Source organism: Acanthisitta chloris, unplaced genomic scaffold (genome assembly GCF_000695815.1).
Source record: "Acanthisitta chloris isolate BGI_N310 unplaced genomic scaffold, ASM69581v1 scaffold939, whole genome shotgun sequence".
NCBI lineage: Eukaryota > Metazoa > Chordata > Aves > Passeriformes > Acanthisittidae > Acanthisitta > Acanthisitta chloris.
This window is the reverse complement of record NW_008692846.1, coordinates 297-72,385: the sequence shown is the minus strand read 5'-3', so window position 1 is coordinate 72,385 and position 72,089 is coordinate 297. Positions and strand designations below refer to the sequence as shown.

The window sequence follows — 72,089 nt, the reverse complement described above, 5'->3', positions numbered from 1 at the left end:
AGGCTGGCCCCAGGGGCTTTGCAGTGAGATTCCCTATTACCCCACAAACACAGACACACATAATGGACACACTCGCCTTCCTTCTCCAGCCTGGGAGATTCCTCCCTCTCTAGATTGAAGCAGCAGCCTTGTGCCAGGCTGGCATGTAGCAGCCGCCTGCTAACAGCTTCAAGTGGCACAAAGGAGGGAGAAAACCCACAAGTCCCTTAGCAGCAAGCACAGCTCAGCCAGACAGGTGAATCTGATAACAGAGGGGTGCTGGAATGGTGCCCCAGCTGGCACAGCACCCCTGGGTGCTGGGTCACAGCCCCTGTCCTCCACCCTGCTCTCCCTCCAGGGAACATGCTTGTTCTCTGATGGGGAGGGAGGAACCCTGCACAAGCCAGTGTAGTTTATGTTTCCCATATGGAAACAATATGCATCCAGGAACAGCTTTGTTTATAGCGAGCCATTTATAAACTTCCCCAAACACTCAGTACATCAAAAGCCCTGCTCATGTCACTCCCTGGTAAGGCAATACAGAGAGCATCCAGGCTGGAGCAATCTTCAGGAAAGGCAGCTGGAAACAATTGATCTCCCTTTTTCTTCAAGGGACAATAAACTTATAGGCAGAACACTCTCCACTGCTCAGCCTCTCAGCATCCCACTGCTCCTAACATCAGCCCCACCAAATATTACTTTGCCCCCCTCTATTTTCTCTATTGGTCATTATTTGGGTTATGTTGCCTATGTAACTCTTCCAGCTCCCACAGTGCCTAAGTGGTCTCAAGTTTTTGGAGACCCTTTGCAAGACAAACATCTCCATCAAATAAAAACTTGCTGAACTTGCAGATCTGGATCATGACTGCACCACCAACCCTCGGAGCTGCCTTGGGAGTCCCCTGGACCCGGAGCCACTCACAGGGACAGTAGCAGAAAGGAGACTTACCCGAGTGTCCTGCAGCCACGAGCGCCGAGTGAGCACAGCTCAGTGCTGGCAAGAGAGCTGAATGTGGTTCATGCTTCCCCTCCCAGTATATAACCCGTCCAAATCAATGAATCAGCACAGGGGCAGTGTCGGGGTTAGTGAAAGCGCTGGAGCAGAGCTGCTTCCAGCTCCTGTTTCCTCAACAGAGCAAGGATCTCAAGGATGGAGTTTTGGTTTTCCCTCTCCCGAACCCCAGTGCTTTTTGAAGAGAAGCAAACAGCCCCATGAACATGTTGCTCATGTCAGCCAGCACCCAAGGAGCAGCCTGGTGCCAGGAGCCCCCCAGTCCCCAGAGGGGCACAGCTAGGTGCCCCAACCCATGGGGGCAGGTGAGGCAAAGCCAGATCCCTGAGCACAGCCCTGCTCTTCACCTGCCTGTGTTCAAGCTGAGCTCCTCCACGGCACTGCCTCAGTATGTGCACAGCACTTGTCTCACTGGCTGTGGCTTCTGCAAGCAATCAGGACCTCTGCCGTGCCCCAGCCCAGGCAGCTCCCTGGCACACCAACCCTGCCCAGGTCACAGCTCCCATTCTCCCCCAGCCACATATACAAATGGGCTAGGAACCCACACCAAGCTCTGTCCTGTGGGCACTTTGCCCAGCCCTGCCACAGAGCAGGCACTACGCCAGGATCTGCAGCTGGATGAGGGCCAGCTGGGTACCAAGCTGCTTCAGAGAGCCCTTGACAAGCCAGAGCACTTCCCACTAGCCATCAGAAACACCCAGGCACTGAGAAACCCTCATTGCAGGCATCCTTACAACCCCAGAGCAGCATGCACTGACATCTCCCAGCATTTGTCACTGCTCTGCACCCTCAGCAGCCCTGACACACTGGTGATGGAGCCTGGCACCCACGGGTGTTTGGGAAGCATCCAAGCCATCCCATCCATTTGTTCAGAGATGGTTCACCTACTGCCACCCCTCCCCTGCTCACTCCAGCTCACATGGGTGCACTGGGGTGCCCTTGGTCCCTGCCAACCAGCCCAGGTCTCCCCTCCTTGCCCACCTCTTCGGAGCACCCCCAGTCCAACAGCCACCGGGAACGGATATTCAGGAGGAAGTAGCTAAGGAGAGTTAGTATACGTGGCCCCTTTGGGCTTCCTGGACCCAGAGCAGTCCTGTGCTAACCACGGGGCAGCTGGAGCTTCCCTGAACACATCTAATCCTGTCTCAGCCCACCCATGTTTCCGCCAGTTGCAGCAGCCCCTGCTCAGGTCCCAGCTGGAGCTGCTCAAGATGGAAACAGCATGGGGCTGCCACCAGAGAGGGGGGAGGAAGGCAACCTCCATCCCCTGCCACAGCATGTCGTGCTATGAGGGGTGGGAGGGTGCAGGGCTGTGCAAGGAACAGCAGAGAGGGGACCAGACCAGGATAAACAGCAAACTGCAGGGATGGAGAGCAGAATTCCCAGTCAGTCTCAGAGGAATGAGACAGAGATCGTGGGAAGATGGAAGGGAGTGGGACCTTAGCCAGAGGCAACTGCTGCCACTATGTCAGATTGTAAGGGGTGCTTGGCTCTCATAGGACATGCTGGATGGCCACAGACCCCTCCCCAGCTGGGGAGTGAGTGTGGACACTTGAGGCTCCCCCCAGGCATGCTCCCTGCCTGCTCTGGGTAAAAACCCAGGCATTTGGGCACAGAGAAGGGGCATTTTGCAAACATCACTCACCAAGTGCTCTAGCTCATGCTCTATTGACACAGCAGATTTTCCCAGAACCATGGTTCTCAAAATAACCTTACTTCCTTTGACAGCGTTGCAGCTGGAGGTCAGGCAGTGGGCTTGGGAGCTGCCCACTCCCTGCAGCCCTGGCACAACAGCAGGGCTCTCACAGCCTGATCGCCAGCACTGTCTGCCTGCTGCCAGCACTAGTGGGCTCCTGCCCACTCTGACTCATTCCAGAAGCTTTTCAGTGAGGCAACGCAGAAACTAAGCCCCAGCACTTCTCAAAACTGCCACCCCAAGCCCAGTTTGGCAGAAGAATGTCAGATTTGCCTCCTTCCAAGCAGTGTTTCCCCTTGAGGCAAACACCCTGCCCCAAGAGGGGGAGTGATCAGATTTTGGTCCCAACCACCAAGCAGTGCCCAAAGTTTCAGAGGAGGCCAGATAACATCCCTGCCATAAACCCACTTGCCTCTACCCAAGCCTTGGGAACCTGGCTGTGGATCCTGGCTGGGAAGTCTATTTTCAAGGCATCCCTAAAAATAAGGCAGGGCTGAGTAACAAGCCTGTGCACCACTCCTGCAGCCACTCCCGGAGGTGAGAACATGGGAGCTTGCCTCAGGCTACTCACAAGTGAGAGAAGCAGAGGGTGTGAGAGCTTGGGACAGCAGTACAGACACACCCTGCACATCTGGAGGGGAGAGGCAGCTCCCGAGACAGCATACAGATATGATTGAGGGTGAGAGAAGCATTTTGCAGGGATAGGCTGCTCTGTGTAGCCAGGAGCTGACACAGGCACTGGATGTAGTGGAGCAAGTCTGGCTTGCTGCAGGAAAGCCCCAGGTCCAGCATTGCTTTGTGGACCTTTCCCAGCTCCAGCCTCACCAGCCCAAGGCGGAACCGCTTGCCCAAGCTCAGAACAGCATGGAGCCACTGCCGTATTCCTGCACCTCCAAGGGCATGATGGAGCCCCAGAATAGCAGCATCACTTAGTTTTGGGGAAGTCTGCCTTGATACAGGACAGCAGGACAGGCCCATGTCTGTCCATGCTGGCACACCTCCAGCACATCCCCGGGGCCAGAGTGGCGGATGCAGCAAAGCTAAGTAGCTCTGAATGACCAATGGACTCAAGACTGCTTGGAAAAATTCATGTAATCGCTAAAATTAGCAGCTTGTGGGCTTGGCTGGGAGAGTGCATTGTTCATCTGCCAAGCAGCTGAGCATGCTCACCCACACTGTGCAGCTACACAACCCCTGCTCCCCACACACCTCCAGCTCCTGCCTGAGATGGCACTCTGGGTGGGATGGGATGTTCTCAAGCCCTGCTGCTCCCCACACAGTGCAGTGCTGGGACCTCCCCCCACCCAGTTACTTTGCACTGCTGCAAAATGCCCATCCTGCTGTGAGAAACCCCCGGGGTGGCCCCGGTGCTTATAGAGACTGGCTGGCCCCAGGCATCAGGCCAAACTCTCCTCTGCTGAAGCAGAGGAGGAGTGTGGAGGGCTGGGCTAGGGGCCGTGGAGGGGAATCCTCCCCATGTTCCAGCACAGGGGAACACCACTGGGCCTGAGCCCTGCAGCAGGAGCCACAAGATCAAGTCACAACTGAGAGGTGAAGGAAGGGGCATTAATCCCTCAGGGACTGGTCCTGAGCCCCTGCCCCACCACATGCTCACCCTAATCCTTTGAGGAGTCCAGAGCAGTGAATTCTTCCGTAGGTCCAGCAATCCCATCCCAGTGATATTTTTAGCTCCCTACTTGAGGAATGCAGGGCCAGGGCTGCCTCTCTGTTCATGGCTAGATGCTGCTCCCTCTGCATCTGCCCCAAGGGATGTAGGCATGTCCTTCCTTCCCTGAGAAAGTGCTTATGCAGTGGGGGAGCTACTGGAGGAAGCAGCAGCCCTGGTCCCTCCAGGGTGGTATCAGGGATGGCCATCAGGCTAACCTCCATCCAAGCACCAGCACCAGGCCCACCACAACCCTCCTGGAGCTCAAGGAAAATGATGTTTAGGATCTCAAGTCCCTGTGGGGCTCACCCCACCAGCAGAACCAGCTCCTCCAGAGGCTCAGCCCTGGCCTGAGCGATAGCAGAAGCATGCAGGGCTTTGGCGTGGGCTCAGGGCAGCGCTAGGCTGGAAGGAATGCGGGGCTTGCAGCCAAGTCCGCCTGGAGAGATAATCCAAAGCGGAAAGAGCTTGTCCGATGGGCGCTGTGAGAGGGGGAAAGGACTGGCTGCAGCAGGAGGTGATGGTGTGGGGCTCATGCACTGCCAGGTGGTTGCTCAACTGGCTTCACCCTGTTGTCCATCTTTGAAAAGCCATCCCTGGCACCAGGGAGTGCCCCAGGGACCTCTTCCCAAAACCCGAAGGGGGAAAGGGGCCCCAACTCTCCCCAGGGAAAACTAGCAGAGGAGTGTACATCAGGCTGCAGAGCTGCTGCCAGCTATCCCTGGCTCCCTGCCTCGAGCTATTTCCATCCAGATACACACAAAGGCACAGCTGGAAGCCTGGCATGTCAGTCCCACAGCAGCGATTGCACAAGAGGGGCTAAGCCTAGTGGTGGATGGCACTGGAACAGCAGCCCCCCACCCTGCAGTGAAAGGTGAACTCAGCCCCCACGGCCCAAGCAAGAGGCTTTAGGGTCTATCCTCTCCTGTAAACACTCAGAAGAGAAGGGAATGTGAACCCAGACTTGGGCTACGAAAATGTAGGAGGATGGAGGCATAACACCTCCCTAGCAGGGACAAAGCTTTGGGCTTCCGGATGACTGTGAGAGTCTGTAAACACTCCAGCCCCAGCCCTGCCTGGCGGACACGACGTGCCTTTGGCTGCGTGTCCTCCCAGCTCTGCTGTCATCCCTAGGAAATGATCTGATATCACTGCTGCCGAATCAGCAGCTCCAGGAAAGACATGCTGGTCAGAGTCCCGGAGGAGACACGGCCAATGTTTCCTAATGTCAGGCAGAGGCTCCCAGGGCTCCTGCCTCACAGCCAGCAGTTGCACACACTTCTGAACCATGGAGCACTGCTGGATGTTTTCTCCAAGCACATGTGCCATCACCCAGCTTGTCTTTGCCAAGGCAAGAGGGAAGATCCAAGGTGCAGGCTGCAGTCTTGCTGCTGTGTGCTGGAGGGCTGAGCTGCATTTCACAGGCAGTAGTTACCTGAGCACACTGCCCTCTGCAAGCAGTGGCAAGGGACCTCCAGCAGTTCCTGGACTCACAGGGCAGAGGTGGGACGAAAAGGACGGGGACCATCAGGGACACAAGCAAAGGACATGGGTGCTGGTGGCTTGGAGAGATCCTGCAGTGGCTGGGAAATAGGCAGAGCTGCCAGCACTTACAGCAGCAGTTAATTCATTCCTTCCTTGCCATCCTGGGCTCTGGGGACTCTCTGGATTCAAATACCAACAAGAAAAGGAGAATGGCGTTTGTAGTGACATCAGGCTGGAAACCCACTGCATACTCCCATGGCTTGGCACAGGGATGGGCAGAATTCCCACTGCTCCAGGATTTCCTAAAGCAGAGAGAACAAGAGCAACTGTCACAGCCACAGGCATTTGAAGGGACTGAGTTATGGGAGACCCTTGGCTGTGCTGTCCTCGTGACCAAACGCTCCCAATCAGGATGTGGTCACAGAGGCAGCTGCTGGACTTGGAGGTCTGGTTAACCTGCAGGGCTCTTAACCATGACTCTGCACCCTTACAGGAGCCAAGAGTGCAGAGCTGACCCCTTCAGCCACTGTGTGCAGATGTGCTTTGCATTCACCTTTTCTCCAGTAGCCAGGACCTGCTGGATCAGGGACTAGGTACCTCCAAATCTCTGCCAGTCCACTGTCTCCCCAGCCCAGCCTGGTGGCAAAAGCTTGGCAGTAGATCATGGAGGCATGAGCTGCAGGGACTGAGAAAAACTTTGCCAATACTCAGGCGATGGCAAAGATCAGTGCCTTGAGGCAGCGATGAGACAAGACAGCCCAGAGAGGGTCTGGATACAGCTGCAGTTTTCCCAACGCCCCCCCCTGCAGCCTCCCCCTGCCTGCTGCATCATGCTGACCTGGAAGACAATCCCTTCTCCAGGCAAAACAGAGACGGGATATAAATAAGGATATCCTTTGATTTCTCAGGCCAGGGAGTTCTGCAGGAAGGGCTGAGCGCTGTTGGACAAGAAACAATGAATCAGAGGCAGCTCAAAACAGGACACCTCAGAGGAAGATTCAGTAAAACACCCCAGGCACTCATTGCTCCAGCCTTTTGTTGTCTGATGACTTCACTTCCCCGTCTGGCTCAAGCATGGGGAAAGCCCGATGACACCATGTGAAGAAGAATCATCCCCTCTTAGCACTTGACTGTATGCAGCTGCATACCAGAGCCAGAGCTCAGTGACTTCGGACCGGGAGCCAAGGAGCAGTGCTGGCCCCACTGCAGGGCTGGGGCAGAGGGATGGCAACTGCTGCTGACCTGCTGCTGTCCCCAGGATCAGACATCAGGGTGTTGTACACCCATACAGCAAGCAAACCAGTGCTTTTGATAAGGGGAAGAAAGCACTAAAGGGCCGGGGGAATTCCTGACTAGTGGAACAAAGGAAAGAAAGCTCTGAAAGGCCAGGGAGTGGTTGCTGAGTGAATAAAGAGATAATCAAGATAGGGGAAGCATGCCCTAAAGGACCATTAAGTGCCGGATGAGGAAGGTGACAACGATTTCAGAACTAATTGTAATAACAAGCACCCATCCCTGGAAACAAGGAATATGTATGGACACTGAATGTATATAAACTGTGAAGTTTTTGTCCCGGGGAGCACAAGTTTGGTGGAGCTATCCCCCTTGTGCCCAGCGCTGAATAAACAAATACCTGCTACTCAGAGATACAAGTCTGTGAGTAGTTCTTTTCCAGCCCTTTTCTCGGCATCAGTTTTCCTTAGAAATCAGACACTGTGGGTCCAAATGCTTGGAGCACACTTCCTTCACCAAGGCAAACGATCACCAGTGTGGTCTGTAGAGCCATTTCCTCGCTAGTCCTGGTTGTATATCCTGCCTGCTGTGAGCAGATGCCTGCGTGGCACCATCTGACAGCGCTGGAGCTGGCACAGCACTAAGTGGTCATTATAGCTGCCCAACCAAGAACCTAATTTTATAACAACTGCCTCTTTTTAAACACTAGCAGCCACCCAGAAGCACCACTAAGAAAGCTTCCTGTTGGTTTCGTGCTTCTCTCAAATATACTGCCATACATATTCTAGAGTGTCTATTTATTAATGCAGTCACAGTTTGCTTTGCACCAGCTGTAGTGAATCGCATTTCTGCTTCTTTAGAGATGGCTCTGACTCCCATTTAGGCAGGCTTGCTAAATTTTGTTAAACCTCACCAGCAAGACAATGGTCATTTAACACCACAGAAGCACATTGTCTCTTTTAACAGCCTAGAAGAAGAATTCAAGCCCAGCAGCAGAACACCCTGAAACAAAGCAGTTGTAATTTATTCTCACTGCCTAGAGTAACACACAGCAGGGAACCAGCCACAAGCCTAGAGCAACTGAAAGCTTTCTTCAATTCAGGTCTGTAAGGTGCCATTTTAAGGCCATCCAGGAAAGTGCTCAATAGTTAGAAAGTCAGTAGAGCTACCAAAGAGCTCCTGGAGTATCGGCTGCCTGGCCCAAGGAGCCAGGGAACTGCATCCAGAGGTTTTCAAGCACAACATCAGAGCTTTTAAGAACAAGATAAGTCACATAATTAAGATAAAAGCTAATAGTTAAATCCAAGAGCTACAAAAGCACAGGCACTCTGACAGCTACCAGTCTACTTACAAACTAAAATACTCATATCATTCAAAATATTAATAAATGGAAAGACCAAAATCCACACCATGGTCTTGTAGTTGCCTTTGCATATCAACACTGAAAGGGCTGGAAGTCAGGGAGTAGCACTATGTAATAAGGTAAAAAAATAGCAAAACTAAAAATGCTACTGCATACTCCAAGTTCATGGAGTTGTGTATGTTTCCTAGCCAACTTCAAAATGGTGATAACTCTTCAGGGCCCTCAGTTCAAGCAAACTCCCTGTCACTTGGCTGCTTCACTAGCCAAGCCCAGGAGAGACCAGACTTTCTCTCCCAGCTCAGCCAAGACCAGCTCTCAAACCAATACACTCCTGTGGAGCCCAACCTCAGTCCTGGGCATCTCCCTGGTACTCCAGCTTCAAGATTCCCTGTATCATGCAGCCAGTAATATCTTGCTTTTTCAGACCACTGGCCAAAGTTTAAGGATGAAAGTGTTTACTTAAAATTCAGAGTTGTTGTAACTTTACAAAGTTTCCAAAAAAAAGAACCCAAACAAACAAAATACATCAAGATTATACTTCCTAGATCAGCATCTCCTCTGCTGTTAGCTTTAATGGTACTCCTTCCTCCTGCCACATCCTGGAATGGGGCTGAGGACTGAAAGCAAAGGCGAAGACATTTGCACCATCCCATTCTGCCCCCACTCCCCATTATTGAAAGGTCTTTCCCAGCATCTCCCAAAAATACCATTTTTTTCTCAATAAGGAGATGAAACATTGCAGGCAGTATAAAGCATAATAGCATTTTGAGTACTTTGGGCAACCTCCAAAGCACAGTTAAAGTCATGTTGCTATGTAGAGTTCCCTATGTTGGTGCCACTCTGTCTGAGCAGCGTGAGCAACACAGCAGGCAGCAGTGTCCTCCAGGGACAGGCCTGAGGTCCAAAGCAGAAAACCACAGCGCACACGTAGAGGTGATCAGATACTTCCAGCAGTCCCTCTGGGTTCGTGCACCAAGTGCTGTAGCAATATACAGTAATCACAGCCACTTTTGGCAAATGTTGTGAGGTGCATGAAAGTGCATTTTCATTATGCTGTAAAGACAAGGTCTTTGTGGTCCTTGCTATGAAGATTTGTAATCCAGATCCGAATCGAGTGTCAACTGCTCAAGTGTTTGAAATGCATCCAAAGCAACGTTCCTAATCCTCTCTTGGGCTCATATTCTTTTATCTTCTTAGTAATTTTATAAGAGCTACAGGCTGAACAGGAGTATTTCTGGAGTGCAAGAGTTGCCTGGTTTTACCCATCACATACAAACTGAGCACAATGGTTACAGTTTGGAGTGCTAAAATCAAACTGTGAAGGCACAAGAACAGCTGGCAATAAGCAATTCTGGTATTAAAATAGGGTTTAGCACTCCTATGGGCTGGGAACTCATCCCACCAGGCAAGAGTAGTTAAATCTGTTCCTCTGACACTGTTGGTTTGTGCTATGACGCTGGGAGAAGTCTGGATTGGAACATCTGAGAAATGAACCCCAGATTGTCCAATGTCTTCAACATGGGAGTAGGTAAAACCTGGAGTTGCAGGAGGAATTGATGTGGGTGTGCTGGGATCCATGCTGGACAGCACTGTTACAGCAGTCTCCCAAGATGATATTAGGAGCTCTGTCACAGGAGAAGTCAACATCTGGGAATAAGTTGAGCTGAACATCTGATATGCAATGGCTGTGGTTGGCACAGGGCACTTTGTGGCATCAATAGTTAGAGCCACAAGAGAAATATTCTGCAGTGCCAGTGGGCTGTGGCACATTAGAGACAGCACATTTTTAACTATCTCTGTGCTCTTTCGGAGCCAGTCTCGGAAGCCAAGAATTTGGCAATCACATTTCCAAGGGTTGTCATTGAGAACAACTTCTTGCAGATCAGGTAAGGCAATAAAGAAGTCTGCAGGAAGAAACTCCAGCTGAGTACTGTTCAGGTAAACTTTCTGGAGGTGCTTGAGATTATGAAAGAGGTTTCTAGGAAGAACCTCAAGCCTTGTGTCAAAGAGAGAAATGTTTTGCAGTTTCTGAAGGCTCAGAAAGATGCCCTCTGGCAAACTGGAAATATTATTTGTATGCAGAGAAAGGCCCCGAAGTTCATTCAGGCCACTGAATACATTCCTAGGAAGAACACTAAGCTCTGGATTAAAACTCAGCACAAGAAGCTCTAAATTTGTCAAGTTACTGAACACAAAATCTGGTATTGTTGAGAGCTTTGTGTGATACAGCCACAGGCTACCAAGATGCCTCATTTCTCCAAACAATACTTCTGGAAGAGACTTCAGTGGGTTCCTGTACAAGGTCAGTTTAGACAGGTCATGCAAGTGCAAAAAAAGCCCAGAAGGCAAAACCTCAAGCTTGTTTCTGGAGAGCGTCAGAGTTCTCAGTTTATGAAGACAACAAAATGCATCAGGGGCAATGGACTGGATGTTATTGCAATGCAGGAAGAGTTCCTGCAGCTCCTTCAGACTATCAAACATACCAGACTCTATTGAAGACAGCCTGTTAAAATACAGCATCAGCTTCTCAAGCCTGGCTAATGCACTAAATATATTTCTAGGCAGTGCTGCCAAATAATTTCTTGACAAGTTCAGTACTTTGAGTCTGGCAAGTTTCTTCAGCATGTCACCAGGAAGGGCTGTTAGTTGGTTTTTGTTCAAGAAAAGTTCCTCCAAACGAGCTAGTTTGTCAAACAGATTTTCCTCGATGGATGTCAACCTGTTACTTTCAATGATCAATTGCTGAAGCTGCACCATGTCATCAAATGCTTCTGGGGGAAGTTCAACCAGCTTATTATCTAGCAGTTTGAGGACTTTTAGACTTCTCAAGCCTTTAAAAGCCATTGGTGAAACCAGAGAGATGTTGTTTGAAGACAAGATGAGATGTTGCAGTTCCACCATCCTAGAAAAAACATCCTGCAAGTACACTATATTAGCCTTTGTTATGTGAATTTCTGTCATGTTGCAAGGCAGATTTAACGATTTCAAGTCTTCTATGTGAGGACCAGAGCAATGAATTGCATTTTTTGAAGAGCAGTCACACTTCTCAGGACAAATAGATGCACCCAGCTGGAAGAAAAGCTTGATCATCACTGACAAATGAAACACCAACATCCTTGTTGAAGTGCCAGAAACATTAGCTGTTACAAAAGATAAGAGAGAGTCAGGATTCGATCACAGGCAGTTAACAACTTAGCAACTCATGAAAGATGTGTGATTATACCATAAAACCTTCAAATGTGTGCAAAATTTCTCTTGGCTTGAAAGCAAACTTCAAAATCTCCATTACTGCTAACTGCAAATATTTCTGAGGTGCTCACCTTACACTGAGTACAGATAAAGCTCTTTTGTAAATCAAGTATTCCTTGTTTGGATTTGTACTAGCCAAGTATAATAAAAGCATACAAAAATCATGATGAAACTCTAAGTAGCCATAAGGTATGTATTTATTTGAACAGAAAGCATTACAAAATCACAGAATGGTTTGGGTTGGAAGGAACTTTAAGGATCATCTAGTTCCAACCATGGGCAGGGACAGATTCCACTAGACAAGCTTTAGTATATTATACTAAATTACATGCAGAAAATCTTTCAAGAAAATTATCAAAAGGTCCTGCACCCACAATATTTTTCCATTGTAGGTTATCTGAAGTTTAAAAATAAAGTTTGCCCTGCAAAAATAGACAATAGAAGTAAAAAGGACATCCTATATTTTAAGTGGTGAAAAGCAAAACAGCACAGTTCAGTTAAATCATGTCTCAGCATTTTCAAGTGATCACTTCTTAGAACAGCCCAACAACGCACAAGAAGCAACAGGCTATTTTTGACATTGCCTGAAATAACACACAAGAGCTCATGTGGCATGGGACAGTAATGAGCCTCTGATAACCAACAAGTCTCATTTCAACAGCTTAACGCAATACCAAGTTATCAGTGGTATTAAAAAAGAGTGAAATGAGAGGAAAGAAGTGCCATGAAGTTAGATAGAGCCTTGTAGCAATAACGGTAAATCTGCATGAAACAGACCACAAAGTTGGAACATCGTATAGGTTTCCAAACAAAAAAAGGAACAGGAAAGCAATCGTTGTAGCTATAAATGGTAATGTTTGAAACAGCAAGTCAAACACAAATTCAGTCTAGAAATACTTCCTTAGTGAAATCAACAAGTCCAAGTGTATCAGAAACCTTGACTCCAGCACCTGGCTGAGCAGCAGATAAGCAGCAGCTGGGACAGCTGGAATTGCTGGACAACTTTCACAGACATAACGGGAATAGCTGACACCGTGTTGATCTACTACACCTGGGCCACTGGGGGAGAGGAGAGCTCTGTCCCAACATACCCTTTTCCTGGGGCAAGGACAAAGCTCTCCCATTCTAACCCCAGACAGACATGGGTGCAACCCCATCACTTAAAGAGGAGTCAGGAGGGATAGCAGAGCTGTTTATTCACCTGAACTGCTGACAAGAACATACCACTGTGGATCCAAAACAGCTGCTGCATTAAACACAGAGTGAAAGGGATGCACCTACTGGTATCAGCTACCAGGAACATGGTGCCACAAAGCAAGATCTCACTGGCTTTCCACAACTCACTCAATGAGAATGTACATCACCAAAAAAAAGAGCACAATATTTCGCCCTTCCAAAGGTCTTTTCCATGTCAAACAAGACTCTTTCAGAGAATCTCACCCTCCTAGTTATCCTATTACAGGATTCAGTAAGACAAGAGAAGTAAGGATCTAGAGAACCAAATGGGTGGGAAAAAACCCAAGCCAAACTGTTGTGCAGTCCCTCAGAGGGCATGACTGCAGGCCAGAGCCTGCAAAATAACAAACAGTGGATTGGTGATGTCTGTTCTCCTGGTCTTGTAACAAAAGGTAAGAGAGACTACAGCAAGACAAAATTAAGACACTCAGAAGTGCTAGAAAGTGATAGCTTTTACAAACAAACAATGAAATTAAATTAAATGAGTTGAAATTCTTTGGAAGAGATGAAGGCCACAAACATGTATGACTGGCACAGGAACTAGGTAATCTGTGGGTCTCAAAAATCTAGAGCTGCTTATGGTATTTTTAAAGAAACATTTAAATTTCCATAACTGAAGATTTTAACAGTACAGAACACAGTAATATCCACAACATGGGTCATAATGACACATTCCTGTGTATTCACATTTTCTCAAACCCTCACATGTGACACACAGCATTCCAGAAAGGTCACCAGCCTAGCTGGTCATTTACCACCTTCTGGTCTACAGCCTCTCCCTGTCTGCCACTCCCTGAGCATTTCTCAAGACTAGGAAAGGATGCCAGAACACATGAATACTGTTACTATATTAAAATCTCAAATCAGTTTTGAACTTAGCTTCATAGAACATTGAGCACATATATCTGCTTACCTTTTTTACTTTCTTGCAGGTTCCAAACTCACACAAGCATGAAAAGGGACTGTACCTTCAAAACTTCTCTGCTTTTTAGAGGAACTAACTTGGAGCATAGCAGGCAATCAGGCTTCACTGTGACTCTGCACTTTCAGTGGGAAGTAAACCAGCAAAACGCATCCTCTAGATAACACTTCCACCCATATTTGCCCAACTACTGCGAAAGGCCAGAAGATATTTTAAGCCTCAGAGCAGATTTTTGCCTACAATTAGTTACGCAAGCAACCAGCTACCATAGGTATGCAACTCCAAAAGTAGAGTTTGAGGCCACTCACAGACTGGGAGAGAGTTTTAAGTCACACAACAGCACAAAACCCACTTGTAGCTTCTTTGACAGTGATATTGGAGTGTGTGCTTCAGCCAAGCCCAGGCAAATCTGGGTGAAGTACATGTACATTTCAGTGGGAACTGTGATCAGAAATGGCAAATTTGTTAGTTTCACCACAGTCTGCTACACAGGTTTTGAAGGACTGGACACATCTACTTTAAACAACCAAGTGATTGTACCTTCACAAAGGTGCTCTGTCTTTTACTTTCTTGCAGGATTGGAGTCAAGGCAATTTGAGTGAGGAATGGAAGGGGTTTTTTTTATTTAATGCTTTGGCTAAGCACTCCAAGGTTGACCCATTTGGTTTCTGTTTCTCCTCCAAGTCTTATGGAGTGACAGGCCAACAAAACCCAAAGCCTGAAAGATTCTGAAGAGAGAAAAGCTACATTTTGAGAATAGTAGCTTGAAATGGAAAGATTAAGCTTCTGTTATTAAATAACGAGATATTCCAAGTATCTTGTCAAGTTTAAAATAATGTGCTCTGCCAATGAGTGTTTAAATGTAAGGTGAGCAGCAGCATGGAAAAGATGCCTTCATTTCCATGCAGTTTTGCTGAAGATGCCCATGACAACAGTGACAGCTCACAACCAGGAACATTCACCCAAGTCTTTTCAAGATCGTGTCTCCCACGTCAGAGGACAGAAGGAACACCTGAGTAACCAAAGGTGGAAACAAGTTGCTATTACATGTACAAAGTCTGGCTCTAAAATGTCTCTCCAGGCAGTAAACCACCAGGTAGAATTGCTGCCAGTATGACCTCACTGCAAGCAAAACTTCTCCCCCCACCTTCAGAAACACAGAGGTGCTGAAAAAGACACCCATGACATCAGTGGGTGAAGTCTGTGTTCTTCAGTGAGCTTTGGCTTGAATTCTATAAAGAATAATTCAAAACAATTTCATGAAACTAATGAAAAGAGTTAAAATATCTGTTCATTTTAATTTTATTTTCAAAGAGCTTCAGTCACAAAAATGATTTACAAGTCTATTTACAGTTCTATTGTACAGTTATTTATGTATGCCTCTTGACAACAGGGTACCATTCTAGAGCAGCAATACATATTTCAAATACAAAGATGTAGTATCATTTCAGATCTAAAAATAAGAAGGAAGCTGAGCTTCTAGAGAGCACTGTAATGATGAACATTGCAATCTGTGTTAGGCTTGAGGAATTCATGACAAACTGAGTAGTTTCTGGTTCACGTAATTATTAAACAAGCTGCAGTTTGTTGAAAATAGTTTTAAAAACCTGAAGCTTTACTGTATAAAATCAACATATTCAAGACTCTAAAAATTGTCAAAACCCCACAGCTTTCCCTTAGACATACAAAAACCTAAGTTTACATTTCAGAATTTCATGGGAGAAATCCTACGGGACTTGAGCTCTCTCATTTCATGATGACCAACATAAGCATCAAAAATTTGCAGCATAAAAAGAACTCCACATCTGCTTAGTATTATACTGCATATACATATACAGTACAAGATTATTTACCCAATTTGGGATGACTGTTCAGCACAACCTTCATGAAGAAAGAAAAAAAAATAAATAGAATTAAAAATCCCACAACTTTTAAAAAGTGCAACAGTAAATGTTTCCAATTTCAGGTTCCGATGGATTTGGACAGTTCTGTGGGTGTTTTAGCCACTTCTACTCAGGCATCATTCGCAGCATTTTTTTTTTACAGTAGATTTAGTTATAGACTAATATAGACTATGACTACTAGTTTCATAGTTACTGCTAATTGAACCAAAGGGAAGAGGAAAAAAAACCAAACTTTTAAAAATAACCCTGAGGGATATACAATTTCATGATCTTGCAATTTATTTCTAAAAAGTAACATTTATTATTTAGCAATTGCTTTACTGGATAGACCAGTCCTTTAAGTATGTGCATAAATAATATTTAAAAATCAGTAATATTTACAAATACTAATACATCAAAGTAAAATACGTACAGATTAAAGTCTGCATACACAAATAATTTAATCATAAATCAAAACTCCTCAACATAAGGCCAAAATATACAGCAGGAAGAAAATGTCTACCAAGTATCTAGTGGAGCTCTCTAAATTGGTGTATTCACCTGAATTTAGACTTCCAAGATGAACACTAGAAGGTATTTTTTTCATTACAAACTGAATTTCATCTTGCTTCAAAAGAGAAACTGAATACACTAGTGCAGATCTAGTTTGCTGCATTTCTGAAAACCAGAAAAACTAAACTACTCAAAATGAGAAAAATTATAGGTGGCCAAACTCAGCTCTTGGGCAGGAAGGCATAAATCCCAATAATTGCAGAAAATGCAAAAGCTTATTTTGTGGCTGAACTTGCAACAACAAGAAGGATTCTCAGAAAAGCTGATTTCTCAGAAAAGCTGATTTATTATTCTTGACTAGGCATCAGAGCTCAAGCATGCAACCTCAGAACACTTACCAACCCTGAACACATACCTTGAGGAAACTAGCTCCCATCTGCAAACCACTCCAATCTACTACACTCATGACCCATTAGTCACTCAATTAAGTAGACACACTTGGCAATTTCAGGTTTCGTAAGAGCTCCCTAAAATGTTCTCTGAAGACAAGCTCACCTTAATAAGCTGTTTCCTCCTCACCTTCTAGGTAAGTCTAATAAACTAGGATAGAGAATAAGAGTGAAAAACTAACTTCAGTAACCCAACAAAGCGAGAGAAATTACCAGTTCAGAGAAAGCATCAAAGTAGAAGCAAATAAAAGGGAAAGACAAGTATTTTCTTTCACTTCTCACAGAACAGCAAATCTAAAATGGTCAATGAAATGGAAAGCAGAAGCTTATGCGTTTCAGGGTAAGTCACAGCTCCCAGGTCCAAGATGCATAGCTTCACAACATTTTTCAACTCAAATATTATTTTTCTTTAAATTTGAGTACTACTTATGCAGCTAAGAATTATTTCTTCATCAGTTATTCCATGCTACAAAGATTCTGTAAAATCTACATTGGCAGAAATTAGCCAACTGATTGATGATTAATAAATTTTTCCAGGCCCACAGTTGCAGACCCCTTAAAAGCTACCAATGTTGTTCGATGGTTATGACCCTATGAAGCCACGATAATAAGAACATTGCTCTGTTGAATGAATGCTAAGAAAACCACTTCCCCTTTCCTCCTGCTCCACTCCTCAAAAACAACCAACCAAACAAAAAACACACCAAAAAAAAAACAAAATCAGGAAAAGAGTTGACAGCTGGACTGGAGGATAGTACACCATATGCATACTATTTATGAGGAGCAAGTTCTAATAACTTCACCCTCCAAGTTCTAGGAAAAGGTCTTCCAAACCATTTAGCACCACTTTTAAATTCCCTGTTGGCACAGTATGTTCAGCACTGCAGAAACCATAACATGACTGACAACTGACAGTTACATGGGTAATGGCTGGACTCGATGATCTTACAGTTCTTTTCCAACCCTAATGATTCTCTGAGCAGCAGGGGACACTGTCCATCCTGCCTTAGAGAACAGCACAAGGGAATTAAGCCTGATCTGAAACATTTGGCTTATTAAAACAAGGCTGGAATGGAATTGTCTCCACAGGAATTTAAAACAAAACAAACCAAGACAACCTCCAAAAAAAAAGGAAAGAAAAAAATCCCCAACATCAAAACCTCAATTTCCATCATGAGAATACACACAGTTCAAAACAATCCAGCCAGGGAGTTTGGGGCCCTCCTTCCACAACTACTCTAAAGGACCCAACTTCTCTCTCTAAAGGATCTCTACAGAATTGAGACTTCTTCACATCCCCTCCCAAAGCTTGGAGGTGTCTGCACCAGTCAGTTGCATCTGACCAAGAGACAATATTTACCATCTTCCCAAAGACACCAAAGAAGACTTTTCTAAACATTTACAAAGTTGACAATGGTTTGGAGATAAGTAATTTGTGGTTTACAAAAATAAAAAAAAAAGAAGTTTGAAGCCTTGCAAGCACAAACAATGCCTCTATGTCTTTTGCAGACCTATTTTTCTGTGTTCTGACACTGCCTCATGGCAAAATGATGTATGGCTACCCCAAGTGTTTAAGCAGCATTATTGGTGATGCAAGCTTTGTTTTTTTCCTTTTTTTTTTTTTAAAATAAAATCCACATAAGCCTTAAATGTTATAGTTCTGCAGCAAGACAGATTTTAGCTCATCTATTTTCTCTTGATTTTGTTTCATACAGCTACATATAGTGCTTAAGACACTGGCAGACTCTTTGAAATGCCTATGTTCCTAACGTGCACAGAGCCCTAGCGTGGGCATGGGAAAACAGTCCTCCCTCCCATTCCCATTTCCCTTGCAGCAGTAACTCTGGCCTTACTACTTCAAGGTATATGGGAAAATGATCTAAAGATTTACAAATAAAAACATGGTCCACAAAAGGATAATCCAGCCTTTCTGCTGGAAAAAAAGCAAAGTCTATGGAGAAATGCATAGCTAAATGTAATAAAACATGACACAGAAGAAAGTGTTTAGATTCTCCAGCCTTCCTTCTCCAAAAACTTGTGTGTAGCCAAATGCCTCCTCCTCCAGAGGCCACCCGAGCCCTTCCTTGGGGTTAGCTAGAAAAGAAGCCAAGAACCCACTTGAAAGCAATGTGCTTTCTTCTTAAGGACAGAGCATATTGCTTCTATAGCATTCTGAATTCATGCTGTGGCAGACTAAAGAATTCAACTTAAAACCCAAACATTACACCTGGAAACACTCCTTACTAGTAGGGACAAACTTAGAGGTACACACACCTAAAACTTTAGAGCCATTCTGAGGCACAAAGCTTTTCATCAGTATCAAAAAAACCCCAACCCAACCCAACAAACCTCAAACAAACAAAAACACCAAAAAACCAAAAGCATGACAAGGTTATTATGCACCTCTAGTACTACCATGAAACCATTACATCATAGGGTTTACATGAACACGTGCCCAGGTAAGCAGGTTAGAACAACGACTGAGATACTCCAGGCAAACAATGTGAACCTGTTTTAACTGCCCTGCAGTTTAAACCTTCAAATACATCTCATTTAGGAACAATGAAATTTGAAAGAAGGTGGAAGAAACACAATCATTTTTGTTCTGCCTAAGGTAACCTACATTTTTAAAATGTATCGCCGTATGATGTCTGGCTCTGAACTTGGTATTCAGAGAGACAAACCAGTTGGAAATATCTGCATTAGAATTTGACATTTAGCACACTGCAATTTCAAATAAAGCCTTAAAATTACATTCTTCTGAACACTACTATAGACACATGCCACCAAGATCCATTGCTATGTTACAGTGATGATTTGATATGAACCATTTTCTTGGGATGGTACTTTTGCTTCTGTTGTTGTCCTGGGTTTTGGTGGCCATTCTGGATCAACCAGCAGTTCCTGAGCTAGGTGCATATACTTGGCTTTTGGTGTCTTCTCTCTACTACCAAACAGGGAGGAAAGGAAACAGACTCCACAGCGATCCACAGCCTCCTGTAGAAGTGAACAGATTTGAAAATTGGATTACTATTTAAAAAAAAAAGATTATAACTAACAATACAGTAAATCCTTAGAAGAAAAACTATTATTTCAGTTTCTAATTTACTATTTCACTGTCACATTGGACCTGTCATACAGAAACTCTGCTATTGTGTCATCTCTTCTATACTATGGTAGTAATGACATTTAAAAAACATTAAGAAAAAACAAGTATTCTGCAACATCCAAGACCACCACCAGCTTTTTATGCATATTTTTTAGTAGATTCAATAATCACAGATAGAACAGGCAACATCAAATAATTTTACTATTGGAGAATAAAAGCCTGGTCCAGAAAAAGCAAATTCCCAGAGTCTCAAAACACTTATTAAGCAATGAATTATTAAACTGAAGCAAACAAAAGGAGCAGAATTTAACTTGCTGATACTGTGAAACCTAAATACTGCAGGTATTAATAGTTATTAGCTGATAAATTATTGAACTTAAAGTCTTCCTTCCTATTTTTCCTCTCCCAGTCTTAAATGCACTTTACCCAGCTGGGGAAGAAAAATACCACTCCTTATTCTCAAGACTGAATCCCTTTCATGCCTGTGAGAGCACCCAGAGGCTGCAGGGCTGACATAGAGTCTACAGTTTTCATCATGCTCTAAATTTCTGCCAGTTGGTGAACTGAACCAAATGTGAGCCTTAAGCACAGCTTCAGTGAACAGAAAGCAACCTGTTCTTCAACAGCCTCAAAAAGAACAAATGTCAATCTGAAGTGACTGCATTTCATAAAATTTACTACTGAGAAATAAACCGTTTAGTTCTAGCAAGAACAAATGTACAATCAGCCACAAGGAATAAACCAACAGGCTTAAAGTTAGTTTTTTATGAGAGTCACATACATTTCCTTCATGTATTCACAGCAGAGGGATGGACCATTCATGGTCACCTGAAAAATCTTTCAGTCTCCCAAACTGTCTGAAGGAGTACTAATGTACTTTCATTTGCCATCTGGTTTTGTTTCATTTGTACATGCTAAAAACTCCTGCTCTCAGACAGTGACTTAAAACTCTAAACCAAATGGATTTAAATTTAATTTAATTGCTTCCAAGCAAACCAAGATGTTCTCAGTCCTAGCATGCTAACTTGTGACAGTACAAATAAAATCTGCTCATGTGAAAACTGAAGATAAAGTGAAAAAAAGTCTTAGAGCAATCCTCTAGGTTTGCTTTGTGGTTCTTGTACACAGTCTAAACTCTCGGTGTCAATAAGGAGAACAATTACAAACACAAAAGCCTTTCCCTTTTAATATTCTAGTTACAGAAATCTAATTTAAGCAGACTTAAGATAAGGCAACAGACACTTATAGATCATTAAGAGACAAAACCAAATTAACCCACATGCACTCAAAGGAAGACAGCAAAATACTAGTCTCCAACCTGAGGCGGCTGGGGTATGGTGAGGCGATATTCTCCTTGTTTGTCTCGATTGAACACAACCTTCCAAAGGATCATATCAAGGAGGACATTCTGTGAGACATTACAGTGAGTGGGAAGAGTTAAAGAAACTAATGATCATTTGTTGTTAGTGTGCACATTACAAACAAAACCTGAAATAGTGTGTTAGGCATAACTAATTCAGTGCCAAGCAAAATGGAGTTTACGTTACTGGTCGGTACTTACGTGATAAACATTTTCATACTTAAACTGCTCACATGAGATTAAATCAAGAGCAACAATGACAAAAACTGCATCCATCAGGATGGGTAAAAAGCATAAATACACATTCTTAATGTGTTTCAATACTCTAAAACACCTGGGCAGCACCACACAAGTGCTTAAAGCAGTTCTCCCATGAAACACCTTTAAAGTGACACTGTACTTCATGCTGGAGCTGTGCTTTGTTCACAGTCTGTTTGAAACTGGTGACATTCCCAGAAAAGCTGCAGTGGGGTGGCAAAGCTTAGCCACCATAGGAATGAAGGAAGTCAGTAGGAGTCATTCCAGATTTTAAAAGAGGACAGAACTTGAACAGTATGTTCAATACATCTGGTTATTCTCACATGGCTGCATGGACAGACTCAAGAGCTTTGAGCAAATCTGACAACACAGGTGTGAACCTGTATCTTCCACAGCCCTGAGCCTACAACTCTGATCCTTGGACAGAGTCCATTTCTAATGCCTGACTAACCTCTGCCTTTGAAAATGAGGAGCTGATTAGTCAGACTTTCATAATAGATTTTATAATGCTTATGATTTTATAATATGCCAGAATTTGATGGTGCTATTATAAAGCATTTGCCAACAAATCTTCAGCTTGTTAAATGTGCATTTTTGAAGCCAGTCTGGTTCAGTACATCTATACCAGGCATCAGGGGTAAGGAGTATCAGCTGCTAGGATCTGCCTTTGTTGTGCAATATTTTCTATCATCTGGTAGAAAGAATCTGCATGCTTTGTGAACCTAGTCTGGCACCCACATGGAAGGAGCAAAATCTTTACAGAGCATTTCCAAAAGCCTGTTTGGGACAAGCACAGTCTGAAACCATTGCTCTTGCAGAAGCAATGATGCAACTATATATGATCATAGCGTGACACAAATGTCAAACGGACAAGTGTGGCCAAAGAAGACAGATCCAATTCCTCACACATCTCGAGACACTAAAAGAGGCACTTACTGAGGGATTAGTCTCAGCAGAACAAACTCTAGGTGATATAAATACAGGGTACCTCGTTAAAAGAAGGAAGGAGTTGCCACCAGCAGCTTCTCCTAGACACCCAGAGTATGACCTGTGGCACCCAGTAAGTCTGTAGTGACAAGTGTGGGGAGCAGAAAATCCAGCCAGGCACACAAGAACAGAAAGCTATACTAGAAGTGAAGGAATGAAATAGCCTGTGATTTCCACACAACACATTGGACCAAATGAGTTGGCACCACATGAAAAGAGCTTTGGGGAGCCTAGAGTAATAGTGCTGGAGTTGGGCAAATGCAGTTCAAGAGATGGGTTGAAGATATGGAAAGTGAAGTGTGTATCATAAAACAAGGTCTGGGATTTAAGGATTACTGGACCACACTACTGTTGGATACCTGCTGTACAACTCATCTGTTTAAACAAAGCATTCAGCTAACAGTGAAAGTGGAAGAAATCTGGTTTAAGATAAAGCAGAACAGCCCTAACAAGTCATGTCAAGAAAACTCTAGGTACTTCAATTTTACTACTAAAGTATGAGCAACAAGATAAGTAGGGAAGTCTGTTTAAAAGGAATGTGACAACTCATCTTAGCAGTTTTGGTAATGACAGTGAAGTGACTAAGCGTTGAAAGATGCTAACTCAAACCTGCACAGGAAAAAGAGTGGGATGGAGTTTGAAATAGTGAATGAAAGCACTCTACAGTAATTACATTGCTTAGGTGATGCTTTGTAGAAAACCACAAGTTTAGAGAATGAGGTGGTAACCAACAAGGCCCAGGATTGGAACCTCATGAACATTTATTTAAACCAGAGGAGAAGCATTTGTCCTGGAGAGGCACGTGCTGATACATGGATTAACACACTGTACAGACTTTCTACTGGAGCCCTGACACTTCCAGAACAGAAGCACCACCAGATTCTATAAAAGTTAGATAGGTCACCTGCAGAACAAAGGAACTTTTCAGCAGAAGGTAAGTTTACTTCTCTCAGCAATGTTTACCACTGGACTGAAAATTGAACAGGAAAAAATATTTCTATCCAGGAGGTTTGTTTTAAATTTACCAGAAGACAAAAAAGCCATGATTCTGTAGCTCCAGAATAACTGCTTTGTTTCAGTGGCAATGACAGTAATATACATGAAAAGTTAAAATATAACTTTTCACAAATATAAAGGAGGTAAGAAAAGGAATAATACTAAGAGTTTACTAATTAAAAACATGAAATAATTTAAAGGAATAAAGGAGAACATCACAAGCAAGGTTAGAGTAGATAGAGAACAATGTCAGAAAGGCCCAGACACTTAAGGAAAGGATAAACTTGTTAATAACAAGACAAGGGCCAAGAAAATTAGTATCTACTGCCATGTTTTGGAGAAGGCAAGTTGTGACCTGGCACATGAAAATACTGAAAAACATGTTCCAATAGGCTGGAACATATAGCATATGTTGCAAAGTCTACTTGAAATATAACATTTTAAACACAAAGCCTTGATAAATTTGATTCAAGTACCCAAAAAACCCTTTGTTTGATTGAATTTTTACTACGTCACAAATAATAGGGGGGGGAAAAAAAATGTGTCAACTGGGGAAGACTATTAATGCTGTAGTACTTTTCAATGCCCAAAATAGTATGATCCAAGCAGACATTGTGCCAGTTATCTTGATAGCAATCCCTCCCATAATAATGGAAATACTGACTAGAAGCTGCAGAAAATGTTATACAGTAAAAACCAAGTAATTGTAGTGTGTAAGTGCTAAATAATGTTGGAAAGCTTTTTCATCTTGCAGGGAAAACAAGTGACTAATGGCTGCAACCAAAACCCAAATGCATTCAGATCGGAAATAAGGCATCAGTTTAATATGGGGAAGAACTAACCACAGGAATAAATGACTGACTGTGAATCCAGACTCCTCCTGGAAGATTTATCTGTCAAACTTTTATTCTTGGAAACAACAATGGAGTACTCGGATGAAAGGTAGAGCATGTTTTTGCACATATTAACTCTAGGACTACAGCAGACAAGGTCAACATCCAGACTGACTGACTTTGGACAAGCTCAGAGATGGAAAAAACACATCTGCAGAACATCTCTACTTCTGGCCTTTGATCATATCAGACAAACAGGTTACACAGACCTGCATTCTGAGCAGCAAGCTATGTGCCTGATCCAACTGAATGCAGGTGGGCTCCCCTAAGGATTTGATATAGTCCTGTAGTCTGTTATGTTACTCTGAACTGAATCAAAAAAGCAAATAATTACGGAGAGTATTGTCCTATAGAACAGTTGAAATATAACGTCTTTCAACTCCCCCCTCCCTTTTTTATTAATAAAAAAGGCTTTAAAATTATGCTTTTAACACAACACCTTAAATCCAGCCTAGGAGGCAACTTTTAAAAATACAAATGTTACAAGAAAACAGCAGCCACTCGCAGTGTCAAGCTGTGAAGAGACCTTCTAAACAAAAGCCAAACATGTACCCTGAAAAAAGAAGCACTTAACAGAGAAGCATTTTTTCCATTTGAACTTCTTACCTCGGTCAGCACAGACACAATTGCATTGAGAATAACAATGACGACAATGGTTAGGCGCCACTCGTATGGCACACACACGAGCTGTGGAGAGAAGTTGCCAGAGGTTAGCAACACACATGTGAAGTAAACACACCTCCAAAACAGGCTCAGAGTTGTAAATTCTCCCTTCCCCACCCACCAATGTGAGGACCAGCCAATCAGTTTTCCTAGGAAGCAGAAACGTCTGCGTATCCGACTCTTACCTCAAGAAATGCGTCAATATATTCAACAGGATGCAACATGATGAAAAATATGAAGACATAAAGAACTATCACAGATACAACAAACAGAACTGTAAAAGAAGAAAAAAATAGTTTCATTGGACCATCTCACAATTATAGAGTTTTAGACAGTTTTTCCATGCATCATGGGTTCGTTACTTCTTGGAAATAACCACTTTTCTCCCTCTAAACATCTTCCAGGCAGATTTTGGCCAATACTAGCTGTGCTGATAGTCAAAGAAAAGAGACAGAAGGCCTGACTTTTTCTCACTGGCTCACTTCTGAAGCTGAAATGTATATACACATATACTTCTATAAACAAAGCAACTATTAATATGAATTCCTCCATATCATTAACATGAATGCCATAGTTTAATATTTCCCTATTTCTATCTCTGATTACCAGAGGATAACTGCACTATGCTCTGCCAACACTATTGCTGCCAGAGTGGCACAACAGAATTGTAAACAAGTGCACAGTCACTTGGGAGTTTTATTTTGAACTGTATATAGCAAGAAAGGACTTACAATTTTTGTAGCATGGTTGTCTAAAGGGCTTTCCTTTAGAAAAGACAATTGCCACTATGAGGTACTGAAAGCTGGATATAAAAAACAAAGTTGTATTTTCGTAATTTTTAATGTAGTGTTCATCATGAAGGGTCTTATTCTCATAGTGTGCAGAGCTGATGTTCATGACATCCGATACATTACACGCACTGCAACATAAAACACATGGAACACTGAGTTATGGAGAAGATGCAAACAAGGCCTACTTATTTACAGAAGTAATGATGGAACAAATTGCTACAGTAGTAACAAAGTTTATCCTTGAGAACATATTACAGGTAGTAGGAAATGAAACTGAGGCAAGGAGGTAACAATTTTTGCGAATTCAGAGCTTTGAGTTCTTTTATGCTTCCAGTTTGTAAATTTACTACATGAACTTCTTAACACTATTATTGTAGTTAACTTTGAAGACAGGTAAGAAAATACTGCAATCTAAAAAAAAAAATAAAATTAAAACACCTCTTCATTTTCAAAAATATCAACAATGTGATTTGCTGTTAACCCCACCAGGAGAACAAAACTTTTTATATTACAAAAGATCTGAACCGTTAATTTCAAATTTCCATCTCAGCTGTCCCAAAATCAATGAGATTTCAAACCCTGCAGTCTGGCTCTGACCCAGTTTTGCTTTTCAGCCACTGGGCAACTCCCATGTATTTGCATACTTTTCACACAAAATTCAGCAGACTAACAAGCTGCATTACAGAACCTTTAGTTACAAAGTGCCCAAAGAGAGTAATTACTGCCTATAGCTTTCCAATCATTACTGTACCCTGCACAGAGTCACTGAAACACTTACTCAGATTCTGCTGTATAAGGCTCATACCAGGCCTGCTGTTTGACCCAAAAGAACCCAAAGGTTTGGAAAGCAAGGCAGATGACGATCTGAGACAGAACGGAACACAGAAGTGGACCTGAGATAAGACCTGATGGAGGTCTTCGCGCAACAAGCTCTGTCCAAGCAGGGTTCAGACTCACTGCAAAGAGAACAAAAAATGCAAGTGATACATTACATCATTATGGTTTTCAAAAGTTTTCTACATTCTGTGGATTTAGAATGGCTTGCTCATGACATCACTTTAAAAACTAGTCCAGAACTGCAAATGTGAAACCACCTTGAAAAGATTATACAGCTGTAGAGTAAGGCCACAGTGCCTTCTGCAGGCTGGTTCCCCAGCAGCACAGCATAGCAGGGCACAGTGGCTGCCATGAGACTTAAGGAATTAGTAGTGTCTGGCCAAATTCCCTTTGTCTGGTACAAGGACTCACAGCTTGTTTCCTCACTTTTGGACTGCCATTGCCTCGAAGGAGAGGTTTCTATTAAACTGGAAAATGGAATTCTACTGTTAGCCAGTGAACTGAGTCCTAGGCTCACCTATAGAATCAAATGCTTCACTAGGTAATAGCTTCAATATAACATTTTGTGGATGTAACTCCAACTAAAAATGCAAAAAATAAAAACATTTGAGAAAGACGATATTGGAACAACTCCTGTTTTGATTCCAAAAGCAGCTTCATCATGTCAATAAATTTAGATTCACAACTTCCTGTACTGTGAAGAATTTCTCTAAGATCATGCCCACAGCCTGCTTCTTATATGAGGACATTTCACAAACTTCAGATGAATCTGATTCAGTACACAGTAGTGGTTTGGGGTTTTTTAATGCATATACTGTAGCAGTCATAACATCTTCACTATATGTCACAGTGCTTACTCAAACGACATCTAATTAGATATTAAAGACAATCTGACCAAGCAAAAGCTTCATAGGAGCCAGCAGTGATAATTCAGCACGATACTTACTAGTGAAGACAACCACCAAAATGATTGCCAAATCGATGAAGAGAAACTGGAAATCTCCCAAATTGCTCAGGATCTAGACAGAAATCACAAGTGAAACATTGGTAATTTCTTCACACCAAGAAAAATTTACAGTGACACTCTCATGGCATTATTTAAATTTCACTCTATAATCAAGATAGTTTCCTGTCAAATTGGCTTCCTTCACCTGCAGGAGTCCTCAGTACAATTCACAGAACAATTCCTGAAGTATCAAGGTATGAATCCATTTCATTTCCAAGATGCATGAACTTTTTGTACTTGAAATTTGTTTGTAATCAAACTTATATTACACACCAATGAAATACAGCTTAGCTTACAGTTCTCTGAACTGTAGTTTATGATGTAGTCATACAGCTCAAAGGTCCTTTAATACTCTGCATCTTTAAGTGACTCAGAAGACAAATTAAAATACAGAATTTCTACCACATGCCACATTGTGAATCCAATCATATTAACAAGAAACACTTTACTTCCCCCCTCAACTCAATGCTTGCAATTTCTTTCAATCCTTTCATAAAAGGAATGCATTGCCCTTTCAATAAAGTTAGGCTATTTCAAAGCACTGACAGTTTTAAAATAATTGAAATCTGTACTTTTTCTCAACTTATATGCTTATTTGGACTTCCCACTGTAGTGACTTTCTATCCACAGGCCTTAGCTATTGCCTTTTCTAAATAAATCCTACAGTGTATTTTGTACATATATATGTACAAAGTAGTCATACATAATGAAAAAAACCTCTCAAGTACTAACAATACTTTTAGTACAAAGATAGATTTAGAGTTCATGTGTTGTTCTCGAAGAGACTTGCAACAATTTATATTAAGTATCTACCAGTTTTCAAACCTCTGAATTATGCTGATGCTGCTTAAGCACTTAGAAAATACTTACAGAATATAGCAGAGTAACACAGATGTACTGGATAATGCTGTATAATGCCATGAATTTAAATACACAGAAGGAAGTTATTAAAGCAGCACGGCCTTCCCTGTCAAAACAGATGCAATCATGTAACTACAAAGCTTTCTGTGCAAGCAGTTAAGTTGTGTCTAGCAAAATGTTAGCTGCAATTAAACACACCAGCAAACCCTTTGAAGGACATTAGGCTGCAGACATACAGTGAAACAGGAGTCAGAATAGTTTTCAACATCAAAGTTGTCTTCTGAACTGAGCCACCACCTTACTTCAGCCTTCTTTGGACTTGGTGTGGTTTTCCAACAGAGGTTTTAAAATGAAGGTCTTCTTTTAAAAGCATCTATGAAGCATTAGTTTACTACATGGACTGAATGAACATGCAGTCAGCCACAGAGCTGCTGACTTCAGACATGTTTCTGACTATGGATTACTTCATTAATTCCACACAGACTTCTAGATTCTTCTCTGGCTGACCTTTATCCAAAATCATTACCTAACTTCCAATTTTACAGTCAAAAATTGGTCAAACCCCATTTAGAAAATGTGTCTTCTACTTTGTATGGTGTTGATCAGTTACCTGAAGAATTTTACTGTCTGCAATTACACAGAGCCTTTATGGAAACTAGCATAGTCACTAGAACATAAAATGAAAGACTGATATGTAGAAGCTCACTCATGCTCTGAAAAATTAACTTTACATGGACAAAGGAGTTTATAACAGGATACTAAATCAAGCTATGGCAAGCCCTTGCTCAGACCACCTTCAGTAAAGAAACAGAACCACTAAAATGTATGGCTTGCTCTTTAAATCAAACTGGTCTCCTACAGCATCGAACACATACTAATACAGGGCATGCAAAGTGAGTGACACCGACACATTTAAATTCACAGTAAGTGGCATTACCTGATCAGCTTTGGCACACAGGAAATACTGGGTGTCTTGGAAGTGAATGGTGATGCCACAGAAGCCTCAAGTTCAGACAGAGATATACCACCATGTGCCCTCTTTAGTGCCTGCCAGTTAACATTGAAACAGAGACCATTGTAAAACTTGCTTTCAGCTGTACAATTTAACTGAACAATTTAACTGAACTGTATGGAAAATAAAAATATACTTACCCCACAGTCATTTGCTCCATCTCCACACATGCCCACATAGTAACTATAAAAACCAAACAGATGTCAGCATTAGGGACCATTCCCTGATCATGGTCCATTTAGTTCATTTCATTAAATGCTTCTACATTATTTTGAGTTATTCAGGGTTTGCATAACAATGGGTGATCATTAACACCGAAAGCAATTACTGTTGCCATTATACATATGAGGAAGTAGACCGAAAAAAACATGACTATGGCAGGGCAATCAAACCAATAATGGTTAATTAGCCCTCCATCATCCCAAGGTATCCCAAGTGTAAGGCATCTTTGCTCTAGGCAAAGACATTCTTGCAGTTTTGTAGAGCTGCAAGGCCCAACACAACACAGTCATATACTGACCAATGTGAATTGAAGTCATCCCAATACTTCTGTAATACACAGAAGGCATTTGATGGATTTGTTTATTAAAACAAGCAACAGAATTTATAAAACATGTTAGTCAGTTTAGTTATTCACCATTTAAAACTTCGTGAGAAATCTGACACTTTCCCAACTAACCAGCAGGTGGTACTACTCTAATTCCTGCTCAGCTAACAGGCTGATTTACCAGCCCAAGGCAGTTCTATCAGCCCAGCCTTTTCCATGGGGCAGAACAGCTAGCAGCATACATCATTTGTCTCCTATCACACCAAACACTGTCAACTCTTTCTATTTTCAAGCAAATACTTACTCTACATTTTGTAAAGCTTCCACCAGTTGAGTTTTCTGATCAGGTGCCATCCGAGCAAACACAGTGCCGTGTAACACAAGCTGGAAGACAAAAGATTCCTTAATGCTCACAGGGCAGTGTCTGGTCACCATCCAAAGTACTCATACTCAAGTAAAAAGCTCACCTTGGGTACCAGGTCCTGAAAATGCTCCAAAATCACTGCAAATGACTTCCCATTCATTGCAAAATGGTATTTTGTCATCTGGAGATCCTCAAGGCTCTCATGGACCAATTTAACGGGAATATCCTATCAAAAGCAGTTTAATACTTTAGCTGTAATGTATTTACACATATGCCTTGTCATTTCAAGCTAATACTCAGCAGGGTGCTCCTAGAGATCCCACACAAGAGGAGGTTTCTATGAATGTCACTTGAAAGAAAACCTGATACAATAAAAACACTTACATAGGAATAAGAAAATGTGGTTTCATGCTTCAGCTACAAGCAGCTAGAGCAGTCTAACAGATTGAAGTGTGGGGAAAAACCCTGCCTCCTGCACAACTGAAATGTCAAATGCCCCATCACAGGTGAAAAAGTAGCTCTCCCCCTGCTGCTTTACTACTCTTTGGTATTTGAAGATCTGAAAGTTAACTAGTACATCCATTTTTATTTGACACTTAACAGCAGATTTACTATTTAATGGAATAACATAAAAAGAAACTCAGCAGTAAAACTAACTGCTTACACTCTAAGGGCATAATAATGGTCATATTACCTCTGAGTTTATGGCTGGTGATGAACTAGTGCATTTTGCGAGGGTATCTGCATAATGCCAGTTGATCCTGGCAGCCTGCCCATCCTTTGGAGGTAGTGCTTCAGCAATAATGACCTTATCCTGAGGTAGAATCATTCCACAGTCTCTGGCCACAGAGATAGCAGTTAGCATGTTATCTCCTGTTAAACAATTGCATTTAAAAGGGTTTTGGTTAGAAAATGACCACAGAATCACACTGACTTAGACTGCTAAATCTCTCCCCTATAAATTTTATATGCTGCTTTGAGCTATAAAGATCTGTTATTGACTAAATCTTAGTATGTATGGAAAAATCAGGCAAACAACATGCAGCCATTTAAAATACTGCTTTTTAAACACAGAGTTGCATTGGTAGCCTGGCAAAACATTCCAAAGCAGCAATACCTGTGATTTAAAAAGCAAACACACATATTGCATGGAAAACACTGAGCACAGATACCTAGCATACTCATGGGAACGTAAGTCATTCTTCCCCAAAAAATCCAACACAAAATGTCTTTTCATAATATAAATCAAACTGGTAGGGACACTCAGGACATCTAGTCCAACCTCCCACTCAAAGCAGGGTCAGTCTTAAAATTAGATCAGGGCTTTCACCTAGTCTGATTTGGAAGACCTTTAAGGATTTTCATCCTTCAATTCAGTATAAAGTAACTTGTGCATGGAGCTAGGGAGTGGAAGCTATGAAGTAGAATTAAAGCCTCTTCTGGTTTCTGATCTCTGACTTACCAAAGCAACTCCGACCAAAAAAAAGAAACAAATTGGTATCTGAGTATTTTCAGAAGTTTCTAAATTACTCTCTTCTTATCAACACAGTGTAATCCCAGCTTGCTCACACTAGAATTTGACTTGATACGCTATAACAATTAAACCCAGACCAAAGAGATGGATTTTTATCTTTAGAGGATGAATGTTTACATGCTAACCTGTAACCATGACAGTGCGAATGTTGGCTTTATGCAAATCTTCAAGTACAGCAGGGGTTTCTTGCTTTAACTTGTTCTGCATTATAATTAACCCCATAAAATCCATGTTGCTTTCAATAGCATCTCTGATGAAAAGGAGACAAGGAAGAGAACATTAGAAGAATTACAGTTATTAGATGCAGCTTAAAAAGCCTAATTTTCTGTTCAATCTAAAGGGAAATGTATATTTTTAACTGTGAAAAGTGAGTCATTTGCTTTATAAGAAATGACCTGGGAGATATCATCACAATCATTTACACATATTTCCCTTGTTTTAGTTGAAAGTTACTATGAGAAAATATTTCCTCTCAAGCACAATTTTTAGCTTCTTCCACGAATTCCCTTGTTTTAGTTGAAAGTTACTATAAGAAAATATTTCCTCTCAAGCACAACTTTTAGCTTCTTCCACAAGAACTCTTTCTGAAGGAAATTACATTCTCACAAAGGTTATTGCTAGGAAAGAATACTCTGAAGCAAACTGCATTCCCAGCCAAATTTTAAGATATGTTTAGAATGCACATCTCTGTTTTCCAAATTAGCTGAACCTTAACATAAAAGCTACCAAATTATGTTACCAGGGATAGTAAGATTAATAGACATAGCTAATTAAGTAACTAATTAACTTTGGTTTACATGAAAGTCAGTGTATTTACAGGTCTTGGGTATTATACTGCTTCTGTAGATTTTCACACCTGAAATTGGAAAATCCATTGCTCTGTACTGCTTTGCAAAATGTTCATCTTGTATACAGAGCTGGTACAAAAGAGCACAGTTAAAGCTGGTATTTTCATAGCTATGCTACACTACATACCTCACTACACTTCTTCTGAAGACAGCAGAAAGCAAAAGAGTAGTAATGATTTCAACAAAAATCCACATTACACATTAATCCAAAAGCATGCATCTTTTAAAGCCTGTTACTTATTAAAAAAGTGAAGTCACTCTTACCTATTAATAGTCTGGACTTTGTGCCACGTAAGCTTAGACTCCAATTTTCTGTGAGCAAGAGCAATAACTCGGAAGCCCTGCTTAGTGTATTCTTCCAGGACACGCTCAAAGTCAACAGGAACTTAAAAAAGGTCAAGTTTAGAGTTATTAAAATTATTCCTAATACAGCTGAGCTACACAAGAAATAAAAATAGCTTGTTCCCTTTACCTGTTTCCTGCTTACACAAGCTGGCAATCACTTCTGGGGCACCTTTCATGTAAGCATCCATTCTCTTCTCCCCTAGAACTCTTGCTACCACACACATACGTTGCAAAACAGAGGAAAATGGAAACTGGCGCACGATTCCAATTTCATAACCAGTCTGTGTCATACAAGAAGGAAGAAAAGGGTTACATCCACATGCATCCTAAGAAAAATAGGTACAGGCTGAATTGAAAAAGCATACTTACAGAAAGCTCGAACAATTCCTAAAAAGAAAGAAAAATACATACACTGTAAGTTTTAATCTTTCCGTATTTCTTCAGCTATAAACGAAGAAAGAAAAATACATACACTGTAAGTCTTAATCTTTCCGTATTTCTCCAGCTATAAACTATCTCAACATAAATCAGTAAAGGAACCTGCACAGCACTCTTGATATCAAGCCACACTGTTTTCAATGGATTTCATAAAAGCTGAATATGAATATACTCCATCTGCTTAGTATCCTTTTCTTTGAGATAGAGAACACCTTTAGAGGTTGATTTCTGGATTAGAATTTGTCAGACCTTTCACAGTCCAACCTGGGTCTGTTTAGCCTATGTAATGATTAAAGTACTATAGTGTTTCAGAATGAGGTGATGATTATTAAGTATATCCTCCAAAAAATCATGTAATAAGTTTCAAAAATGTTCACGTGTCAACTACTGCACAATAATTACTGATGGGCATGTACACTGAGTTCTGAGCAAAACAAAGACACTTCTATCTACTACAGAATAAGACTCATACAGAGGAACTGACTTGCCATAGCCTCACTCTGCCCTGCTCTGTGATAATCTGGGTATAGTCACATGCTTTAATTTCCTCTCCTGAAGAATTAAAAAATACTTCAAAATGCAGCTAGAAAACAAAACTTTTAAATTTGCCAAGTATATTTTTTTAACTCAGCACTTATTAGATCTCTAAGGTCCAACAGTGGCAAGAATTACATGGTGGGCAGTGGCATTAACAAACGATTGTTTTAAGTGAAACTGCAAGGTGAGCCAACCTAAGCACTTCATTAGCACAATAAGAATTAGATAATTATAATAATATGAAAAGGTGTAAGCTCAGAAAGCAGTACTACACTTTATAATCAGCCTGTAAGGGTAATGCTGCACAAAGTCTGCTCACCTTGAAAGTAGCACTTACTGATCCACTACCCTCAACAACAGTTTGAGCACATTCCTTCTATTTTTGCCATCAAAACCCCCCACTACCCTCAACAACAGTTTGAGCACGTTACTTCTATTTTTGCCATCAAAACCCACACAGTTCTGATCCCATTTCAATTTTATCAGCACATAGTAAAATGTACTTGCTTAACTTTAACTCAAAACAATTGTTTTGAATTTTTATACCATTTCTTGATCTGTTGCTTGCTTGGATTCTGGGGAAAGTTGTTTTGATGGTCGAACCACTGTTGGCATGATTCGATTGTGAAGGGCTGTTTCCTCTTCAGTTGCTTCTTCTAAAATCTGTATTAAAAAAAACCACAACAAACAACTTACTTATACATTCATTAACTTTGATTTCCTCAAAATGCAATTTTCAGAAACAAAAAGCCTAGGCTTGGAAGTCAGCCCAAGGTGCAAAGAACTTGCTAAACAAGATTTAGCAGTCAAGATCCACTTAGCCATTTGACATGTTTAGCATAGGTATGGAAACTTTGCCACACACACATCAAAAAGCAGTAAATTAGCTCTGCAGATTCTTTCAGGTCTACAAACTGTTGCACAGAACATACTTAAGGAACATGTCCACACTGAGACTCCTCTGATACAGGCAATGTCAAACACCTGCTGTTCTTTTATGGCTGGAAACAGCATATAATGACCTATTTTGTAGGAAACTTCAGGTTACTGATCTAAAAAATGTTGCCTCTCTCTAAACAAGCAGACACTTACCCATCCTATGGCTTCAAACATCTTCAAATCAAGTGGATCCCCAGAAAGTACTCCTTCAATTTTTGTAAGGGAATGACAAGTTGCCATGCAAGCAACAAACTCAGACTTCACCAAGCTCTCGCTGCAAGCTCTCTCTTCCGGCAAAAGGAAACTGAAACAATGAAGCAATAATATACTTAGCACTATAATTATTTATTATGAGCCAATTCAAAAGGTTTGTTTAGATTAACAGAAGAAAATTGACTGCACAAGTCTCTTCATTTGTATTTTCACACATCACAGAAAACAAATGAAGACTGGACTGGAATCTTAAGAAACCATCACCACTTCTCCCTCCTTTAAACACTCTGTGTTTAGTCACTGTCTAGTCTGATGCCTCATACAGAACCTTCTTATCTCTCTGTACTTAACTCAATTAGCTAAGCAAATTCAGCAGTCCAAAAAGTCATCACATAGGAGGACAGGATTAAGGAAACATGCAACAGCTGAACTGCAACAGTTCTGCAGTGTGAACCTCACGAGGTCTCAGACTTCAACAAATAAAATTGCACCTTTGCTTTGTAAAGCAGTTATAACTTGCATTACACCTAAACCATAGCTTCAGAAGTATTCTTACAGCTCACTGAAACATCTATAAGCTCACACTGAATTTTCTACTCTACTCTGCTGAAGCTGTTAGAGCACAGCCAAGTCCCACATTTGCTATCAGCTCTGAGCTCATCCTTACCGAGCATTTTCCACCCGCTGAATTCCCCAAAGATCCAAGCCATCCTCAGTAAGTGTGCCAGTCTGCAAAATAAACCAAGTGGCATGGCAAAAAGAAAAAGTCTTCAAAAAGCAGTTATCCTCAGGCAAAGCAAAATTTAACAGCTAATTAACCAAATCACATATGAACAATATATTTTGTTTTGATTTAAAAATCAAGACTTCAGGGCAGAAAAGACAATATCTCCCTTGCTTTTTGCTAGTAACTAGGTTCCAACTCTGTTAAATAATTTTCAGAAACATTCAGAGCAATCATGCCCCTCACTGGGGATAGGACAAATGAAACAGACCCTTAAAATCCAATGATCATAGCCCAACATCTCTATATTCAAGGGCTGGAGAAACAAGAAATAGGTACTACTCACTTAGTACTATTGTCTTACATAGTTAAAACAGTAACTGGAATATACTTACATGGGAAATAATAAATTTAATGTGGGCACTTGTGATTTCATGTAAAATATAAGGAGGAAAAAATTTTATCTAGCAAACAGCTAAAAGCAAAGAATTCTGGCTAGGAGCGTTACTGTCATTCCCTGACATTTCTGTTAATGAATAACAAAATATGCTGGCTTGGCTTTCATGGAAGCAAATGAAAATGAGAAAAAAGTCTGACTTCACACTTCAATTTTTCAGAAGCTTGTGTACTAAATAAAGCTCTTAATAAACCTCAACTCTCACATTTCCAAGGTGCCAGGAGTAAGCTGGGACCTGAGAGTCCTGAGATAAGAAAGCAGCTCTGTTATACCAACGTTTTAGAGCAGAATAAACTAACAGAATTAACATATGGTAAACACTGAATACCTGAAAGGTAACAGATCAAAAATGCTCTAATTTATACAAAAAGTAATGAATTTTCCTTTTTTGTCTATACAAACTCCCATTTATAAGACAATGCCTCTCCAGGTGAAAACCCAGAGTTTCAAAATTCTCCTGACCTTATCAAAACACACAAGATTCAGCTGGCCACAAATATTTATCCTTTGTGGGCTGATGCAGAAGATGCCAATTTTTTTCAGCCTTCTTTGTGCATAAACAATGCCAGCAGTCATGGCAGCAGGGAGTGCTGGAGGCACCGTGATGGTGATAATGTCGAGAGACTCAGTGATGATGGTATGAGTTGGAACCTGCAATAAAGGTCAGAGTTAATGTACAAGAATTCACTACTCAAAGATTCACTATCCCACTGAAGTGTTACCAAGGGCAAAACCCACACATTGTTTTCCTAGTACAGCATGTTCTGGATGGCCCAGAAGTTCAGCACAATCTTAATCTACCATCAGCAACCAGGATAATCCAGTACTAAATTATCCACAACCCACAACTTCAAATTTTCACTTTTCCCCCTGAGAACATATTACTTTTAAACAGTAACTGAGTAATGTAAAGGTGCTTGAGAGGAAAAAAGAAAGCAACAAACCTACAGTTATCAGGTTATCAGTTATCAATTTCTTGATAAGGATTTTTTTGCCTGCAGCATGCTTTAGATGTGCTGTATCCTATTTCTTCCAAATGTCTTCTATCCTATTTCTTCTATCAAATGTCAGATGGTAATTTTACATGTAACAAAGATAATTCTAGTAATTGTGTTAATAGAAATCGAGGTAAACTCAAATTTCTCTGTAATTATTCAAATTCGATTTCTGGGATGAATTTTGTTCTAGTAACCTTGTCTTTCTCGTTCCACTAATACAAAATAAAGCAAAGAAGTTTTAACTTAAAATCAAATTGTTTCTCATCATCTGAAGTGTGTTCGAAGTCATGGTCAACCCTTTCCTAAAATAAGACAGTTCTGGACCAGAAATGAAAACTTACCTCATTTAAGATGCTATGGACAATCGTGTAAACAAACCCAATGCCTGCCACCACCACCAGAGACAGGAGAAACAAATAGGCATCTCTATAGAGCTTAAAATCAGTTGGCTTTGGATATAGTATGGAACGAACCAGCTGTCCTTTAGCAGTACTAAAGCCTAGAAATAAAAAGGAGTAAGTTATTAAAAGTATAAACAAGAGCAAAGCTATTAAAATATATTAAAAACCTTAATAAAACCCTTAAGCTACTAATTTCATTAAGACTGTTTCTCAATATCCAGTAACAGATGTTTTGCAATACAGTAATTAAGGTACTTCAAAAATGTACATGCACATCATACTGAGTGCTTCTCTCCTATGGCAAGGACATGTAGCTGAGGCAAATGAACCCCTCTCGAGCAGCAGCACTAAAACCTGCCATGGTTTGGCCTTTCAGAGTTTGTTGTACTGCATTTTGTCCCTCACAGTGCAGAACTAGTGGGCATATTCACTAGCTGTCTAGGTAAGCCACTTCTTGCAATAAGAAAATGAAGTTATTCCTAAAGTCCAACATTATGCACTAAAGGTCACGTCTCTATAAGCTCCCTTGACAGCCAAAGTGAATTGACTGAGAAAAAACCTGCAGTGTAGAGTCATCTTTTGGAGTAATGCATCCCTTGATGGCATTTTGACACCTAAACTAGGAGACCACCTATCAAATTATCTGGGGAGGTTTCCTTTATCCAAGCTAAGCAGTATCATCAGCTGAAACACAACTACAAAAGTAAGTAGCACATGTACAAGTGATAACACTCAGTACCTGTTCTCACGACCAGAGCTTTGACAAGCTCTCCAGTGTAGAACCGTGTTTGAATGACGTTGGTTCCACAGAACAGAGTGTGTCTCTTGTGCACTTCTGGGCTGTAGATTTCATCTCCCACTGCTTTTGGATATTCTGAAGGATTCGGCAGATTAATCTTTGTGACAGGAACACTTTCACCTTCAATGGAAAAAAGAGTCTCTAAGCAAGATCAAATAAGAACAGACATTTTTGCCTTCACAACTACAAGCAGAACCATAATCTCACTTTGCCAGCACAGAGGCAGACTTATGGAAGAAGTAATCTTCCTTTCAGCATGTTATTAGGCAGTCTCTCACCTATTAGCCTCAGCTCACCTGGTTCCTGACCCAAATGCTATTTAACTTTATTCCTTACTCACCAATACAGCTTTTGTGCCTCTTGCTTCAAACCACATGCATGTAAAATGCAGTTCATTGAAAGAAAAACAGGAACAACTAGAAGCTGAAGAAAATTATTCTCAGCTCCTCTGGTGACTGAGTACACTCAAGCTAGAGCTGCAATTAATTTTTATCAGTTGCTAGCAGCAGCAAGGGGCTCAAATATATTAGAAAAACTGAACATGATAAAACACACAACCTCTGAACAACAATTTTCTAAAGGCTGTCAGTTTGGACAGATTACCCTAGGAATAACAAGAAGTCCATCCTAGTCACTGAAGCTGTCCTTCAAATATATCAGGATCCTGGTTTCTGAGTATGCAGGCACAACTTGAGATAATGAGTGATTGTTTTAGAGTAGAGCATTCTACTCACTACCTTCACTCTTGGAAGCACCTAAAAGGTTTGGGCAAAAATCTACTGAAGTAGTATGCTGCAGAACTCAGTCTGCACTGAGAACACCAAGCCAAGGGGCAGGAAGACAAACTATCAAGAAAAAAGCTTTTCAACAAGAGATTGTCACTCATTTTCTGGAGCTGCTAAGCAGTACCAGGTAGTTGCTGCAGATAAGCAGAACACAAGTATGTAAGTGCTAAGGAGCATGTGTCATTGCATGAACAGACACATCTAAAGCAAAAGAAACATATCCACTTCTGCTAGAGCATACTGCAAGTTAAGCATGCACACAGGTTAAAACTACTACATTTAGCCATGCAAAACTGTGTATGTTTGCTTTACCTGTTAACATGCTTTCATTTACAATGCAAGTACCACTGAGAAGTACTGCATCACAGGGCATAATTGTCCCATTAGATGGAATCAACATGGTATCTCCAGGCACGAGGTCAGTGGAAAGGATTTCTTCTATTTCTGAGTATTTAAACACAAACAAGTTTACTTGAAAATAGCCAATATCTACAAAACCTGATAAAGATCCTCACGGCCAAGATCGAAGTGATGACAATTAAGACTATGGTTCACTTTATTAATAGCATGAAGTGATTTTAAAAGTATAGAGAAAAAGCCATTGATAAACCCAACTCCAGACTAACCTCTAGAGCACATGGATATAGTTCATCATAACAAATGAAATGAATCAAGCTTGTACAAAAGATATTAACAATTAACTCCAGTAAAATGTCAGTATAAACACACAAGTCCAACACAAATGTGTATCTTACAAAACAGTATCACACACCACAACCTAACCACCTTTAACTGCTGTGGTATCCAAATGAGCAAAAATCCAGAAATTAGCTTGGGTAATACACTGCAATGGAGACCCAACGTGTGCATGTCTTTATGCCAAGAAAGAAACCACACCAGTTACATAGGTGGAAAGGTAAAGAGTGAGACACAAGAATAGGACACCACTTAATGTAGAACAAACCTGATACTCTCTAAAAATTACCATCTAGAAAGGTAATCCTGAACAGATTATGCTAAATTCCACTTTGCAACTCCTCCTTTTCCCATGCAATTTTGCTTAGAAATTGCAAGTGGTCCAAGCTGATCAAGGAAAGAACAGCACACCCACTTTACACCCGTGCTTCATGAACAATTTAAACCCAGCCTTTCCAAACCACATGTGAAATTTACCTTGGTTTCCTCTGCAGACAGAAACCCTTACAATGCTGTGAGCTGCTACCATGTCATGTAACATAACATATTGCTGCAAAGGGGAGAAAACAGTTCATGAACTGAAAAGCACAGCTTGTGGTCTTCTACACACACATTCTATCTCCACAAGTAGAAGTGATGAGATTCTTTACTAACATTCTCTGACAATAAAATGTTACTTAAAACATTCCCTTGAACATAGTTTAGAAAGCAAAGTTTGAGTGCATCAACATGTACATGCTCCTACTTTCAACAGCATTCTGGAAGCAAATATACACTGTCAGACAAAATGCTATAAAAATGCTTGGTCATTAACATACAGAAGTAAAAGCTGCAGTAGTTGTATGAACTTGGATTAAGGTTAGAAAGCTTTCTATTTTTGTGCCTGGTCTGATTCAGAGATTGTAATTTAAGGATACTACTTTGATTTCCAGCAGCCACAGCTAGGTCTATGGAAAACTGCATCACCAACTTAATAATCCACACCTTTCACTGGTGCTCGATTCTGTTGGCTTTTTCAAACAGAAGGAAGCAATGCAAGATGGAATCACTACTGTGAACACATCTTGAGACATAAACTTGCATTCAGGTTTTATTGAAGTAAGGTAGTGTTTCTGTTATCTCAGTCCAACCTACTGATTCAACAGCATGGAACGCCAGGAAAGGTCTCATAGAAAACTGTAAATCCAAATTCTTTCAGCTCAAAGAGGGAAAAGATTTAAGAATATTCTACCTGCATAACTCTGAAAAATTCTTAAAGATTTGTAGGCAGTTTCACAGCAGAACAAACCCATCAGTAAAAAGCAAAAAAGATGCATCTGTTTTCTTTGAACTTACCTTTCTAATGGTGTAGAGTGAGCTAACAATGGATATTACAGACATGATCACAATTGCTAATGCATAGTAGTGATACTCATCAGTGATCCACAATATCACACTGAACAACTGAAAAATGTAAAAAGGGTTGAGAACCTAGAAGAAGGACAGAACATTACAGTTACACCAAAAGGTCACATGGGTTCTCCATCAGAAGAAAGTGAGACCTATCCTCCTCCACGAAGGAGACAAACATTTCAGTTCTTTATACATAATTTTTGTCTGTTTTGCCAAACTGATCCCTCTTCTCCACTACTTTCTCAATCCCTTGCAAGTACAGCTCTCACTAAAATAATACACAAATACAGATTTTTAAGACCATATGCATTTTCTCCTACACCTCAAAGAAAATAATAGCAACACCTGATGCACCATAAGTGATAAGTCCTTAATTGGGATGTTATTTTCTATTTCATATAAATGCACTGATACCTCAAGCTTACTCTCTTAATTCAGATTGGAGAGTTTCTTTGTTCAAAGTTTTGTTGTGCATCACAGCACGCTGATAACAAGTCAATTAATTAAGTCCACCTGATAAAAGGAAAATGGAAGAAATCCAACAGAAGTATATAACCCACTACATTTGATTTGATGCATATGTTGTAATATGTAATCTCTGGGCTCATCATGGAGAACAGTCACTTCATGTTTGAAATTAGCTACAAAAACGAAATAAGATGCTAACCCTTTCAAAAAATTTGGATGCATTTTCTAACATCTTTGCTATGGCACCAGGTTGTGAACTCTGGAGAGCTTACAGCTAAGGCCTCTTAGAGCCTTAGGGCTAATGAGAGCTGCAAAGCTCAAAAAAATGATCCATATAATTTTGATTTACAGTGCTGAGGCCTAGGGACTCACTGCACTTAGAGTAACTTTCAATGATACACTGTGTTTTCTCTAATTTGTTAAACAAAAGATCTTACCTCCTTAATCAGAAGCTTAAAAATGGAAGGCACTTTCACAGCAATTTCATTTACTCCATAGAATGCTTTTCTGTATTAAAAAAAAAGTTAAAATTTTTATTAGGAGTCTTATTGATGTCAAAGTAATTCCATTACTAAGAGAAAGTATAACACGTTACTAAATGTGTGGCCCCTTTCATTTATTACATCGTTTCAAAAGGTGTTTATCAGAAAATGTTTACCCAGTGAGATGTTCCAATACAAAGATAATTTTATACCTCACTTTTAACTATAGCTTAATTTTTAGGTACTTTCATAACAAGATTTCACTGTAAATTGTGTATAGTCCAATGTTATTGAATGTGTTACTCTAAAAGTCATTAACAAGTGTTAACTCTTCCCTGCAGTAAGACACTGTTTTCAAGATCTTGTATCTTAGTTTTACCCTTAGAATGAAGAAAGGCAAATCATGAAAGGGGAGCAAGAAACTAACCTCTGACATGATCTGAGCTGGTTAACTGATATTGACATCCAGGAATGCAACAGAACCCAAACTACAACAGTTTGGGTAGTGTATCAATAAATTAGAACACAAACAATTGGTTCATATCACAATATATAATCCAGCTTGCTGTTCACATTTGAGAACCAAGAAATCCCTGAACTATGCACCATTAGAGTTAGATTTTAAAAGCTTTTTTCCAGACTAAGTTCTTCTTCACCTATGCACTTCAGCTTGGTTCCTTGACAGGCATGTTTACACCAGCAGTCTAAAAGAAGCATGTTAAAAAATTAATTATTTTCCCCTCAGTTATTTTTTGACAACCAGAACTTAAAGAAAAAGCGGAGAATGCATTTAGCCCCAACCAACCAGAGACAGATCCATGTCAGCTATGGGACACACCTGTGATACTGAGCTTATAAAAATCAAGTCAAAGTCCTGAGACGTGGGGAGCTTCAGCCTGCTCTTCCTAAAATCAGAAATTAGTTGTAGTTTAGGCCAGGTTTGCTGCTTCCCTGTATCCAGTATTCCTTACTGGCCATCTAGCACACTATCCCCTCTCTCACAGTGACCAGTAGCCAAGGATGGGAAAGAAAACAAGCAGCAGAGTGATCTCACTCAGTGTTCCCTTCAATCTGCAGCTTGAGGCAAATGTGAATCTCTCCAGCTAAAGAACTCTTGACAGACTTTTCCACTGGGCATCAGTCTGTTTGCCTCCAAACCCATACACACCCTTCAACAATGACAGTATGTTATGGTAACATTTATGGTACTCAAAGGTGAGTTTGTGGAAAAAATAACTACATTGTTTTATCAACTGCCAAATTTTATTGTACACCTGCCAAAGTGGTAGGAAACATAACTGCTTGCTAGTCTTTTTGGGCACTCATTTTATTCCAAAACATTAAGAACTAACTAAAACTTCAGAAATATATTCTGAAGTACTTTAATCAACAGTTCCAATTCCCATGGTCAGTGTCATTTGAGGAAAGTAAGTCAACACGACATCAGAGTCTAACTCAGTGTATAGGTAAGAATAACAAGGATTTCATACATCTAACAGCCTTCTCTGAAAAAGTGTAAGAGCCTGAGTGCAAACACTGATCACTCAATTATCTCCTAGTTTTGTTAACACTCAGAGCACAGGTAATAGAACAAAAACAATTACTCCCTAAAATACTGTAATATTACCTGTAATCATGCATTCCCTTTGTCAATCCTGTGCTGTATTCGTTATGAATCGAAGAGCAGAATGTAGATTCATCTAGACCTCTAAGTAAAAGAAAAAGTCAATGAGTTATTTAAGAAACCTGATATTTGAAGTGAAGCCTTCAGTAACTCAAAAGAGCTAGGTCTTTGCCAGGAGGTACATTGGATTATAAAATAATGAAGTCTATGGATTAATGAGTTCTTAGTTGGTTTTGTCACAACTGCAGATACCAACGAGATATTAAATGCAGTTCTCTTGTTGACACATCTTACTCTGTAGGATACTCATATCTATTTCAATCAACATGCAGACTTGCTTAAAAAATATGAAGCACATTACTGGCATAACTAGTATTCAAAGGCCTCTAAAAAGTGAGCAAGTATCACACCCAACATCCAGACATTTTCTCGTGGACATACTTTGGATGCACAGGAAAATATCATTACCTTCCAAAAGGCTTTCACAGATGCCAACACAAGTCTCTTTTATACTGGACATCTATTAAGTTATTATTTGGAGGTCTATTAAGCTATCTATTAAGTAAAAAGGATCCAGAGTTGTCCCAGTGGAAAAAAAACAACCTTCTCTTTATTCTTCATTTATAGTAGCAATTACTTCCATTCTCTAGAACACAGGGAAAGCTTTAAACATCCTCAGTATTCTAAAGCCTAAGGCCATGTTTCCACCAACTCCTCATAAAAGAACAGAAGGTGAAAATGGTGTGTTAACCTCACCCCATGTTTCTCTAAAATTTCTAAGTTCAAGGATTTTAAAAATACAATTTTAGCTTAGAAAATACACAAATCTCTGTTAGTAATTGTGCCTTTTTCCCCATTCTATCCCAAAGGATTCAATGTTTCTTTCCCTGCAGGAAAAGGAATGTAACAGTGGATTTATGATGGGTCTCTAAAACTAAGTGCTTTTTATGTAAATATGCACACCTATGTGTGCAATGTCTATACAAAGACAGAGCCTCTAGCAGGATGTTCTCTGCTTTTTACAGTACTGTTACAGTACTGAATTCCCAGGGCATTGAAAAAAGAAAAATCCCTGTGTGCTCACAGTTTATCACATTAAAGCACTCATCAACCCGCTCAGAGATTCAGTTGACACTAGCTAAAACAAAACACACACACAAGGTCAAAGTTGCATCCTCTTTGGCTATGTGGCCAAGTCTGAGTTAGCTTAAGAACAATTACACTTGCATTTCCTGTGTTTAAAACAGTGAACTTAATATTACGGTAATATAAAAAGAACAATGATATCAAATTCAAGCTCTTGTAACTGAACTACTTGCCCAAGTAATCTTAATTTATCTCCCTCCAGTGTTGTGCTAAGTCTTTCATTATGTGATCTAACTGTTCTGTCTGGATATTTGCATAATCAGCTGCACAGAGTGAATCTTCTTCATGATGCAGTATTGTGCTTAGGTCACAACCACAAGTGTGCTGCCTTGCCTGCCTTATGGATTTTACTGTAAAGCTCTCTGTCTTAATATTGCCTCTTTACAAAGAATAACTTGCTTCTCTACCATGTTATTAGGTAATAACAATTTTTGGGTTACACATAAACTGAGGAGCAGATTAAGAAATTGTATCTTGACAAAAAACACATTTTTAAGACTTCTGTTCAGAACATTTATAATTCCTAAATTCAGCTATCATTTGGCAGGTGGTATCTAATACTTCACTACCTGATCACACCTAATTCACTTTAGAGAAAAGTTATAGCCAACTGGCATTTTCATTTGACCTTGTGCAAAAGCTACTTAGTGCTCTACCAGTATCCAGTATGTCACAGATCCAGCTCTTGCTCCTCTTCATTATTCAATAGCTAAATAATGATGTCCAACTCAGCTACTGTACCTGACTGTATAAGTGGCCAGGCTTGGTCGTGGCTAATACATCAAACAAATGAAAGTTTGGCTTATCAGCAAGAATGTGATTGAATAAATTTTCACATAACTTCACAGGCATATCTGAGATTTTTCCAGGGCTTATAAATTGGCTGAGTTATCACAAGAACATCAAAAGGCACAGTCAAAGAGCCAACAAATGCCAAGTTTCGAGTCACTGCTTTAATGCCAAGGAACAACATTTTTTTCTGAACACATGGAGTCCTATGATTTTTCTCCAATACCTGCTCTGAATATACAAGTATAGTTTCTTAATCTCATCTGTGGGAAATATTCTCTTTAAACAGTTTAAATTAGGAACACTAAAGGCATGAAAACAAGATCCTGTAATGCAAAATGACAAGTGTCACTACCTGCACCACTGCAATTCATGGGAGGATTAACAAAAATTTGTATTTACACATGAACTGTGGCATTTCCACCCTCCCAGAGGACTGCTCAGTTTTGTAACTGCTTGTGTTATGAACATTTCTTTACACTGTTTTTATTGCTGATAACTTTCCATACTATTTGCACACGCTTTTCTTGAAAACACAGATCACTGACAGAGTATGTTTCTTCTTCAAGAAATTTTGGCTGGTTCTCTCTCCTTCAGTCACTGGTCATCAATTTTTTTCAATATGTAGTGTTTGAACTTTTCCACATGATACTTTAATGCAGTGAACATTGATTTAAGTTTAAAAGAGGTTATACTTCTGATCTGAATGTATTACTTTAACAGGCAGTTGCCAAAAATGGAGAAGCCTCTGCTCATGTAACTTGTAGCACTATGACAAGGTCTTTTCAGTAGCATCAGAAAGAACCTTCTTCTTCAGCACTAACATCATGCAACAGTGCTGCTGCTGAAAAGAAAATAGTGCATCACAAGCTGGTACTGCCCACTATATGAAATTTTTCATCAGTGCAAGAGACCTGGTTTTGTTACTGAAGAGTAATAAAAGAGGGATCAAATTCAGCTCAACTGGACTGAAATGTAGCAGCAGATCTATTCAAAGATGAGCAACAATGCATTTAGTAAATTCCCCTTCTTCCTAGATACTGCTTTTGGGACTAGCTCAGCAGCAATGGGAAAAATATAAGTTATTCCAACTAAAGCAAAATTCAAGAGTTCATAGAAGGAGAACTATAAACAGGTGCTCTGATTCTCAAATAGCACTCCAAGAGCAGGCACAAGGCCTGCAGAGGCATGCAGCCTGTCATCCTATACAAATCATGCTCCATAAAGGCAGATTAAGCAAACACCTTCCTTCCAAATTCACACCAAGTTAACATCTCCTTGTGCTCACTGTGGTTCAAAGAAAGTTTCAAGGAGCTGAAACAGCTGGTCAGAATATGGCACCAATTTTCACCATGTTCTCAGGCATGCTATCATACGTTTTAAAAAAATGCAGTTTGAAGCACAACACAGAAGAATAAAGTATTCTTACCGTATGACATCAAAACTTTGAGCTGAATCATTCCAAAAGTACTTCACACTGTGATGCGTGAAATAACGGATCTGCAAGGGCAACAGACACAGGTGTTAAACTGGCACCACTCAACACCTGCCTTCTGTCTGACTTGATTCTCAGCAGTGACACAGGGTGAATGTAGAAAAACTTCACTGCACAATGAATACTTTTCTTTCAACATAATCTTTCAAGCATTTCACAATTTCCACTAACAGGTTATTGAGAAGATTTGTGTTCTACCTAAAGAATAAGTTAGCCTTTTAGGCAGCTCATGTGCACTGATACTGTGTGTGCTTACTCTCAGTAGTGCTTGAGATCATTGAAAATTCACACACCTGCATTGCAGGTTTACTTACAGGCAAATATTTTTTCAACGTGTTTCTATTCTCTTCAGCAGCAGATTCACAGAAATGAACAGCATGGCCATTGGAAACCTTGTGTACCACAGGGTTAGGATCCCGTAAAGGACTGGCTCCCAAAGAAAGTATAACGCGAACCTTTGCACAAAACCAGATCTTGAATTCATCCTTAAAAAGAGGGGGAAATTACTCAGATAAAACAGCATTTAAGTAGCATTTTACTACACCAGCTGTAGCAGAATGTGTCAGGCACAGATAACAGATTAGCAGAGCCCATACGTAACTATAGAACATATGCCCCAGTTAGTATCCGCCACCTTAAGAACAAATTTCCTTTCCACAATTCTAAAAGCATATTTTTTTGCACCAAAAGATCTATTTTTTTGCAAGCAATAAGTCTTGGCACTTGAAGTTTGATATACTCAGCCCTTCACAATTTAATATAGCTGCAGTAGCAGGAACTACAGGATACCTGTGCATTCAGGTGCACCCACCCTGCAGCTTCCAATTACTGAGGACTTACCAGGAGATCATTACCAGGGACTGCACACAGCAATTGTGCAGGAAGAAAACCACATGAAATCATACTTGGATGAGCAGCAACAAATGTATCCTTGCTGAACAAGGGGAGTGAAAACCCGAACACCATGCTATCAGTTTATGTGAACAATGTACCTGTTCTGTAACTTTTCATGGCACCAGCATTCACGTGTTTAATTCTGACAATGGAAAGATAAAGACTTTCTTTTTGCTGTGCCCTCTGCAAGCAGCTGTCAGTCTTCCCATAGAGGCAGCAAAGCTACACAGCATGCCAAGGAGCACAGTTCTGCAGTGCTGTATAATGCAATCATGTCTACACTGCAGGCAAAGATGTGTGTATTCTAGCAAGCAGAAAGAGGGATGGGGAAGAGCTGCAAACTGGGAGAAGCACATCTCCCTACACACTTACGGTTGTTCTCAGCAGAACCACTTCACAGTCTTTTAGTGTAGTCCTTTTGCATGTTGCTTTCACACGCCACTGAGGCATCCAGTAGAGGAGGAGGAGAAGAAATCCACCAGAACAGATCGCTCCTACAGCAACTAGCACCAACTTCCAGCGACACAGATCATAACCATAGATCTCCTGCATGGAAGCAGAAACAAATAACAGTCACCATCTTAATCACTCTGGCTTAGGAAGCCAACATGAATATTTCATAATGTGCAATATTTAAAGAAAATGAAATTTCAAAGCCATTTCCTCTTTTTCCTTTTCTGGGGGAAGGAAAGATTTTTAAACCCTTAATACATGATGGAGTGGCAGCAAAAAGGGACAGTGTTTTGCTTGGTCAGTGATGCAAACACCAGTAAAAGTCTGACAGAGGCAGATTGTCCACACTGTGTAAAACATTTCATTGCAGGACCTGTCTCCTCTCTGCACTGCTCCTTAAGGGCTGAGGTTGCAACACAACCTGCCTTAACTCTCAGTGAACAACCACAATTTCGACCATGACACAGCACAAGTCAGCTAAACATTGAAGAGCAAAACCATGTGGTTTTGTCCAGTGCTGACTTTATCACATCAGCATTTCATTAGCTGGCACTCACAGTTTGAGATTACTGCTGCAGGCTGGATTTCACATTTTTTTAAACAAAACTGTAAATATATTTATCAAACAGCACGTTTTAGTAGAGAATCTGGCTTATTTTGTCTGCCATTTAACAAGAAATGCTACAGTGAAACATTACAAACTGCAAACCACACTCAAAGGTTCTGTAACTTGCAGCAGCTGGAAAAATTCCCTTTTCCCATTAAAAAAACCTCAAAGTGTTAAGAGTGCAAGTACCACCTTAACTTGATGACAGCCAGGAACAAAAAATAATTTAGTGACTTAGTGGATGCTGTGTTACATTCCTGAGTTTCACATTACATCATTAGATTATATTTCCTGCTGTAAAAAGGCAATGAATTTTCCCATTGAGTCCCACCCATTGTTCACATTGACATCAACTTTGCAATGTTTTTTTGGGTTCTTTCTTTTTTTAGTTTTCATTAAACAGTATTAGAAATTGTTCAAATTCCTTTCCTAAGAAAAGGCTTTCCAAAAAGTTTGTTTGCCACCTCCTCAGTTGACAAAAAAAGCAGAGATAAAACCAAGTCTCTGTTACTCCCAAAACACTCTTACAAATTAAAACAGGAGAGTGAAAGACAGTGGGAGAAGTTAATGCTTCTTTTTAGGGAAAAATTAAATTATTTCCTTAAAAAGACATTTATTTTAATCACCAGGTCATAAGCATCTCCTGCTGTAAGGTGCATTTGCCTGCTCTCTGTATTAGAGCTGGTCTAGTGAAGAGCAGCTTTTTGTAGCAGTGTGCACAAGGATGGCACAAGGACATCAATTCACAGATACCTATCACTTTATAAAACAAAAATCCCTTTATACCCAAATGGGTTAGAAATTTAAAGATCAGCTAACAGTATTTTCCTGTCAAAGCTTATTGCTGCATCTTCCAGGGCAAACAGTAAGAGGTATCATTGATCCAGTAGGAAGAAAAATACCCACAACACTTCCAGACACACTTCAGGAAGTGGGTCTTATCTGCATAAATAAAAACATGCAAGAGTATGTAAAGTACGGTCACATTACGAAGCATTAACCTGACAAAAAAAAAGCTCCAGGATTTGGAGGAAAAAAACCCCAGCAAAACCCCCACAACCCCCTTGGTTTTCATTTTCATTTAAAAAAGAAATGTACCAAAATGTGTCACTTTTGGAATAACTGACCTCAACCAGCATTCGGCTCCTTCGCAAAAGCTTTCAAGAAAAACCTTTCCTATTCCAAGACTAGATTTCTTAATACCAAAAAATATTATCAAGGATAACCTGACTTAAACAAGTCCTCTTCCTGACGTGGTATGATCCCTTTGGACAGAAAACCCTGAAAACATGTTTCTCTCATTGTATAAAAACAGTTTAACAGAATTAATTACCATCTCATCTTCCTCTGCTTTATTGACATATTTCTTTTCTTCTTTCTCCATGTTTAATGTGATATGGAACTTCTCAACTTGAGATATGGAAGACCTTCAACAACAAAAGAATTAAAAATTGAAGCAACATTACTGATTTTATACCGAAGTTTTAGGTTGTTTCGAGTTACTTTCTGTTAAGTGCACATACCTAAAACACACTGACAAAACATTAATATGGATCTAAAATTTGCACTGTTACTAGCTTCCAGAAGTAATGACCTAAGGAGCTCTATAAAGCTTTACAACTGAACAATACCAGTGAAATAACTGCAGAAACAGGAGGTTTTGACAGAGGGGGGAACAAAGGCTAGTACCAATTTAACTTGGTTACATTCTACATATAGCAAGCAGGTTTTGGTATGTTCTACAAGCTCCATTATGGAAACATGAATTAAGCCTGTAAAAAAAGCTCAGAAGCAGGTCAAGATTACACATTGTATCACTCTGCATATAATAGCTTCAACCAGAAGCTTTCAGCAACCAAGCTATCCTTCAAGAGGAAAGGCACTGTACCCCCAAGATGTGCATTTCTCATTTCAGCACAAAAATAAGCACATGCTAAAAATGTTTAGTCTCCAGTTTAGTATTTCTAAATCAAGACATGCTTAATGGTCAGTCTTTCCCTTCCTTCCAATTCCTTTACTCTTCCATTTGTATCTAATGTTCGTTTCACGTTGTAAATCTCTCACAGTTAATCTTGAGAGGCACTTTGAGGACAGACTATGATTACAAGTTTCATTAATAGGCAAAGGCATCAGAATATATGAAGCTGTCTACAAGATGAATAGTACACACAGATCCTTATTCCAATAGGGGAGAACTACAAACAAAGGTTACAACATCCTATGAGGCTCATCAGAATTTTCAGTCTCACAAACAAGTGATATCTGTATTGTGTGATATTTATGTGATACTGCAGTATCACAAACAAGTGAAATCAAAAGTACCGTGTGAAAAAGCTAATTTTTTGAAGTTAAAACTGCATCTAACCTTCATTTGGGCACCTCTGTACATGTCAACTGTATATAATTTACAAATAATGCATACATATTGTATTGCCACAGGACCAACTACCATAGTAAAAACCACTGAATAGTCAGTGCTCACCTGCCACGACGTGGATTAACTTCTCTGCACTGACATGGTACAGCCTTCATTTCATTTACTGCACATATATAAATCTCTCAGAAGACAGCACTTACTACCACAGCATATAACCAGCTCTCAGCTATTAAGTCCTAGCACAAGTAGTTACAGTAATTGTCCTTTTTCGGGCAGAAGGCTGTTATTAGTATTAGGCAATACTATGATATAAGCACAACCAACACCAACTTCTTTGCCATCATTAACTCCCCAACATTTTCACAAACCAAATCACCAGAGTCCAGGTCAGATCCTCTCAAAGCCAGTCCCTAGATCCATGTGCTTACACTCATCAGCAATGCCAACTCCAAAGGGTCCTCCTGCCAACTCCTGGAGCTTATCAACAGCATCACGTGTTTTCTGCAAGCTACCACCTCCTTCCCAGTTAACCCAACAGAAAAGGTTTCTTTTGCTGCCCAAATCTGGGTCTCCTCAGTGATTTATTCCCACTGCTGAATCCTAGCAGAAGAAACACTCAAAGCAAGCAACTGCATCACAACACAGCTTGGTCTCAGGTGAGGAACAGCTCAGCACTTCATAAATTGAGCGCTTGATACAGCTGGCATTTTGTTCTGAATGGAAGGAAGCTAACTTGGCAACAACTGCCTCCTTTGACAGAAACACCAGCTTACGTGTTCCTTGCCTGTTAAACTGAAAATTTTCTACTGCTATCCAATAGTAACCTATAATCTTACTGCAGACTAATTTGAAAATTAAGCCAAAAGATGTGTACCACTGATAATACCTTATCTGTTACACAAATCATGCAAGTTCTCAATCACATTTTTGTTTAAATTGCCACTTTTCTTCACTAGGCAGCTTTTTATTCTGGGAAAGACAGAGATACCTATGAAAACAGTTAAAATCTGTCCTAAACTTACACAGGATTGCTAAGAAAGCTCCTGAGGTCAAACTTTGAATTAATAACATCAAACAACTTTATGTACACCGTACAAATCACATTTTCAATCAAGAAGTCAAGCAGACAGAAAAAGTTCTGTCCATTTACAGAGTTATATTTCTAATAGAGTTCACAGCTCCAGGAGAGAATTATTAGATTAATCACAGCTGAACTAGTCTGCTCTTAAACAAACACACACTTCCCCACTAGAGCACACACCAACATCAAACACTGTGCCTGCAGGCAACCCTCCGGTCTTGACGGACACACTGAGCAACAACTGTGCTTGACACAGGAAAGCACCAGGCAGCAAAATAAATGCAAACACCTTCCAGATCAATGGATCTCAAGTGAGATTTCCATATGGCTTATGCATCAGCACAGGCACCTTATGGGACACCACAGCAGCATGAGAGAGAAGTGCAAGTGCCTTCATTTAGGGCTGTTCCACTGCTGAGGAGTGTCAAGTTGTGCGTCTGAAGAAGCATGAAGGGAAATCTCAGCACTGAGAGCAGCAGCAATAATTCCTGTGATTCAGTGAGCTCTTTGAACAGCTGGGTAGAATCACACAGGGAATACATGAGGAGCATTAGGAGGCTATTTTTGACTCAGATCATTAGCTTCATCTGCATTATTTTATAGAGACTCATTTACTGAGCAACCTTCAACTAACACACACATTCTCAACATTACTGCCAGTAATTTTCCATGTTAAACTCAAATTCAAATCTCCAAACTTAAAAAACATTAGAGATCTCTTCTTAGTTGACTGGTCATGAAAATCATTCCTATTCCACAATGAAGAGCAGCACTCTCTACACAATCTTACCCCTTCTGGCACACCATCAGCCCAAGCTCATCATCAAGACTTCAAACACACAACTGCTTTGGGTTTGTCTCTCACTGCCATGCAGAAAGCTGGGGTTGAACACAACCACATGGACTCCCCAGGGCTGCCCTCGTTGGGTGACTTCAGGCTGCTGGGTCAGACTGAAGAAATCTCACCAATTCAGAAGACACTTCAGCAATCTGCACTTGATCTTTACTTTCTTCTACAATATGGTGAGAAGTTAAACATTTTACTACTTTAAATATTGAATTAAAGATTTAAATATAAGCCTTGGACTTTTAAGACCATGATGAGTATGACATTTTACTAGTACTCAAATTGCAATAAGCAATTTGACACAGGAATATCCAAGTATGTGCCTCTGATGCACACTATAGGCTGCCACTCAGCCTCTCTCCAGCCCAAGTTCCCTGGAGTGAATAGTTGGAGAAATTCTCTCTCGTTTAAGAAACTGAAAATGGCAACCTTTTAAAGAAAGGGGCTAAAATCAATGGAAATGGTGAAAGTTATTGTCACTCCACTCACATAATTTTTACTTATTGAGCTACTATTGTATAGCTAAGCATATTCTAGAGTCAGAGAAGTAGGAAGTATCAACAAGATCTGTAAAAGAAATGCTGCTAGCCACTGAGATCAAGAGAATGAAATCACTTGCAACATTTTAAAACAACGTAAGTAGAAATTTAACAAATGGTCTAGCTACCAGCTGAACAGTGTCTGAACTGCAAGTACTCCTAGGAGCACACATTTGAGTCACAAACTTAGAGTAAATCTGCAACTCTGCACAGTACAGTATATCAAAATTAAGTTAAACAGCATTTCCAATTTGTCTCTGTCCTGAAGAGTACATAGCTGTGAGTAGGACAGCACCTGCAGTTTCAGATTTAAGCAGATACTATTTTAGAGCTAAAGTAAATTACAAATTGGATCCCTGAAAAAAATCACAGCAGTGTACAGAGCTCAAAACTATGTGCATCCCCCACAGTGAAGAAAATGTCACACCTTCTCTGAATTACTACACCAGTATATATTTGTTGATCTATCCTGATTAAACAACCAGGATACCAAGCAATTCTACCAAAATATTTATAGGCAATAAACATTTGTAGCAACAGCATAAAAGGTGCAAGTGAGCTCATGGCATATTTAAGGAAATTGTACTAAAAGCACCACAGCAAGTCTCAATCAGTATGCCTGAAGAGTTTTGCAAGCCACACTTTGGAAGGACTACTGGCTTACCTGAAGTTGGCATAATTAGCAAACTACTTCAGAGCAAATTTTACCCTTAAAGTTTGATTTGGGGGTTAGGAAGCAAAGGCATCTTCCCTCTGTTATTTGTCCTCAACATCTGTCCAAAGTACATAATCCTTAAAAACTCATTCATCCATATGTTGCTGCCATCAGTTCATTCTTCCCATTTTTCAATATAAGTGGAAGTTTCATAATTTCAATAGAAAAATTTCAAGGTCTGGAAAAACTACAGCTACAAAAGAAGAAACTTTTGATACCTTCTGCAGTCACTGGGTAATTTAAATCCCATATTTCTCAGATTAAAACATAATTTTGAAAGCTCAAATCTTTAGTAAAATCCTTATATGGATACACATAAAAAATATCAAGTTGCTGTATTTGCTCATGCTGCGTTATCATCTGCTTAAAACATACAAGTAAATAAACCTACACATCTGTATCTTAAACATTCCCTCTTTTATTATGGCCAGATATCTGTAAAAAATCCTCAAGTAACTAAAAGAGTTTCTCTTACCAACAAGCAGTCCAGCAGCTGTCCTCTGCACTTGCTTCTGTTACCATGAGTTAGTGAGGCTGTTCTTAATAACGGAGACCCTATCTACAAGGGAAGTCCTGACAAATGAACTATTTTGTCTAAAATCTAAAAAAAGTCTCCAAGGGCTTTTCAAACTGTTATCAAAAGATTAACATATCAAAGAAAATTTGGCACTGCTTGGAATGCTTTTTTTTTTCCTCTTCCCTCCAGTGTGGCTGAACAATTGCAAGCCTGTGGCTGGGCTGGCGCAGAGGCTGCGCTTCCAGGCATCAGCCACCCGGTCCAGCTCCTTCTATTCAAAGGACAAATGCCTCACCAGGAGCCTGCAGACAGTTTCAGGTCTATGCACGAGCCCTGATACTATCTGCCCAGCTAAAAGCATATATGCTTCTGACCAAACCCTTCCTTGTATTTACAGCGGCTCAAATGAAGACAACAAGATTCATTCTGAGGAGCTAATCGATGGTGAAAGGCAGGTCAGAAATACACACATTTCTCACTCTCAGCATTTTGGTTTATCACAGAGCATAATGAAGCAATCACACACACCAAGTCAGAAAACCTTTAGAGATAGAATGCTACAAAGCTGAAAAAGGGAACTTGGTCACTGCCTGAACAGCACAGAACAAGCCACTTTTCTGTACAAGACAAGGCTCAAGCAGCTCTGCTTTGGTAAGCACACAAAGGGCAAATGAAGGGATGTAGCAAGACAGACAAAAAGTGAGAGATGTGCATGAGAGAGATCAAACCTCAAATCCACCATGTGCAAAGATTAACACAGTAGATCTTCCTCAGCTCCCTATGTAATCACTGTCATTAAATAAATCAAACACTGTAAACTAATAAAGGAAGAAAACTAAGAATTAAAACAACTGGACTGACCTGTCTAGAAAACAATCATGGTGTAGATCAAACATGAATTATATTCCTGAAATGTGATCTATTGTCTTAGCAAGTGACCTGCCTGGCTCTCCTGGGTCCAAAAGGATCCATTATGGTATCTTTATGGGCTACTGAAAAGACCAAACTTCCTCTTCCAGAACTTATTCACAACAAATACATCCTCTACTAAGAGACACTTGACATCTCTAGGGTTGAAAACTAAGTTTCCAAATAGCTCAATGTCATTAAAAGCCTCTCAGATTTCTGAATTAAAAAAACATCTTGAAAGTTATCATCTTCAACTGTATCCTGACTAGCTGTCAAAACACAGGAAAAATAACCTTTTTTGTTTTGAAACTAGAAAGCCAAACATTATTCAGCTCACTCAGAAATTAAACATTTCTGCACTTTAGAGTCATACTTTCAACGCTTTACTCCAAGAAGGAATCCACCTCACAAGGTAACAGACATCACAAAGACAATGTTTACTACCAGAGCTTATTCTTGTTCAGTAACAAGAGATTCCCACACCGAGAGAACAATAACCAAACAGTCCATTTTCCCTAAACATTACAGTCAAGGTTTTCAGGGTTCCTGCAATGGACCTGGAGGTAAGAGAATTGCTTTATGTATACAAAACACCAGTTAACACTCAATCTCTGCCATTCTGGTAGTCAGGAAATTAAAACTGCAGAACTAGAACAGCTGTAACAGGCCAGGAAGAATAATGAATATATCTTCTGAGAATACATTCCATTACAAAACACATCCCATTTCTTAGGAAAGATGAAAACTCAGCCTGGCTGACCATTAGCAGAAGAGGATGGCAGTTCATGTTCCAAAATGACTGACAGAGGATGAGTGTATTTTTTTGCCCTGCTATAGAAGTCACCCTTCCATATCACCTAAAAAGGGCTGTGCATCAGGTGCTGCACAGGACCATTTGGCACATCCAAGGAGATGGTGCTTTGGAAGACAGTTCTGCACTCATACCTCAGGCCAAATGTCAAAAGATGCTCTGAATATTAAGTGTTTTTCAAAATCTGAATGCTGTAATATGACCATATGCATATAAAACAACGTACCTCTTATCTAAGTATCAGCAGTGAAAAACGATTAAAATGCTTCATCATGACTATTCTAGAAAGATTAAGAACTCTGTTCTCCTGGATCATGAAAATACTTCTTAGCCAACAGAAAAAAAAAAAATCTGTTCTTGATGCAAGATCTCCTTTGCCATCCTGCTAATGAGACCTCCTGGTCTACACAAGACTTGGCAGCACTGGCCATGCAAAGTTTCATTCGATACATCGCTTTTAATGCATATGTAGTATTTAACCTCATGTCAGAACTGCCAGCAGGCAAGGAAAAATTCCAGGTATAGTTTAGGAGACCACACTCTAGAAAAAGCACACTTTAAAATGGAGCTATAAAAATAGAAGGAAAGGTCTTATCAGCTATTACTACTTGAGCTCCTGCCCATGCCAACTGCCAATGAGTTCCGCATGCAATACCTGAAAAGCTGAACCCAAAACACTGACTTCATTCAAAATGTGCTATAACAATAAATACATGGACAAGGACACAAGGCTAAGAAAATGTAAGGATCAAAAGGAACTAAAAAAAAAGATTAAAAAAATTTAGGAGCACATTCTTCTCAAACCATATCACATAAAGACACTACACATGCTAAAAATCAATCACCAAAACCACCAAACAACATCTCAAGCCTTCAAGAAATTAAATCAAATTTTATGCCCACAGTGTCTTGGACATAAGTCCCATATTTACTTTCCAGTCCTTCTCCTTTACGTAAGATATTCTATTTCAGCATCTATAAAAATAATGTACTATTTCCTAAAATTTCTCCACTGTCAGCTTTCGAAACAGAAGGGCAAAACCTGCAGCCACTCCAAATGAAAACAGGATCATTTTTAACAGACTTGCAATTACAAAGCTATGAGTCTATTTTAATGGCTGTAAGAAAACCCTGCTAAAATGCACATTATGACATCTTGTCATCACACATCCTGTCATCATTAGTCTCATTACCTCCTCAAAGGAAAGAGTTTCCAATTTCCTTTTTATGGATTCTCCATCTCCAAGGAACTTCTGTACACAGGTGAGTCTGCACTCAGCATTTTTGCTCCACTTATGTGTACCACTGTTGCAGTGACAACTTCCACTGAGCACCTAGGACCAGAGCCATGGTTTGGGGCAGACAGGATTATGCTACACCCTAGGCCCAGAGGGATCCACACACCTGAGCTGCAGCACAATGCTGGGAACTTCTTGCACCCTCTGATATGAGAAAATTTTGTTACCATAGAAACCAAAAGGATATCACTTTTACTTCAACATGCACTACACTGAGTTTACACGCGTAGTTTAAATGCATTTGTAAAGCTTTCGGCATTATCTGAACGTATCTATTTTTTACAAACGTGGTTCACACTACAAACACAAGAGACCCTACTTGAGAGGTACCCTCACCCTGAGAAATGCACCTTACAAAAATGGAAGCTGATGCAGTTCACAGCACTGCAGCTGAACCCTTAAATACAAAGTCATCCACATAACGTACAAAGAGACGCTTGGGTAAGACATACAAACTAAAAGAACTATGGAAGACCAAAAATCCTCCAACTCTATTTTGAAAAGAGTTAAGGTTAAAATTTGTACTACAACAAAGCTTAACACTTTAGTCAACTAACCAAGTTCTAACAATAAGAATGACATAATAGTTTCATGAATACATGGAAATTTTACAAGTACACGAGCTCAATTTTAACAAAGCCCTCCACTCAATACCTATTTTATCACTTCCCATCTTGGGCTTTCTGTTATAATACAAGCTTTTGTTTCTGTGTTTAGGCTTGAGGAAGACCATTGTATCCAACAATCACCAAACCAAAACTGTATTTACATTTGTGGAGTGCATTCTTTGTAAAGTATACTTTTTGCAGGCTGTAATAGCAATTGTGATGTTTATAGTAGAGCACATGCTACATTAAGGAAAGATAATCCTACATCTAACAATAAACTCCGTATCACAATTCATCATGATAATAAAGTACTATAGCCAATACTATACTAAAACTTACTTTCTAACTGGTCTTCAGATCATTATTTTCAGACCACTTACAAGTTTGTTACTAATGTAGCAGCACATGCACAAGTTGAAGATATGTTAAAGAGAATTTAGGAAAACTGTTGGTCAACTGAAGGACCAGCAAGGACCATGTCAAGTGAAGCATTTTATGAGCTAACCTTCCCAGCATCTCATTTATCTTACTTCAAGCAGCAGCTATTCACATTAATGAAAATTTTCAGCTGATAAATCAAGCACCAAAAGTCAAAATCACCCAATGCTTGTTCTCACTCTCAGGCTCATAGAAATACAGTCTTTCCCTGTTCCCTTTTTAAGATTTCTGCATCTCCTACCTAACTGCCACAAGGGAAAGAAGACCTGTCCCACAGTCAGGGAATCCAACAAAGCATACATTTATTTTGGATGCTTATTGTTTCTTTTCTCTCTTGAAAGAGTATACCAGACATTTGGGTTAGAATTCACAGACTCTGACAACAGGGACAATGAAATGTTTTATTTGTCCTTGGAAGGGAAAGTTAAACTGTTTCAAATACCTTGGGTAAGGCATGGCGCCATTACACCCAGTGTGAGTTTTCAATAGCTGAGCACTGAAGCTGTTTCCAAAAAAATGTTCCTTTCTCGCATGAGGCATGAACTTTACTCAGTCCTTCTATTTGATTAAATAACCAAGACTATTATAGTTAGATAATGGAGATGGCAAAGATGCCCCATCCCAGCACCAAGAGACCCACAAGCATTCTAGCTGAGAACTGGGAGCCTGAAGACCCAGACCCAGCAACAATGGGTCCTTTCAAGGAAGCATTTCCCCTCAGAGGCTGTGCCAAGAGCCCAACCTTTCCTGTGTGGCTGCCGCCTTATTGTGCAATGTAGAGTATCTGCTTCCTGGGATATATTTGCTTTTGTGGTATGGATGCTCAATAAAAGGAGGCAATGACTTTTTTTCCTCTTCCTCTAAATTCTTGGAAAATATTTTTTGAGGTTAACATAAGAACATTTGAATCGAATTTCTGTTTGCCTGCAAGGAGATCATCAGGCACAACCAGACTAATCACAAGACATGAACTTTCCTCTAAAGTTCAGATATTTAACTTTCATTTCCTCAAAAGGACATACAGTTGCAAACAGCTATGACAATCACACTCATCTTAAGCACATAATCGGCTTTAGCATCTTCTTTCCCATCCTAAGTATGACTTAGTACCTTTCACTGCTTTCAGACAAAGGAGCAGTATTTCTTCAGTTTCCTGAAGTCACAATGTAAAACTTAATTGCTCAATGCACCCACAAGAGTATCTGCCAGAGTAACAGAAATAGCAACAAATTGTACTCCTTTCTAAACATTTATTTTGTAACAAGTTATACACATCAAATAGGTTAAACCTCAGCCCTTAAACTTGGGTCTTCTAATGTTTACTGAAAATACAGTTTTAAAAATAGTTATAATAAATCAAAACAAAGCTTTAATTAGGTGGCACATTCACTTATACCAGAAACACTTCCAGAGAAGGGCTCTTGTTATGTGCAACCAACCCACCACTCAATAGAAACACTGTGCATGACAGAAACTGCTGTAACTCTAAAAACCATATAACAACGCTAAAAATTAAAGTGTTATTAAAATAACATTAAAGTAATTAAAAGGTTCTATTAAAAAAACGTGACACAACTTCAGATGTCACACAGAGACACCTCTGCCTTGATCTCTAACTAAATAAATGAAATAACACAAAATGCTGCAAACAAGTTCCATTCTGAGATTAGACTGCTGTAGAAGACAATTTTCTTATGCACAGGAATTTATACAACCTGACAGCTCAGCTCCTGAAAATGATTAATTTACTCTCAGGACTACCATATGAGGCAAGATGAGAGATGTCACACAGAGACACCTCTGCCTTGATCTCTAACTAAATAAATGAAATAACACAAAATGCTGCAAACAAGTTCCATTCTGAGATTAGACTGCTGTAGAAGACAATTTTCTTATGCACAGGAATTTATACAACCTGACAGCTCAGCTCCTGAAAATGATTAATTTACTCTCAGGACTACCATATGAGGCAAGATGAGAGAACCAAGGAAGTTCCACTTTTCCCTGAACAGAAGTTTGACAAAGAAAAGAACAGACACACAGGACTGCAACATTTAACTCAATGCCTCCATGCCTGCAATGTAAACCTTGGCCCACATCCATAAGGCTACTGTGTCTGTCATTCAGAACAGTCCTACAAACCCAGAGGAGCTTCAGGGATTTCATAAACAGTTATACCTCAGAGAAGGACTTTTACAGTCCATGAAATTAAATGAACTCCCTGCAGCCTACTACAATACATTTCACCATTACTGAAACAGTTCTGTTTCAACAATGCTCTGCAGAACTTCTGTGCCTCTTGGGAATGACTTCCACAGCATCAGCAGTGGGACACATCTCCTGTATAATGGAAGCAGACTGCAAAATCTGACACAGGATCTCCCTTCAGCTGCTGCAATCTTCTCAGCACTGATGACCACCAGTAAAGGTCTTCAGTCTTTCTTGCTTCCCCCGTTAGTAACAGCTTTTACTTATTACTCCATTTATAGATAATTTTTATCCTGCACACTTACCTTAAAGGAGAAGTTCTCCCTTAACGTATCACTTTTAGAGCAATATTTATGTTTGAATTTGAGGTACCTTTTCTAATTTTTTTTTCCTAACCTATAAAAAGTTTTATAACAGTACAAAGAGAAGTAACTGTATCTGCCTTCTCTGCTGTAAGGAGGGAAGTTAGTTTCCCCAAAAGCAAGACTGAAATGTTACAAGTACATTAAATGTAACAAGGAGAGCTCTTTCCTGGAGCACTGACCTCACTGAAATACCACCACTGTCTAGCCAAATGCAGCCTCTACCCAGATACCTCTGGTCCAGATGCTCCACTCAGATTTCCCCCACCAGCCTTGTTTTTTCACAAATGTTAGGTGAAAACAGAGGTCAGCTTCCTAAAGCACCACTAAGGGCTGCCACGATATTTCACATAAATTAAATGCCCAAGTAGCTTCTACTCTATACCCTTTGAATCAAAGCCACTGCAGAACATAAAGCCTGGCTGAAGGCTAACAAAAAGAGCAACAAACAACAGTCCAGAAAGGTCAGGTCAAACATGCACTTTCACAGCACCCTGAGGAGCAGCAGTCAAGGAGACAGCACAGGTAGAGTCACGTAATGATGCTCCCTGGTGCACCCTCTTCAGTACCAGGGACTTGTAGTTCCAGACTTTCATGAGCCAAATACCATATAATGTTATTTAATACAAAGTGGATTTTTCTAGGGTTTTTTAAAATTATTTTGAGGCACATTTTAAGCTTGCCAACATCCTGCAAAGAACTCCTGAGTTCATGGAGGATTATTTTTGCTCTTATTTTGACCCTCAATCTACTAGTTTTAGCTGAAGCCTCCCACTTCTTGTATTTGAAGGGACAGTGAAGTCATGCCTTATTTATTCCCTCCCTGCCACCTATGATTCTTTTAGAAACTGTTTTATCCCACACCCTTCAGTCCTCTCCACGCAGAAATGACTAACAGCTTCCCTTCCAGAGGTCATTCCATACTTCTGAACATCCTTGCCAGTATCTTTCACAATTTTGCTATGTATCTTTCTTACAATGTGTCTTCCCTGCCAAGACTTTGCTTGTGACAAATAATACATAGATGCCACAAATAAGAAAATAGTAGACTACACAAATAGCTAATTAAGATTAGTTAAAAACTGTTAGTTAACCTGCTGGTTGCATTAAGTGCTGATGTTAAAAAAATAATCTATGGAATAGAAGCAGCAAATACCATTAAGTGTATTAAAATAAGCTATATTCCATGTGGACATGATTCTGGACAACTGGCTCTAGGAGGCTCTGCTTGAGCATGGGGCTGGACAAGATTACCTGCAGAGTTGCCTTCCAGCCTCAGCCATCCTGTGAGTCTGTGATCCCACTTATCATATCCATACACTGTCATTAAAGAGCAAATGATGGTGGCTCACAAGATGAGAGACATAAAACAAACACTTCATTGAATTTTCATAAGTCATCAAAGAATTAAATTGGCAATTACACAGGTACTACATTCCTCCTCATCAAGTTCCATCAAACACACTAACGACCTCATGAAGTTTTTAAAAATGCATTCGTTTATCAAGGTAGAACAAATGAGCTCAAGAAAGACTCAACTCAAACACTACTGCAACTCACTGTATGAACATGCACTTCGGTTTCTCCTTGGCCACAGCATTCCAGAAAGGAAATTGCCAAGCAAAACAATCAAAAAGGTTTTGAAAAAGACTGAATCTCTGAACATTACCTCATTTCTATGGAATATGAAGAAAGAAATCAGTCACAAGTTACTGTACTTCTACTTTCTACTATCTTTCAAGCTGGTGTTTTAGGTATCAAGTCCATTTTCATACCTGTATATAGTAGATGCACTAACACACTTTCAAAATTAAGAAATATTAACCTAGCTAAAACCAAAATTAGTATCCAAAGAATGAGGATGTTCCCTGACAGAGGAAAGCAGAGATATAAAACACACACTTTAGGAATCTAGCAAAGATGAGATGGGAGGATAGAGCAAAACACCAAGCAGATGATTCACCACAAAATACTGCCCCACAAACAGCAAACTCAACTGCCTTGGTACAGCTCAATGCCTGCAATATCAAAAATTACAGTCTCCAGGGAAGGTGAGCTTTGCAAGAGGTGAACTACTTCAATTTAGCAATAAGCCAGCAAAAAAGTATTTTCTCAGGTGCACACCAAAACATTTTCAACCCGATATAGCTTCTGTTGACAGTATTTTATCAGCCAGCATAACTACTACTGTCCTACTATAGACTGTAGTCTGTGTAAGTTCTTCCACCACATCTACCAGCGTTACATACAAGTGTTACCTAAATTCAGACAGACAGACAGTTATAGCATTTAATGTACTATTGCTTCTCAGACATTCACGCCACCAGAGGATAACAGCACACATAAGAAACTGAGACACTATGTTTGTTCCACACGCAAGACGGAGATGATGAAAATTCAAAATAACTCACACTGAAACCTGAGCAAAAGAATTCTATGATTTCTGTGACCTGTTCCACCAATGGAGTTATGGGGACCAGTAAACTCCAGCAAAGACAGTCACAATTTAATGCATCAGGTAGTCACTACTGAAATAATCACAGGTAAAGAACTGGTGTGATAAGCACACCAGTATCAGCTTCATGCATGAAAATCCTCCACAAGGCATGCTCAGAATGCAGTTATCCCAACAGTCCCACTGCTGACAAAAGCTGTCTCTGGAGAAGGGATAGTGCTGGATAACGAAAACGGTGGCAGAAGGAAGAACACTACGAGGGTACCTGTATCTGCATGCCACAGGGCTCTGTAGAGCTGACAAGACCATGAGTTATTTTTCACTGTGCTCTCTCCCTACAAAAGAGATGCAATCTGTGGGGGGAAACATGTTCCTGCATTTCTGCCTGCTCATTACTAGAGTGAAGTTCTGCTGAAGACAACACAATCATAAGAAAATGCAACTTATATTGCAAACAAAAATTTAAGTAGACTTTCAACCAACAGTAACTGCACAACAGTGGTTTTCCACGTGCTTCAGTTCACTCAGACACACTACATCTGCCTCTGCTCCAGCCACATGCCCTTCACCACAGGTTTATCTTGCCCAAGCACTAGACACATGTCACAGCAGTACAACCGTACAGCAGAGTAAACAGGCAGAAGTTATGTTTCATCCATGTACTGCTGGCATTTAATGCCTGGCTGTCCAATCTGGACTCAACACCACTACTCCTTTTTACAACACAAGTCTTCAGTACTGCCAGTAACAAGGCTCAGTAGGCTGCCTCTAGCAACAGCACATGGCCATTGAGGCAGGAAAGTAATGTCAAGACCCTCTCTTGAACCCCTACTTAACTTGTTTGTGGTCCTCACCAAATGGACCAACTGAAGATAGGGTTAATGCAAGGAATGCACTCCGCAAGGCTGCACATTTGACAGTCCTTTTATTTGTCCGTTTGAATTACCAGTTGGTCTGAGAAGAACTTTTTGCTGGCTTGTCAGATCTGGAGTACTGCTCTAGTGACAGAAGCACCACTTTCAGACAGCAGCACCCTCAGCCAAAGACTGCTGAAGCCAATGGAACAGCCCTTTGAATTCACTGGGCTTTGGATCAAGCCTTCACAACTTAGATCAACGGCAGATATGGTAAGAATCCTCCATGCCTCTAAGATAAAAATAGCTCCCCTACTTGAGAAAAATTATCCCTCTGCTCAGAGAAAAAATTCTCTGGCAATTCCACAGTAACAGGACTTTTCAGGAAATTAATCTGTATCCAGAAGTTATACAGTTCAATAAATACTATTATAGGGTAAAGGTAAAGTCAGGCAGGTAACGCAATGTAACTGCCCACACCTCATACAATCTCCAGATTGGAGGCCAACCCTTACCCACGTCACTGAACTTTCAGCTCCTGCTATCTACTGCTGCATTAAATGTAGCCTCCAGAAGATAAGCTCTTGGTATTGTTGATGTTAAACACTGTGATAGATCTAAAGGGCAGAGTTCGTAAGGGTAACTGTACTTTTCTTCATTGATTTGAAGACATGGTATGACAGAAAAATGCACAGGATTAATTTCACTGTTTTCACACATTCCAGTTATCTTACAAATCAATTGCTGAAACAGAAGGAATAGCTGGCTCCTTTGTGGTGTCATGCAGTCCACTGCAAACAATCAAAAGCAATTATAAAATGCATGAAAATAATGACATATAAAACAGCATGGCTACACTCGCAGTTGGACTTTCCATGTTGCGATGGGTCCATCCTCACTTAGGTATATTCACCAGTCCAGAGAGCCTAAGTATGTGAACTTCAAAAGGATCTTCAAAGCCAAAGGTGGACCTTTGTAACTATGAATGAGAAGCATTAGGATTACCATCTGAGTCTCAAGCAGTAATCTGAAGCCACTAAGACTACTAAAATGAGTGGAAATACGTCCGCGCTCTGCTATGCTTACGTCACACACACATTGTCACCATGGAGTACCTTCACCATGGAGGTTTAGAATATCCTGACAGCACAAGAAAACTTGCTCTACTGGCAACAGGGAGCATTCAAGAGAAGAGAGTAACACCCAGAACACCACATCTTTCCAAACTGATAAAAGCACCATGGTTCCAACCATTTGCACCTAGGTCTAAACTCATGATATGACCAAGTGACAGACAAAGAGAATCCTGCGTATTTCTCCCTCCTTGGCTCAAACTGGACTAAACTAGAATTGTATAAAATGAGATGAAAGGGACATCAATAGTGAGTTTAGTCTGGTCTCCAACCTAATCCATGTACCAGTCCCTCTCAACACACAAACTTGCTCTTTACGGCCACCAATAAAGCATTCTTAGAGTACTGTTTTTACTGTGAAAAATGTTAAAAGCTTAATCAGCCATGATGAAACTTAATCCCATTTCAACCTGTTCATCATGCTCACTGAAAATAGTATTTCTTTCTTACAAATCTTTTAAATACTTGAAATCTCTTACATTCCCCTTCAGCTCCCCATCTCTTGCCAAAATAACTTGGATTTTCTTCCACATTTATGAAGCTGTTTGCTCGAACTCAGATCACTTGCATGTCTCTACTCTGAGCTCTTTCCAAGTGGTCCAAATTCTTCCTGAATTTTGGCACCCAAAACAGATGCTGTCTGCACACTGACTGTATACCAACAGCAAATAAAGCCAATGCATTTAAACATTTCATCTCTCAGACAATACTCCTGTTTAAACATCCCAGAAAGATATTTGCCTTTTCTGCAAACAGCATGACACTGACTCATGTTCAACTTGTGATCCAGTACACCCCCAGGTCCTTTTTCTAGTAGCTAACCAGTTATTCCTCACCCTGCATTTCCACAGCTGGCAATTCTTGCCTAAGTGCAGTACTTTGCATTTGTCCCTACTGAATGCCATGCTATTTTTCAGGTTATTTTGAACTCTCATCATGTCCTCCAACACACAGTCCCTGAGAATTTAATATGCACATTTAATCAGCCAGTTGACTGATGTTTTCATTAAAGGCAACTATACCCAGGACAGAACCCTTCCACATAACCCCTCATTTTAACACCGAATCATTAATTATGGTCCTCCAAATAGGATCATGTACCCCCAGATCCTGCCTCCATTTATGTATGAGGCTGTTAAAATAAGGAAAACCTTATTCAATCAATCAATCAATCAATCAGGAGAGAAGACCTCCACTGCTTCTGCCATAGCCACACAGCCTTCTGCTCTGCAGTAAAAAGGTATCAAGACTTTGGACACAATTAGCTTTCCCACAAATCAGTTCATGCTGCTGTATCTTCCAAGCACTTGAAAATAGAATGTTTGCTTCTTAATCTCAATGGATGGAAAAAACAGACAAAGTGAACTGTCAGACTTCAACTCTTCTTGCTCAGGTCTCTTCCACTAAAAGTATCTGAAGACTTGTCCTCTGCCAGTCTTCTAGTACTTCTGAGTATTTCTAGATAATATTTTTGAGCTGTTTTGAGGACTGTACAGTGAAGCTTATCAGGGCCAGCAGACACAGGAACACCTAGTGGAAGTACATTACTAGAATACGACCCTTATCACAAGTATTAATAATATTAAGCACTTGCATGGCACTATGTGAAAAAATACAGGCAAAATAAGAAATGAGCACTTTCAATGTTCTGCACCTTGTGGAGATACATACATTCCCCATTGAATCAAGTGAGACATTTCCCAATCCTCCTCCTGCTATTAATGTGCTTTTACAGGTAGCTACTTTTATGCCTCTTTCTAGTTGTCATTCCATGTGCACTTCGGCCTTTTCAATATCTGCCTCTACTAATCTTTTATACGTGTTCTTCATAATAGGACTTACTTTCACACTCTACATGTATTTTTTTCTTGCACACCAAAGCTCGTAACACAAGTTGGTTTTACTACCTTCTCTGTTTCTCAAAAGCCTTACCAGTGAGCTTTTTCTGCCTCCTGCCTTTTATAAGGACCAGGAGTGCTGATTTCAAAGTCCTTGCAATTTATCACCTTCCATTTTGACATCTTCTAGCTGGAACAAAATCCAAAGGAGTTGCTGGTTTTGTTGCTGTATGTACCCTCTATACTGAAAATATCACCATCGCACAACTCTGCTGAAGGTCAAAAAAGAAAGGGTTAGGTATTTTGATTTTGAACGATGGTCTTTTAGTCTTAAATACCACAAAAATCTCAATCCCATTGAAAAAGTAATGGACTTGTTACTAGTTCCAGTACCTGGTCCTCTTCCAAAGAGCTGCTTTAAGATGAACAATGCAATGCCACAATTCTAATAAACCAGAATCACAAAAGGGCTAAATTCTTTCACCTGAAAAGCACACCATGAAAAACTGAAAACACAGAATGAATGTAAATCACAGCTAATTCCACTACAACTGATGGGATTACAAATACAATTGACACTATGCCACTTCAGAGCAAGCAGCTAGACTCCAGGGCCGTGGAGACCCTTTCCCAATCCCAAACTATGCATAGCATTCCATGAAGATGGTGCTGAAGATAGATATACATTATAGAAGAGGAGCAGCAGGATACAGCACATCAGCTTTTTGTGTAGATCACATCCTTAACTCCTGAACACAACCTGTGAATCATCTCTCCTTTGTTATTCAAGTCTGCCTTTCAGCTACCAAAGATTAAAGTTTACAGTTTTATTTCAATCAGGAATAAAGGTGTCAGGCTTGAGGCTATAATACAACTACAGTTTACCACAAAATCAACTTTTGTTCTCTGCTATGAGGATTACTTAACAAAGGAAGCAGCTTTTTTATGAATGAAACTTATTTTTAGCTCATTGTGTAACAGTGAAAGGGAAACATTTTAGCATTACTGTTATTAAAACATTTTTTCGATGTCTAATTGTGAAATTGGGATTTTTGAACTAGCATTTGTTGTGCAGAACTCTCCCATGCTAACATAACCAGATCCAAGCACTAGTCAGAATGTTGGGTTTTCTTCCCAATCATGACTGCAGTGTCATTGAAAGTACACAAAACCTACTCATCTGCACAATACTGTGACTCCAGACCCAAAGCAGGTTTGACCATACTAGGTGCCATGCTGTGGAGACCAGTAATCCCTGCCCAAAAAAAGCATGCAAAATACAAGCTCTGTTCCCCAATGCAAGTCTTGCAGACATTCAAGAGACCAGTCTAAATGCACACTGAAGGACACATTTCTATATTACGGTGACACTCTTTGGCCACTGAGAAAATTAAATCTAAGAAAACTCTTCTTTCTAATTTAAGAAACTCAGAGTTTTACAAGATTTAACTAAAGAACTTTGCTTCACAAGGCATTAAAGGAACTAAACCTCTTCTCTCCATGCCAGCTACCATCAGGTTCATACTACACAGACATTAGATGGAGTGTTACAACTATTCTCCCTGGCCTGTTGTTAGAAATGCTTGAGCACAGCATTCAACTCAGACATTTATCACACTAGAAGTAATAATTTCTACAACAGACCTTGGACAAGCTAATTCAAAGTAATCCCCTGTTGCAGATTTCTGTTGTTTACAGAAATAAAGCAAACGGTATGTGAAGATTTCCAGGAAAAGAACAAAGGTGCAATGGTTAAGATGCTTGACAAAACCTGACCTTTCCATGTCAGTTCCCAGTTCTAATACAGATTTCCTCTGACTTGGGCAACACACTTAGACTTGGCTTTCACAATAAAAATAAAATGCAACGTCTCCATACCACTGAAAATCTGTGTCTTATTGACTATTTTAGACTCCACACAGAAGACACTGAGGATAGTACCACCTCAAGGCAAATGAGAAAAAATAATCTGAGGGTTCCATGCTAACACAGATTTTTTTTTTCTTCTTTTTTTAAAAAATCATCTATTAGGACCACAGCAAAAGGGCTTGTCTGATGCACCATGCCTGTCACATGGTACACTAGCAGAACAAGACTGAATCACAAAGTTTCTCAATCACTCAGCCATCATGATGCAACTTCCCTCCCTGCCAGGCAGCCCCCACACTCCCTGGCCAGGCACTGCACCTTTCATCCCTCTCTCTCCAGGTTAGGTATAAATTAGTACCTGCCCAAGTCATGAAGTCCTCCACAGAGCAGAAAGAAATGAAAAAGAAATACAGGAACTTGATTCTGGAAGACAACTAACAAAAAAATTAAGGGATGAGAGCATAATGAGCTCAAAGGCTACAGAGCACTACTGGAAGACACCAAGCAGAGCAGCTGGAACAGCACTGCTGCTCCTGGGAGTTATTTGGGAAGGCAGCAGCTGCTGTCCAGCGGCTCTGCTGGAGACAGAGTGCAGAACTGCTCAGATCCCTGACACTGCTTTCACCTCCTTGTGTCACAGACAGTCAGCTTTGGCCAAAACCAAAGTTAAGATCTCTCTTACTCACTTTCTGAAGGACTTTAAAAGCTGATAACCCTTGAGCACATCAGTTTCTCCTAGTCGACCTAGGTGCTCACACTGGAACACTCCATGCTGCCAGAAGACAGTATTGTCCCTCACGGGTGACTACACCAACAACACATGACACTTCAGCTTCACTAAGTTATCTTCACAATGCATTCCTTAGAAGTCAGGAGAGTTACATCAGTACCAATAAATTTTCAAATCAATTAATACAGTTCGAAGTTTACACAGTGCATCTTGTTTACACTTCATAAAATTGTACTTGTAATCAGCCAACAAGAGAAAGCAGCTCACAAAGCTGGCAGTACATAGCAACACGCCACACACCAAGACAAACATTTCCTCAGTGTACATGCAGTCTAGACCTACTGCTGTCACCCATAGCACTGCTACATGGGCATTAAGTTTATGAGGGCCTGACTGATACCACAGAGTAAATTTAAATAATGCAAAAATAAAAGAAAGGTTGTTTCTGCTTCTCCACATGTTGAAGAAAATGAATACACTACAGGAGGTTAAGTGCTGTACAAAGCTCAGTTTTACTTTTAGAAAAGGTGAAAGTAGCAACTCTTTCAGACATGATGGAACTAATGGCAGAAAATCATTATTAACCTGTCTGAGGAGTCAGTGTGTGGACAAATCTCATACATACAACGGCTGAGTCACCTACAATGAAAAAAATAACAGTCAGAGGAATGAATAGGCTAAATGAAACGTAACCTTGATTGCCCTAGCTAAGAAAACATCGTACAGTTCTAATGAGTGCATACTGCAAAGAAAACACATCAATGAACTCTAAAGCTGGAACAAAACCCTCAGCAGCCTAAGAGAAGGAAGCAGTCAGCCGGCGTGGCCAGACAGCTATCAGCACTCACGTTAGAACAGTTCAGAGTTAACCATCTGCCACCACTGGAGGCTATGCTATCTCAGCTTCTTGAAGGGCTCCAAAATTGTCTTCCAACCACAGCACCTGCAGGGATACACAGATCCCAGCAGGCAAGCCAGAGCACCAGTGGGAGCAGCAAGCTTTAAGAGCCGATACTGCAGATGTTCAGGTTCTTCTTCACGTTAAGTATCAATTCCGTTAAAATTC

General features: G+C 40.4%; 2 protein-coding genes across 2 annotated transcripts; both read right to left on the bottom strand.

The window, feature by feature from the left end:
* Positions 1–9,619: 9,619 nt before the first annotated feature.
* GP5 (glycoprotein V (platelet)) lies at positions 9,620–11,548 on the bottom strand. Its single transcript, XM_009082796.1, has one exon. It carries the CDS (start codon positions 11,546–11,548, stop codon positions 9,620–9,622), a length of 1,929 nt encoding a protein of 642 aa, XP_009081044.1.
* Positions 11,549–19,485: 7,937 nt separating this feature from the next.
* On the bottom strand, positions 19,486–50,818 carry ATP13A3 (ATPase type 13A3). Its single transcript, XM_009082795.1, has 31 exons — positions 50,768–50,818; positions 48,747–48,920; positions 47,774–47,965; positions 47,415–47,485; positions 44,054–44,134; positions 42,382–42,451; positions 41,420–41,554; positions 40,562–40,634; positions 39,701–39,832; positions 38,544–38,723; positions 37,745–37,902; positions 36,868–37,056; positions 35,892–35,953; positions 35,165–35,315; positions 34,619–34,735; positions 33,467–33,484; positions 33,225–33,378; positions 33,017–33,137; positions 32,030–32,154; positions 31,065–31,243; positions 30,474–30,596; positions 30,311–30,390; positions 29,600–29,642; positions 29,385–29,494; positions 28,457–28,553; positions 27,527–27,599; positions 26,522–26,699; positions 25,684–25,871; positions 25,138–25,226; positions 24,896–24,976; positions 19,486–19,683 (listed from the first exon to the last, which is right to left on the bottom strand). Exons 1-31 carry the CDS (start codon positions 50,816–50,818, stop codon positions 19,486–19,488), a joined length of 3,693 nt encoding a protein of 1,230 aa, XP_009081043.1.
* Positions 50,819–72,089: the final 21,271 nt, after the last annotated feature.

Coding starts and splice junctions, on each gene's coding strand:
- ATP13A3 (XM_009082795.1), bottom strand. CDS start 50,818: ATGGAGAAAGAAGAAAAGAAATATGTCAATAAAGCAGAGGAAGATGAG. Junction 41,555..42,381: donor TTAAGCTTCTGATTAAGGAG/GTAAGATCTTTT, acceptor TCCTTCTTCTAG/GTTCTCAACCCTTTTTACAT. Junction 29,643..30,310: donor GAAGCTTTACAAAATGTAGA/GTAAGTATTTGC, acceptor TGGTTTTTATAG/TTACTATGTGGGCATGTGTG.
- GP5 (XM_009082796.1), bottom strand. CDS start 11,548: ATGTTGGTGTTTCATTTGTCAGTGATGATCAAGCTTTTCTTCCAGCTG.